The 72,089-nt window shown below is 45.1% G+C and overlaps 3 pseudogenes; all 3 read left to right on the top strand.

Moving 5' to 3' along the window:
• Positions 1-35,157: 35,157 nt before the first annotated feature.
• Positions 35,158-35,983, top strand: LOC146829819 (18S ribosomal RNA; annotated as a pseudogene; the record flags this gene model as incomplete).
• Positions 35,984-36,980: 997 nt separating this feature from the next.
• Positions 36,981-37,133, top strand: LOC146829818 (5.8S ribosomal RNA; annotated as a pseudogene).
• A 436-nt stretch (positions 37,134-37,569) lies between these two features.
• On the top strand, positions 37,570-39,609 carry LOC146829817 (28S ribosomal RNA; annotated as a pseudogene).
• Positions 39,610-72,089: the final 32,480 nt, after the last annotated feature.

Here is a 72,089-nt window from a genome sequence, read left to right as displayed (position 1 = left end):
AGACTCACGAATACTGAATGCTTTGCGACAAGACGAAAATATCATCTGTCAACCAGCAGATAAAGGCGGAGCCTTAGTCATCTTGGACTCTGGATTCTACAGACAAAAAGTGGACGAACATGTAAAGGATGAATATACTTACATTCACCTACAAGGAAACCCGATCAAAGCTTTTCAGGAAATACTAAGTACTTTGTTACAACAAGCCTGTGATAATGCTGTGATCTCTGAAAACACCAGAAGATTCTTATCAGTTCCTACTCCGAAGACACCGCATATTTATATGCTCCCTAAAATACACAAGAATCTGGAGAACCCACCCTTTCGACCTATTGTAGCAGGGTGTGGATCCATCCACGAACCAATCGGACAGTTTTTAGACTACCACCTACAACCACTGGTACAATCATGGACTACTTATGTAAAAGACACCACGGATTGTCTTTTAAAATTGAGAACATTAAATCATCTTTTGAATGAAGACTTTTTATTGTGCACAATAGATGTGGTAGCACTTTACACTTCAATACCTGACAATGAGGGATTAGAAGCCATCGAATGGCGACTTCTAGATTCTCCTATAGAACGGGATTTGAGCGTGTTTCTACTTGAACTCTTGCATTTTTCGCTGTATCACAGCTACTTTCTTTGGCAAGATGAATACTATCTACAAAGGACAGGAACATCGATGGGATTTCCCGGAGCACCTGCTTACGCGAATACTTTTATGGCGCACTTTGAATCTCTTCACATTCTTCAAAACCCATCATGGCAACAACACACAATATTATTTCTCAGATACATCGACGACATTCTATGTCTTTGGAAAGGACCACAACAAGCTCTTGAAACCTGCATACAGCAGTTAAATCTTTGCAATCCCAGAATACAATTCACATACGACATACAATTCGAAAAAATACATTTCTTGGATATAGAGATTCGCAAAACCCAGGAGGGCATACAAACCTCGGTTTACAGAAAACCAACGGATGTTAATAATGCATTGCATTTTTCAAGCGGACATCCATTTTCGTTGAAAAAACACTTACCAATTTCACAATTCATCAGAATAAAGAGGATCACATCAAATGAAGCAGAAAGCACACAATTGATCAACGGACAAAGGGAACGGTACAAAGAAAGAGGATATCCAGATGACATTCTGGATGAAGCGGAGAGAAAAATTCGCAACAAAAAAAGAGAAGACTTACTACTCCCAGCAGAGAAAACAACATCACAACGTGAAGTATATGTCTTAAGATACTCCACCCAGGCACCTCACATCAAGAAAATAATCAATAAACATTGGGAACTTGTCACAACAGAACCTGACTTTGCAAACCTGTTTCAAGGCCCGCCGATATTCGCACATACAAGGTCGAATAACCTAAGAGAAATCCTGAAATTCAAACCTACTAATCCACAAGTCAAACACAAAGGAATGCAAAAATGTTACAACTGTGGCCAATGTGGAAACGTAATTGTGGGACAGATTTTCAACCACCCTCAGACAGGAGAAAAAATTTCCTTGCGTCATTCTTCTGATTGTAACACTGAAACTGTCATATACGCGATAAGATGTCCATGTGGACTCGTATATGTAGGCAGAACATCAAGAAAAATAAAAACGAGGATCATAGAACATAAGAGTACAATTCGCAACAAGAATTTGAAATCCTGTCTGGCCACACATTGGATAAACACAGCACACACCATACCCCAATTACGTTTCACCATCTTAGAGATTAACACCACAACTTGCACTGACATTCACAATACGCTAGCAAGAAAAGAAACATTCTGGATTAAAAAACTGGGTACATTGACCCCCGGGGGGCTCAATGATCATATTGAATTTTCCTGCTTCTTATAATGTATGTTAAATATTACTCTCTATGTTCTTTCAGTAGAGGCACGCTCTCCCGTTAATCACACAATGTTGTAGACGTTTTGTAAAGGATTTGCACTCGTTTTCATACACCAGATGGGCTCACTCAGAAATATTATTTCGTTTCACCTTTATTGTGTTTTTCAAAGACATCCATCAGCAGATAGATACGGACAAAGTCACTTGGAGAGTGTCCGAGCATTAGTACAATATGCAATTTTCAACTGCACATTAGACAAGGGATACTGTCCTTCATCAAATGTTTTTACCCGAGATTCAATAAAGTTTTTCAAATGCACGACATATATAAAAATAGCCCCTTTACGCCTCACAACGACGACGCGTTTGCTGTCACGCACGCATCGAGATTCCCACGTTCCGCGTTCCTTGAGCTTTGACCGGTAAGCCACTCCCGCTGTATTTTGGTGAACCGACCGATTTTGCGTCGGACCTGCACCGTAATTAATGTAGCTTTCCTTACCTTCACAGACACCTGGATAGGATTATATACAGCCCGTGGAAGGGTAAGCTCTTATTATTTTCCCCTGACAGTTAGTGTTGACACACAGTCGTTCACGCACTAATAAGATTCCTCCGCTTTCCCAACAGTCGAGGGTTACTCTGTGATAACGTTGTATAGAAACTCCATTGGACCCGTGACAGTGAGTACGACAAACAAACACTTTTGGTGTTTACTTAGAGGCAAATCCGTTATGGGGTCTGTTCTCCTCCCTCGGGTGTTCTCCTCATGTAGGATTTTCAAATAAGGGTTACGTCGACTTAACTATCGACACATTCTTTCCATAGGCACACATTTCCTTCTTTTTCTTTTCTTTTCTTTTATTAATACACCGGGCTTTCAGCTCTTGAACACATTTTCAGTTAAGAGTGCAAATCCTAACAACATATATGTGAATTAAGCAATATTGTTTCAATTTTTTGTAGTGTTACAAATGCGGAACTGTTGATTGAAGCACACGAACTGAATCCCCTGAAGAAGGGCTAATAACCCGAAATGCATTGGGATAGATGTTAAAAATTCGATGTATTTTCAAGTAGAAGAAATTATATTGGTTAATGTACAGCATTTGTTTATGAGATATTTCAACCTATGAATCCCGCTGTATCTATTACGTATGTCTAAGAAATACGTGTATAAATTATGTGTTTTACTATGAAAAACTAAAGATTGATGTTACTTTATCAATAATTGTTGAGTAAAAGAAAAATTACTTTTTTGAAACTCTGTTGAGTGTGATTGCTGTGCGTCATGTAGGTATGGATCACACCACACCTCTTTACGTTTAGTTACACAGATAGGGTTAGGGCTGAAACCCTTATACATGACAGCACGCAGACAATTGTTATAAACGACCTATATATCCTTTAAGAATAGATTCTCATTGAATACAGGAGTGCAGGCACTACACATTTTCACTAGTTAAAGTGGCCAACTTGCCCCAGTACAATTCGACTCTTATGGTAGATAGGTTTAAGACAACCTTTTTAAGAAAGCTATTCTAGTGGTAGCTGTGGAGAGCAGCCTTCAGGCTAAGTCTCTGATGAATCTAAAGCAGCTTGTTTTACCTTATAATCTCTTGAATTACCAAATGAAAGGACACCACACAGGTATACATATAAAATATATATGTATTTATTTCTAGATACACTCTACTAATTTCTTTATGAGATTAGAAGTCAGGAACATATGCACAAATCAATGTTTCACAACAGATTAAGCACGTATAGGGCTGGGGCCCTAGGGGCATACCAGACCATATACTAAAAAGAGGTATAAGAAGAATGACTTGAGAAGGGAGAAGGCCTAAGGTCTTCAGAAGCGCTGGGGCCTCACTAATCCACCCAAGGCAGGTAAGTAAAGGACCCACGGGAGACGCATGCAGTGTGAGAACACAGCCACGGATCCCAAAAGACTTCAATGGAGCAACTCGCGGTTGGTATTTTAAAGTTTTAGGATACTTCGGGAGAGTCTACAAGCAAGTCACTTACAGGGTAAGTAGTTCTAGAGCCAACACACACAGGAGCACTGGAGTACTGGAGTTACCTCACCCAGGGAAGCCGGGTGCATAGGTGTCTTTTGGTGTCGGGTCGCGGCGTTGTTTTCAATGGAAGCCAAAGAAGACTTGCTGCTTGTGAAGACAGGAGAAGTGTCCGGTGGAATCCAATGCTGGATTCTGAAGAATGAAGACCTGAAAGCAGTGGAGACAATGTTAAAAGTCACTTGCCAGTGACCCGGCGACAGGAAGCTGGATGCCCACGGAAGTTGGGTGATTTCAGGTGATCACAGGTGTCTTGACTCTTCAGCCACGAGGTCCAGGAGGTGTCGATGATGACCAGGAGCTGGATTCGGAGTGTTCCATGAAGTCTGCTGTGTTCGGAGGTGTTGTCAACCTGATTAGAGCCAACAAAACTTGGCAACAGCAAGTCTTGTGGAATGTGAAGAAAGTCAGCGGTGCCGACCAACAAGGTCTGAGCGACTCGCCCAGTGAGGGTAAGTCAGGGCAGGCCTGGAGCAACCAGAAGAGCCCTTTGGTTTGATGAAAAAGTCTTCAGAGGACCCACAAGTCAACCGGCAAGGGATCACAAAGATGCCTCAGGAGGATTCACTTCAAAGGAGCACACGGTCACTCGGGACAAGGTAGGCCTCTGATTTGTGGTGGAAATCCTGCTGGAGGCTTGGACCACACGTGATCCAATGCACAGGTTCGTTGAATGCTGTAAAGGGGTTTCACTCAACAATAGTGCATGGTACCCAGGTATTGCTGTTCCTCGTCACTCGTGGGGTCACCTCACCTCAGTTTTGCTGGGGACTCACAATGGCCGTCGAGAAGTCAGGAAATCTACTTCTGGGGCTGCAGAAAGTTTGCAACCGTTGATGCAAAGTTTTGGTGCCTGCCAAGCAGGGGAGTCACTCCTTGACTCCAAGGGATATTCTTCAGTCTTCCAAAGGTAGTGGAACATCAAAGGTCCAAGATTCTTCTTGTAGAGCATCATCCAGGGATATCTAGTTTGCAATGGCAAGGTTTCCCTATCTTATACTAAAGGAAAGGGAGGGACTAGCTCTATAACCTCTCCTCTGGGAGGGTCAGGGGAGTGGGTGGTAACACCCTCTTCCCTTTGTCCAGTTTAATGCCAGAGCAGGGGCTGGTAGCCTCTGAACCGGTTTGAGTTGGCATATGCACAGAGGAGCCTACTGCTCCCCCAGTGCAGGACTTTAAAGCACTCTAGGAGTGCACCCACCCAGCCAAAATACACTAAATCCTGTCTGGAAGGTGGTGACACCTCCCTGTGACAGGATGCCTATCGTTGGGCCTCCTCCACTGCGAGTTTCGGTCAGCAGCAGGAGGGCAGCCCAGTGTCTGTGCTGGTGGCATCCATTTTGTGGTGCCAGGGCTCTTTCAGGAATCAACCGTGTTTCCACAGTGGGTACATGTCTACCCCCTAGAAGGGTGAGATCATACTCCCACACCAGTTACTGGTGTGGGGGTATGATTCCAAGGTGTTTGACACCAAACACGACATGTTTTGATGCAGCCATCCCAAAGTTAGTATTTACCGCTAGGTTATAATTCACTTAAGAGTATATGGTTGAACACATCCACAAACAGCCACAGAGATTAGACTCTGCCAGCTGCAGAGGGGCCCTGCTCAGGCAGAGGCACCCCCTCACATGGAAACCAAGCACCCTGCCCTCGGGATTGATAGGCCCTGCCTTAGGGGTGACTGATAGGTTTATATGTGTGTGTCAGGTGAGATATAGGGAACCTATACCTCAGTGAGGAGTGCTAACACTACCTCACCCAGGCTGCAGTAGCAGGCCTGTGGTGTCAGATTTATTCTGCTTCCTAGGGGTGGCATAATACATGCTTCATCCCCTGGTAGGCCTGTGAAGTACCTATTCCCTTGGTACCTAAGGTACCATATACTAGGGGCTAATAAGGTACCACAGTATCCAAACACTAGTGCATCTAATATGCACTCCAAGTTGTTTAGAGAGAACAGAGAGGCTGGGGCCCTGATTGGCAGGGTCCCAGCCAGACTATAGCCAGAAACCAGTGTATACATCAGAAAAAAAGTGGGGGCAACATAAGTGAACATCCTACTCTCCTACACCAAGTAACTGCTGAGCTCAGTCTATGACCCATTCACCTAATTACAAAATCTGACTACAGCATTTAACATTTTCACATTGTACATATCCACACCGGTCCATCTACTATGCATTGAACGCTCTGAAGATGCATGGTGTCTGAGGTGTGTTGTACTCACAGCACCTTTCTTGCACTTAGCTTGGAAGTGCCATGTGATGGCAACATTTCGGGCGGATGTCTTCAATGCCTTTGCCACAATTCCGGATGACAGAGATCGTCCCTGATAACCTTGCTGGGCTATTCAACATATTTATCACCTGGGATTAGATGAGTAACTAAAATGTTGCTCTTTCCTGCCAAACAGAGCATGCACATATATGGTGGTGGGGGCCCTGCCCCAACAGTAAAATGTTGGATACAGTATGTAACATATTGTCTGGAGCAACTTGTGCCATCCTGGGAATTCATGTCAGAAATTTCCAGACCCAAAGACATATGTGCTCCATTGATGGTATATTTTGCCAACTGGACTTGGGTTGAGCACAGTGGGGGAAGGTCTGGTCCTCTCCTTGATTCTATACCCATCTGCAGAAGTGTGCATGTTCGCATACTCTGATGCCCTGCTATGCTGTCTGTAATGTGGGGCAAGGGTTTCAATACATTCATATTCATTAGGCTGGGAATGTCATGTGGTCAGGTTAGGCCACGTTAGAAACACTACCATGTACAGGCTCACATTTCTTAAGTTGCATTCTCCTTTAAACACAGTCTCTTTTGACATACATTTGCATAAGTGACAATGCAGGATAACATTCTCTGACTCTGCATTGGATACATTTTCATTTCATATGCACACTATCAGTACAAGCGATAATGTTCACTTCACAAATGTTATTTATGTATATTGTCCCATAGGCAACAATGCTTTCCAACTAGGATAAGCTATTGCTGCTTGACATGGGTTCTAACATGGCCACATGGGTTTCTGTTTATCATATATATGGAAACACTTCCTTGTTTGGAGGAGTGGAGCACACAGTTGACACTGTGAGGACACCACATGCCGGAATTACAGCTCAGCTGACTCCTGCTCACCAACACGAGAGATGACCAGTTCTACAGAAAGACGAACAGACTGATGACACTTACCCACAGTTAATGGAGATTTGACCACCCAGGCAGGGATTTGGCAGATCACCCATTCTAGGTGAGACTAGGTTAGGGAGTGCTAGGTAGGAGTACACTATACACAGTACGTGTACTCCTGCATATACACACTGTCTTTTCACAATTGTGGAAAAGTTAATCTTGTTCACTATTCTTGTAATGCTAATTGAGCTAATCTGTTTCATTGTACTGATTGTCACAGAAAATACCTTAATGAGTGTTTCTTGTATATTTCTTGGGCATGCATGAGAGGTCTAGCAAAAATGTTCTAGATCTGTTACCATGGTTTCTTTGGGTGGTCATCTTCTAAGGTTGTACACACAGTTGTTACCTATTAAGGTTGGGTGTGCAGATGGTGAACTGTGGGCTAGCAGGGATGGAGGCTAACATTTCATGAGGGTGTGCAGGAAATCAGTCTGGCACAATCCCGACATTTATGTTGTCTAACAAACACACAGTTTCAGTTGAGATAAAAAAAACGTATGACATGGCGCCCAACGTTCTAGGGTGGGCTCCTATTTAATGGATTACCTGAGTAGATAGCTTTTTTAGTACCCAAAGACTTGTTAACACCTACTAACAGGGACATTCTTGGTGTGAGGCAACATATCCTCCTCAGCTGTTGGTAAACCCTATATATTGACAGCAGGTTTTTCAAGCTTGAACTTTTCAAAGGATCACCCCATAGTGATACAGTCTCTGAATTCCACATATTCTTATGGCTAACCCAGCAGCACATAACATACCTGAGAGCTGCAGATAAGCGGCTACTCAGAAGCTGCTACAACATGATCTCACCCTTACAGGTGGGGATGTTACCCTCTTGGTTGAGGCTCACAAACCATTTAGAACAGAGGTATTATATTCATGGGCTACATTCTCAGATGCAGACAACCAACAAAGCTGTTTCACACTTACACTTCAGCTGAAGTTCCAAAATAACCATAAGGCTTGTGAGGCACTGGAGATGCCATTAACATACCAAGAACACAGACAACTACACAAAAAGTTAGATTAGGCCCCCCTAGCAATGACAAAGTACTATGGTCAGTCTTAGCCAGTTATACACCACAGTTAAACATACCTAATATGACAGCAGCACAGTTAGGAAGACTATATGCTGGTCTAGTTGGCATATATAGATGCCTGACCCAGGCCCACTGCACAAGCTGTACCACCACAATTGGCTGTTCCAGGCATTATTTCACAGACTATCAATGCTCTTATGGGATAAATTCTCACCAGACTGCAACAGATTTTGTTCTGGATTGCACAACAAACTAGTCAGCTTGAAGGAGTGTTTACCTATACAGGAGCCTAGGAAAAACACAGAATTCTTACCATATACTGGGCAATGGAGATGGCTTCCTCTGTGGAAGACTGCGCCACTTGGGGAACAGTCTTTCCTGTGGTATGTGCGGGAACTCATGGTAACCCCTCATTGGCTATTTTGCCAAAGGTGCTTAAACAGATTCAAAATGAGTATGGGCCAGCCCCTGCCATGGATTTGGGGATGAAACTCTACTGGCAACAGTGTATAGAGATACTTTTACAGTCAGACCTAGCAGACCTCCAATTAACAGTCATTCTAAAAATGATAAATTAAAGCAAGCACCCAACTCTTCTAAGTGGGATAATGAAAACACGAAGAAAACAGTAAGTCTCATGGCAGATCTTCCCAACAGGAGGCTACTGACAAGTGCTATAATATGTGTAACCATAATAATATTAAGACTCCTGACAGGTATCAGGATACTGATACACACTTATTATGTTCCTTTCAGGATTAATTCGAGAAATGATCGGCGAGAGGTAGACAGTGAGAGAGTAGATCAGAGGAGTATGTGAAACCAAAGTAAGACTCACAGCATTCTTCTGACTACATAATTGTCGTGGTCGCCTCTGATGCTCTCCTCGGATGACGCTGATGCTATATAGGGGTCCACCTCCCATCTGTGCCCAGTCCGGAAGAGGTATTGTACACTCAGACTCAGGAGACAGGTGGGTGAGGAAAGGAAGGGAAGGAACCGCAGGGAAAGAGACCTGAAACGGAACAATCAGACGTTTAGACAAGTGGCTTGCTCACCTCTTCCCCCCTTTGTTCTAGAACTCCATCCTTGCTGTCCCCCTCTTTACCTGATTCTTCCTCCCGCAATCCGGGCCCTTACAGGACTATGACTGCTATGGCCACTACCCAGTTAAATCCCACTGGGTGGCGGTTCTGGGCGTCGGGTGTAGTTTGAGTAGGACCACGTGGGAGCAAAAGGAGCGAGCGTCAGGGAGCAAAGGCAGCTCAATACGGCTTGAGCTTAACGCTCCAATGTCTCAACTCTCTCTCTCCTTCGTCTACCACGCACACACCGCCCCGTTGTACTCACGGGAAGGTAAGGCCGAGGGCGTGTCATGGCAGGGTTGCGTACGATGGTCGAAGGGTGCCTTACTGTGGCGCTACTACTCCAAGCCCGGAATTCCTTGGGCCGAGGAGTGCCGATTCCGAGGTTTTCCAAAGCCAGAAGGATTTTGGCAGACGAATAAATGGTTTGATTCGCCTCTCTCTGCCCCGAGTGTCTGGGGAATAGAGGAGCTCAAAGCTGATAACAAGGGCGCCCAGAATTCCAATGGCCAGCCGGATGGTGCCCGCGCTGTGACTCAATGCTCGGGTAGGGGGAGCAGAAGAGCGCGCACCTTGTAAACGATGGCCCAGAAATCCGTGGGCGTTTGCAGTTGCTGGTCGCGCTACCACTCACCTACCATGGGGGCTGAATGAGCAGAGGAGCGCGTGTTCGGGAACCCGGGGATGCTCAGGAAGGAGTTGCATACGGTGGTATCCGAAGGTCAAGGATCGTCAGGCTGGGAGCTGCGATAACTCGGGCCGCCGAAAGAAGGCAAATACATCCCGAATCTTTGGCAACGCCCCCCTTGTCGTCTCGGCCTTTAGCCGCTTTCTGGGCACGCCGTTCGGTACGTGAAGCGTGCGTTCTCTGAGCCACCTGGGAGATGTAGTTCGTGCAAGGTCTCGCATGTCTATGCCGGAGTTCGTTTCTTCGTGGCTCCGCGCAGTCTCATGCTCGTGATCATGACAATAATAAAAAAGGACAATAAAACTAAACAGCCAAAGCCTCAATTAAAAAATAAGGAGGTAGCTGGACTGAAAGTCAGTCACACCATGGATACTGAGGACACTGCTTCTGAGTGGGCTCTGACCATACTGGATACTACGGCACAAGTCACAATAGTTCAATGGAATCTGATGGGGTGTCTGGTGGCCGTAGCATTGAATGACTATATCCAGGTAGAAACAACAGATACTAGGGTAGGTGTCTCGCATCGACTATATGAGATACAACTCCAAAGGAAGAGGGTCATACCAAGATATATTAATGTTCTCTTTTGAGAGAACTTGTTATTCCGCTACATCATTCTCTTGGCAGAAAAGGATTGGCCACCTGAATTTGGGATGAATTGCTAGGGAGAGAAACAGCTATTTTACTTGCTTTTTGCAACCAAACTCCAGAATTAGTTAAACATTCTTACACCAAGGAGTGGATGTTATTGCTAACTCCTGTGTTCTACCACCACCATGTGGGATAGGATATCGGTTCCCCTTATCATGTAGTACCAGTGAGGTTAGCCCCACAACCTCAAAGACAATACCCCATTATGAATGAGGCCAAAAATAAGTTAGAAAGATTGTCACATAACTTGAATATAAAGGTGTAATAGAAAGATTCACCACTCCTATGAATAATTCCCTGTTTATAAGTATGAAACCAGGCCATTCGTATCATCTAGTATTAGAATACAGACATATAACAGAGCGAAATATATATTCTCAGTACCAAACACGCACAGCTCATCAGTAATGAACAGCATATTATGTAAAAAATACAAAACAACACTGAATCTCTTGAATAGAATTTTCTTCCAAAATATAGCACCTGAAAACTCAAAAACAGTTCTGACATTTGCCCCAGTGGTATAAGAACAGCCCTGGGTTGTTTTCAGCCCGAGTTACAGAACTTTTACAAAATATTGACGACCATTGTCCTAGGTCAATGACATTTACTTAATGGATGATGACCTTTCTAAATATAATTGGCAAGAGTGGATTGCATTGTTTTCTGATGCGCTCACATGGGCTACAGATTTAATAAAACACAATTCAAAGATTTCCCACCTCAATGTCCTGTTTCTGGGACACAAGCAGTCGAATGAAGGCAAAAGCTTTAAGACTCACTTCTTAGAAAAGTGCGTGTTCTTACATCTCCAAACACATTGAAGAAACTTCAATTCATATTGAGATTTCTACATTTTGACAGGATTTTCATCCCAAAATATGCAGAACTTGTTAAACCATTCTACGACTTGATTTGTCCAGACTTTTCAAGCACACACTGGACAACTGAACACATACAGATTTTACGTTTCGTAAAAGCTGACATGCTAGCTTTAAAACAGTAACACACGTGTAAACATAACCTGGTGATCCGTATCATTGCGGGTGCTTTCGGATATAATTATGTTGCATTTAAAGAGGGAGACACTGTACCAATTGCATTTAAATCACATTTATACACCAATGCTGAGATGCTTTTTCCACCAACAGAAAATATTCTGATGGAGTTACAGACTGCTGTGGAGAGAGCATTGGATCCGTGGAAACAAATAATTGTCATGATCCTAGTGGCGGCCTTAGAGGCACGAAGGACAGCATGCCTAACGCTAAGGTTATGCATCTGAAATGGAAAGTGGTCAACTCCCTCACCGCAACAGATATACAGTACAGATTTGACTCTATGCTACAAACAAAAACATACCTGCAGCATGAAAATGAATACCCTTTGCGTAGATAAATCATGCCTCCTAATCAGTATGATTATTTCATCTACAGTGATGGTTCTGCGCAGCCTGCAATAGGGACAAAACATCAATACTTGGCAACGTGTGTCACTGTTAAGGGTAGAATGTAGGAGCGTGTTTACCTTTAAAAGCCCTACATGCAATCACTAGGCAATTGCACAGTGCAGCCGGTGAAAGTAAGGACCACATGCACGTAGAGTTTTCATTTTGCAATAGGCCTGATTACAGAATCTGGCCATTTTGGTCCAGAAAAAAACATTTTTCTGTGTACAAAGGCCCAATTAATTATTTTATAACCTATTACCAAATTGCAAAATTCATTAACAATTCGATATTAGGAAGGGACGTGTAAGAATGTTTTATGACCCTTTGTGAATGTATGCAGAAAGATTTTTTAAGAGCAGGAAGTGGTCCCACAGACCACTGCCTACTCTTAGAAAAATGAATGACACCTTTTCATTTCTGTTTTTTCCTTTAAGACAAATGGACTACATTTTAATAAAAAACATTACCGTATTCGACAGCATTAACAGACATGTTGGTCTGCTGTTCTCAGCAAGCCACTTTCCCTGTGTTTTTAGGAATTCCCAATGGGCCACATATTACGACCTATCTCATGAGTATTACTTACGTAGGTCAATTACGAACCCATTAGGATTCGCTAACTGCCTCAAAGGTACATTATTGCATAGGTGTTTGCAATTACCTAATAGCGAATGATAACAAAATCGCTATGAGATAATCTCAAATTAAAAACTACTTTCATGGTGGCCATAAGAGCTTTAATTCAGGCACTTGAGACTTTGGAACCCAGATTCCCCACACTCATATTGTTTGATTCATATTATTGTGTCCAGTCTTACAACAAGTATCTACACTGCTGGAGCCAGAATGGATTTAGAGATTTCAAAGGGTACACCTAAAGCACAAAGCACTTTGAGGACAAGTGGTTAAGATGAAAGAACACCTGCCACGGACCCACCTTGAGTCACCAGCATGTAGGAATACATGTTACAGGGAGTTCTATCACTGATGATGCAGCAAAAGCAAGAGTGGAAACTTCTGCTGTTGCTGCTATTGCTCTTTCCAGTATGAGGATAGATAGAGACACTATGATGTTTCTCAACACTGCTCATCATGACACCAGCAAAGTACTTCTAATAGTAAAGTCCACAAATCATACCATTTTGTAGTATTCCCAGAGTGGGAGATAGACTATACCAAATTCAGATTGCAGGCCAGGTTTAATCACAGCAACCACAATTTTGCTATTCCTGCAACACTAATATTGGGCAGGTCTTTGCACACAGATTAGGGACTTTGGGCCACATATTTCAACATTGTATATTGCAAATACCTAGTTGTGAATTTCTGAGAATTGCAATTAGGTAATCACACTTTACAATAGCGAGTTCTAGGGGTCTTAAATCACTCTACCTCATTATTATTAATGATGTAGATCGCAATGTGCGACCCCCTAGGAAACGCTAAAATCACGGAAATGGTGGCCTGCTGGGGTCAACACACCACCATGTCCATAATTACTTTTAAATAAAAAAATCATTTTTTTTAAAAAATGCAGCCCGTTTTCCTTGAAAGGAAAATGGAATGCGTTTCAAAAACAAAACTTAAAAGTTTTCTTTACATTTTTTGAGAGTAGGCAGTGGTCCTTGGGATCACTGCCTGCTCCTAAAAAATGTTGTAATACACATTGGGGCCCCTTCCCATGTGTGAATAGGTTACCACCTACCTGAAGTAAAATGCAAATGTTTTGTGACCACATTTCAGTCACAAAACATTCCTACAAACTGATGCAATACGATATTAGGAAGGGATGCCCTAAACACACCCCTTTCTCATTGCGAATCGCAAACCCATTTTGCAATTCGGTAACAGGTTAGCAAATCGCAAAATGTGTTTTGATACATGTAAAAGGCCTTTTTTGCATTCACAAATGGGCCGTTTCTGAAAATCGGCCTGTTTAAGAACGCAAAATAGCTTGATACATGTAGCCCTCAAATGCAACATCTGCTAGCAGATGAAGGGTTCCACCGTAGAACACCCACACGGAGACAAATTTCTTGATCTCAAACACACCATTAACTTGTGTCTATTTGGACCACTAAGTCCCCTTACAATCAGATGTGTCTTATGAATACATCTTGGTTTCAGTTGTTTTGTGCTTTCCATTCCTACGGTTCTGGCCACAGTGATCGGCTGATGCCTGAACTGTTATGAGGGATCTGCAAGTCTTTATCGGGACATAAACAGACACAGATGCTGTTGGCACATTCCATTTGAACTAGGGGCTGACATTCGCCACTATGGCTTACAAACACACCATGGGAACACTAAGTGTAACCATGATGTAATCTTCCCCTATCATTCCGAGGCAAAAATGGAAGTGGAAAGGACGAACGTAAGCTTAAAGCGGTCTTTAAGAGAAATGGTATTAGGCTCAGGTCACAGTTCGATCCCTTAACAATCTGCCTAGAAAATCCCTGGATGCTTGGACTCCCTGTGAGACCCTGTTTGGGGCTAAGATATTGGTACCGGACCTCAACAATATCAGAACAGTGGCAGCAGATGGTCCTTTTGACTTCAATGAATGTTTGGCTGTTTTACAGGAACTGAACAGCTTCCGATATGCACAGAATAATGTCCAAGTAAAACGCATTGCCAGAGGAAAATTGAAAGAAGAAACAGTAACTCCTGGCTGCTTCCCCACGTTTGGTGAACTGATCTGGGAGAATATAGTGGACAAGTAAAAATGTGGGCCAAATAACAGAGAACCTGTAACTGTCCTAGCAGTTGAAGGTAACAAAACAGCACTTTGACCACCCTTGCTGGTTGCAAAATCAAGAGATTTGTGTCACTAGATCTTCTTAAACTGTGTCATGCGGCCGGTTCGACACAGTAGGCCACATAGGATCCTGAGTAGTTACCTGTCTCCTCTCACTACTCTACAGGAGGTCCCGTTGGAAGCTTTGACAGTGATGAGGCTTCTACATGCGGCTGGGAACAGCTTGTAATGAAGTATGTCTTCTACCTGCTACATCAAACACTATGCAAGCCATTTGTACAGAAACACAGATTTATATTCAGAAACCCAACACGGATGTTGTCTACATCAATCTACCACAATTTGGGTCAACTCCAAATTCTACACAGCCTGCAGAGCTGCTAGATTGAACAGCCTCTAGCTACTTTATCGACTTTGATGACTTCTCCTCAGATTTATCTGGGCCACCTCTATGAGGCAGACTGGCTGAAAAAGACATATTTGTTCATCCATGACTGTACCTGTGGATTACAATCTCATTACTTTTGCTTGTCCTTTGGATTGATTTTTTGACAGTCATTTTCCTGCTTCTGAATGGACTCTATCCCCCGAATGGTCTGCTGTACAATTGATGAAATTGCTTTAACGCCCTGTTCTTCATCACATAAAGGGGCATATTTACAATAAAGTGTTGAGGCGTGTCGTTAAGCCAAGAAGGCTAACGACACGCTCCGTCACTTTAGAAACAAAGGGCTGCACAATATTTACTAGAATATGGTGATGCCCTGCATTTCCCCCTGTGCTGGTGCTAACTTTAGCTGCCTGGCGCCAATGCAAGCACACTTGCACCATAGTGCTAGAGTGCCTGTGTTTGGGGGAAGATTGTTTTTGAGCAGAAAGGTCTTTCTTCCTGCACATAAACAATCTTTAAATCCCATTTTGTAACTTCTATGTGTGATGCTTAATGCAGACCATATGGAAACAGCAAAGCAAGGAGAAATAAAGCATTTCTCCTTGTTTTGCTTGTTTAAGATCAGGTTTTCACTGGTCTTCATTTTGGTGCTGCCTTCTATTCTACGCTGCCCTCGTAAATAGGGGGTAGCGTCAAAATCAATGGGTGTTGCGCTGGTACACCCACCACAACACCCATTGCCTACCCCTTTCACCCTAAATACAGAGTGAAAGGGGCCTTATTTACAAGGCAGCGTCAAGCCACTTTAAGTGGCTTAACGCTGCCTTGTAAATAAGGCGATACCCCTATTTATTTATTTTATTTTATTTATGTCATTTATAAAGCGCATGAATCACCCCGGGTGGGGTATCTCCGTGCTGTGGACGAAAAGGGAGAAAGCTGAATGAATTTTAGAAGAGTATTGTTTTCAGTTTTTTCCTAAAAGACAGGTAGTTGTTGCAGAGCCGGATGTCCAGAGGTAGCTGGTTCCATAGTTGGGGGGCAAGGTAGGAGAATGATTTGCCTCCCAATCTGGTTTGTTTTATCCTTGGGATGGTGAGGAGACCTTTTCCTTGGGAGCGGAGGGTACGTGAAGGGGAATACCTAACAAGTTTGTCCGCCAAGTATGTCGGTCCCATATGGTTGAGGCCTTTGAACACCAAACAGCAGATTTTGAACTGGATCCTCTTATGTATTGGTAACCAGTGTAGTTTACGGAGTAGGGGAAGAGAAGGTGTGTGGTGGGGTGCACTGACTATCATGCGAGCTGCCGTATTCTGGACCACCTGTAGGCTGTTCAGGAAGGACTCCTTTGCGGCAATAAGTAGGGCATTGCTGAAGTCCAGACGGCTGAGTACTAAAGCATGTACCAAAGTTTTCCGAGTGGAAGAAGGGAGAAAATGGAATACTCTACGGAGTAGGCCAAGGGCATGGAAGCGTGCACGTTTAGTTGAATTTATGTGCTCATCCAGATTGAGTTTTCTGTCAATTAGAACCCCTAGGTTTTTAACCACTGGTTTCGGGGAAGGGGGCGGGCCTAGTTCTTCGGGCCACCAGCTCGGTGCCCAACTAGTGATTGCATCCTTGAACAGCATTATTTCTGTTTTTCCTGCATTGAGCTGTAGGAAGTTATTGCTCATCCATGATGTTATAGTTTTCATGCCTTCTGAGAAGATATTTTTAGTGTTGAGGGAATCTTTGTCAAAAGAGAGGAGAAGCTGAGTATCATCAGCGTAAGAGAGTGGAGTGAATCCAATGTTTCTCAGGAGAGTGGCCAGAGGAGCGACGTATACATTAAAGAGGGAGGGACTGAGGCAGGAGCCTTGAGGAACTCCCTTTGTGACCGAGGAGGTCTTAGAACTGAAAGGGCCCAAATTTACTGTTTGGGTTCTTCCTTCGAGGAAGTTCCTTAGCCAATCCAGAGCCGTGTCCTGTATTCCTATGGTTTGTAATCTTTCCAGTAAAATCTGGTGTGAAATGGTGTCGAATGCAGCGGACAGGTCGAGCAGTATAAGAATTACTGCTCGGCCAGCGTCCGTCTGTATTCGAATGTTATCAATGACATTGACTAAAGCTGATTCTGTGCTGTGTCGAGGCCGAAATCCTGATTGTGGGTGGTCAAGACAGCCGGAAGATTCACTGAATGTGACATTGTGGTGGCGATAGGGGCTTATAAATATACCCTAAAGTCCAAAGAAACCTTTACCTGGTGAACATTGTTTGACACATACTGGAAGCACAGCTGCTCTCAAATTGAAGGCGCACCATTTAATTACAGACATATGTTGATTCATTTCAAATTCATTCATCAACAGTATTATACTCCTTAGCGCTTAGATATATTTTTTTGCAGAGTGTGTGTTGGAATGTGGAAAATGTAGAACAACACATGTAGCTTTTGTTCATATGGCATGATCCTGTACTCCAAGCTATATCTCTTGGAACATGTATTCAACTCCCTGAAGGTTTGTGGAAATATTATCATTATTAATATTGTTATAAATATTTTATCAGTTCTCTTGCGCTTGTTGGCCTCCTTTCTAAAATAAATGTGTTGTTTTGATTTTATCGCACTTCGCTTGGCCAAAAGGCATGTGGTGATGCATTGGATACGCACTAGGCCTCCTAAAAAGACTTGACCTTTTGCAATGAACGGATGTGTTAATACATTAAAGTAATGTATCTCAAGGCCCACCCAAAGGATTTCTGGGAATCGTTCACAACAAGTGACAGTTCCTGAGTCATGAGCCTGTAATGGACATATATTAAATTTTTAAACAAAGAAATATTGAAAATGAGTAGGAAAGAATTGCCATTTGTGACAACATTTTCATCTGTAACTTTTTTTAATGATGGCCGATGTAAAAAATACATATACCATAATCTCCAGTAGACCCTTCTGGTTAAAAGTATATATAGGGTTTGTAGGTTTCCTATGTACCCAGGACCAACAACTCAGTTGCATTGTTCAATGGTTTTTCATTGTGTACCAAGTATCGACCAATTCATATGGTAAAATATGAAGAGGGAAATATGGCTATCAGGAAAGCTATGTATTTCTGAAATGGGCACAAGGTATGGAGTTAGCTGTATAGCTCTGAAGTTGCGGGTACCCACACTAACTTATGATTCAGAGAGTATTTTTCAAAATGCCTTCTTTCTTACACACTGGGTTACATTTGGAAGCCAGAAATGCAGCAAAATCCATTTGGTAATAGCAAATGTTCTAGCATTCTATGGTCCAAAGTGTTTGATGATAGAAGTGGTGGCTCCCTTGTTGGGGTAGACCTGGTGCCTGTTACTGGATATGGCCCAAAACACAACATGGATGCATCACATTTTTCCACTGAAAACTGACCCTTTCTTTGCACATCATTAGCTGTAGATTTTGTGCCCTAGCTCAGCAGGCATCAAAGTAATCTAGCAAACTTGCCCATTTTTTAAAACTAGGTACTTGTGGGAATGCAGGGTGGGGTGACTTGTGTGGCTCTCACCATGGTTTTCTTATCCCAGAATCCCTTGCAAAGCACAAACATTTTAAACATTTGCAATCATTGCCAAAACAACAGATTTTCCTAACATTCCTGTAATAGAAAGTTCTGGAATCTGCAGGGAGTGAAACTTTTTTCCCATGCAGCGTTCCCCCAAGTCTCCAGATACAAATGGTACCTCAATTGTGTGGGTAGGCCTTGTACCTATGACAGGAAATGGCCCAAAGTGCAACTTGGATAAATCAAATTTCCCACTCAAAATGTACCCCTTTTTTGCAAAGTGGGCCGCTGTGGATATTTGGATCTAGCTCAACTGGCAGCGAGGGAAACCTAGGAAACAATTTCTAAAACTAGACCCCTGGGGAAATCAAAGGTGGGCTGACTTGCATGGCTCTCACTAGGTAATTCTACCCAGAAGCCCAAGTAAACATCAATTTTTGGTAAAAATCACACATTTCCCCAATCCACCCCGAGGGGGACAGAAAGTCTGTCTGGCACTTGGAGGGCAGCCCCCACCATTATTCTTTAAATATATATATATATATGCCCTGGAGTCTAGTGGGCTTTCATTTCCCATTCAGGGGGGCATATTGGGGATAATAACCACATATGCCCTCCAGTGGGGCAGAAAGAATATCACTGTAGTTTTTGGTGGTGTGGGCATATGGCCATTCCCATCGTGGGCATTCCACACCCCATATTTATGTTAAAAATAGACCCCACTATCTAGTGGGACCTCTGCTACCCCCAGGGGGGCAGATCAGGGGTAAATACCTGAATTTGCTCCCCAAGAGGAGCCTAAAGACTGTTCTTATATGGAGTGGGAGAGCACAAGTCCTTTCCCAAGGGACCACCCCCCTAAAATCCATGGTGTCTAGTAGCTAGATCCCTAATGGGGATTGCTCTCCCATGGATATTCCCAAGCAGGGATCCACTGGGCAAAGATAATATTGGAAAGGGGAGATTATCCACTTTCCAACAATGCCTCTCCCACTCCAATCAATGATTGGATGGCAAAGATATGACCCTCGAGCACTGATGTAGTTAAAGTAAATTACACCCACTGGCAATTTTTTTTTTACTTTAGTGTAATGACGTTAGTGCGCCCTGCACGCTGATCTTCATTACACTAACTTAAAACAAAAGAGTCAGGCTGCCTGGGAATTCTTTAATTACCTCCCCAGTGTTGGCCAATGGCCGACAGATGCACTGGAGAGGTAGTGCACCCACACTACAGGGGTTAAGAATGAATTTATTTTTCTGGTGTCTGTTTTGCATGCTGTTATTAAATAAAAAATCTAAGTAAAATACTAATAAAAACTGAAAGTATTGAAGATGGAATACCTACTGATCCCAACCCCCGCAGTTCCATACAAGTTCATTTAAGGTTAATATCGTCAACTCCCAACCTTCGATCTGCTCGAAGTAACTGTCATATTATGTTAAGTCATATAATGTTAAGTTATCTTACGTTACATTACATTATGTCATGTCATGCAGATTTGTTCTATCTCCAGGGTTGACATTGTGGCACTGAGCAGGTGTGAGTCTAGCCACACGTAAGGTCTAGTGGGACTACTACTAAAAATCCAGATCTTCAGCTTTTTGTGGAATTCAAAAGTGAGGATAAGGCTCTTATGTGTAGTGGCAGGTCATTCCAGACCTTGTTTTCCACATGCATGGGATTTGTGCAAGTGGAAGTCTGAACAAATAGTGGTGTCTGGAAGGTTTGGAATGCAGATGTGCTGGGCATTGAAAGTGTGGGTGAGGAGTTTGAATTGTGCTCATTTGTGAATGTTGAGCCATAGAAGCTACTTCAACTGTGGTGTGTTGTGCATGTGCATGTGATAGTGAGAGTGGTTTTCACTTTGACAAAAAACTGCTTCTCCAAGCACAAAAAAAGAACCTAGCAAGAGGAACGTAGATTCACAATAAACTATTTGGAGGGATGAAATATTTCCTACACCTGACAATTTCAAACAGGTGGTCAGTGGTGTCCCCTCCTCTATGGTAGAGGAGCGTCACCCCATTACAATCAGCAGCGGAACTAAATGAAAAATAAAATGATAACTGGTTGTTATTATCACTTTATTTGTTCCTGCTGCAGCTTGGCAGGTGGGGTGGGTCTGCTCTGCTCTCGGGAGAAGTAGTGGCCCACTTGGGCCAGCCAAACAGTCATGCGCACTTTACATGTTCTCCATGCAGGCTGCATTTACAGCCCATGCCCCCATTCCCTTGCTGAGTGCTGAACCTCAGCGCTCAGATCAATCACAATTCTGCATTGCAGTGAATTTCAGCATTGTGATTGGTCAGGGAGCTTGGATGTGGTTCCTGTGGAAAAGAGAGTTCATGTGGAGCGGCAATGAGGTAAGATTACTTTTATTTTTTTTCTTTACTTTACCCCCTTCCCCTCCTTGCCTCTCGCCCTACGCCCTGCCACCTCTGAACCATGAAAGCTACCAGTGCTAACCTCAAACAACTAAGGAAGTCTCAAAATGCATATAACAAACATATCTTCTTCTCTAAAGCTGATCACTTTAGATCACAACTTAACATGGCCAAAAATAGACCAACATTTTTTTGGGAAATCATCAAAGAACAATGGAACCAACTCTCTATTCAACGCTTGACACTTAAAGACTCAATCCCAAGCAGTGAGGAATTCTCAGCCCATTTCAATCAAAAAACAAGAGAGATTGAATGAGGTCTGCAACTCTCCTTACCAAACATTCCGAATAAAGCTCTCCACTCCCTATTCTCTGGTTCACCATGGTTGAGCTATGCTATGATCGCTCTAGTCGCCTTTACTCCAAAAAATGATGCTTTGTGAAATACTTTCAGACTTCTGTATGATCTTGAGCTGCTTAACATGTTGACAACTTTAAAACCATCAAATCACCTCAACGATCCTCTGCCCCCAAACTCTTTAAAGAGCTTACCTCATCCATTTTTCAGCTGTGGTCAAAGATCGTACATGAATCCCTCATGCAAGGCCGCATTCTAGATTGCCCCAAGATTGGCAAGTCATCCCCATACCTAAGAAATCTAAGGCAAATGTATCTGATTCCAACAACTATAGACCTATTTCTACTATCACAACTCTATCCAAACTTCTCGAGAAATATGTTCATACCGAACTCTGTAATCACATTGATCATTTTCAACTCCTTGACCAATTCCAGTATGGCTTCTGATCAGGTCACAGTACAGCAACCGCCTTAACTCACCTTGTAGATGCTGCACTCAGACTTCAACACCAGAACAAACCATGCCTACTTATACTTTTGGATCCTTCCTCAGCATTTGATATGGTCAAACACAACAAACTAATTTACCTACTTGAAACAAGGATGGGGTTATCAGGTACAGTGTTAAATTGGTTTATCTCATTCCTTCAAGGTAGAACTCAAAGATTCAAAGTAAACAATTACCTTTCCAACAATACTCCCATCTCAATTGGAGTCCCACAAGAATCTGCTCTCTCTCCCACTCTCTTCAACTTTTTATCTGGAGCCCCTCATTAAAATTCTGAAACAATCTAACATTCATTACCATACGTATGCTGATGATACCCAACTGTATCTGAAAATTTCTTCTCCTGAAGACATTGCTACTCTCAACCTTGCTCTCTTTAACAGTCAACAATGGTTATTGCTCAATCACCATCTGCTAAATTCTCTCAAAACAGAATTCTTCTTGCTCGCCCCACACAATCATACGGCGGCCATTGAGGACTGGCTCACACAGCTTTCAGCCCTTGACTGCACCCCTCATGTAATTAACTCTACTAGATCACTAGGCCTACTTCTGGAAAAATGCCTAAATATGCATGATGGGTACAGAAAGAAACAAGTGAGGTGCAGAAAGAGGCAACAGAGGTGCAGAAAGACACACGCGAAGTGCAGAAACAAGTAAGAGAAGTGCATTAAGATGCAAGAGAATTGCTGAAAAAAGCAACAGTGGTGTGGATAGAAGCAAGAGAAGAGCAGAAAGAGGCAAGTGATGTGCAGAAAATGGCAAGAGAACAGCATAAAGAGACAAGAGGGATGTAAAAAAGGGAAAATTGGTGCATACAGAAGCAAGAGAGGTACAGAAAGAAGCAAGAGAAGTACAGAAAGAAGCAAGAGAGGTACAGAAAGAGGGAAGACGAGTGCAGAAAGAGACAACAGGGGTGCAGATAGAGACTGCAGAGGTACAGCAAGAAGCAAGAGGGGTGCAGGGAGAGCCAATATAAGTGCAGAAAGAAGTAGGAGAGGTGCAGAAAGAGGCAAGGGGTGTGCAGGAAGAAGAAAGAGTAGTACAGAAAGAAACTAAAGAGGGCCAGAAAGAGGCCAGTGGGGTGCAGAAAGAGGCAAGAGCAGGGCAGAAAGAACCAAGAGATGTGAGGAATGAGGCAAGAGAGGTGGAGCAAGAGAAAAGAGATGTGCAAAAAAAGGAAGAAGGGTGCAGAAAGAAGCAAGAGAACTGCATAATAATGCAAGTGAGGTACAGAAGGAGGCAAGAGAGCTACAGAAAGAGGCAAGAGAGTTTCAGAAACAGGTAAATGGTTGCAGAAAGAGAAAACAGGTGTGCAGACAGAGGTAAGAGAGGTGAAGGAAGAGGGGTACAGAAAGAGGCACGAAATGTACAGAAAAAAGCAAAAGAGGTGCAGAAAGAGGCAAGAGAACTACAGAAAGAAACAACAGAGGTGTAGGAAGAAGCAAGAGAAGTTCAGAAAGAGGCATGAGGGATGCAGAAATTTGCAACAGAGGTGCAAGAAGCACTCAGGCTACAGAGTGGTTGGAGTGCAGTTACCACGTTTTTTTTTTCAATCACCGACAGCAGTGAGTGAAGCAGGAAGGACATCAAACTCCTGCAGCTGAGCTCACAAATCTGGCTCCCTGATGGCTTTGGCTTTAGTTACTGGGGGTCCAACTAAATGACATCTAGCTGGGATTAGGGGCCACATTCAGCATCCAGCACCCAGCATCATCCATCTCCATGCCAACTTTGGCTCTAACCAAATGCCATCAAGCCGGGGGCATATCCGGCCGCATCCAGCGATATCAAGCCTTGGCCTCGGCCCTCCCTCTCTAGTGCTCAAGCTGGCCTAATTATCCACAAGATTCTCCTGATGACAGCCAAACGACCACAAAAGGACGACTAGAGGCAAGACAGGAGACGAGGCAGGAAATGGTACCACGAGTCGCCACCAGTCAGCTTCTCCCAAGCTGAAGGTGAGCATACTTGTGTGTGCAAAATGAACACAGTCCTTCATTAGGGAGGCTGCCAAGTGTATACTTCGTGACCCCATGGAGGCGGCCCAGCTAGATCCTGGCACAGCTTGCAGTTAGCCTGACAGCCCCGCTCATAGAGCCACTGCTCACAGTTTGCAATTCGCGGTATGCAGTTTTCCACTTTACAGCTGACAGCGTTCATCAATATCTGGCAGCTTCTGCCAGCTGCTGCCAGCTTCTGCTACTATTTGCTAGTATTTGCCAGCAACAGCCTTTTTCAACACAGGCAGCAGTTGCAAAATGCCAAAAAGCTTGTCTTTCCTCACTCTTCATCACCTCGTAGGACTACACTCCCACAGAGTACAAAAAGTACAACAAGTAAGCCTGCATTTGGCACAAAAAAAAAACTAAACCAATTCCAAAGCAACATACACAAATTCAACACAAACAAGTGGAAAGGATAATAGGAAGGACCATGAGGTGGGCAGTGTGAGAAAGACCTCAGTAAGATCAAGGCTGCATCTAAAAGCAACACAAAGGAAAAATGAGAGCGAAAGCAGGGACAACAGCCCCCTTGGCCCTGACCTGGATAGTCACCTAACAAAACATGAAAAGCTCAACAAAATGAGCTACATAGTGACAGTCAATAAGATCCCTTGTTCCCCCGACAGTGCTCCCCTCAAAGGCACAATTGATAGTGACAGAGCTCCCCTCAAAGACACAATTTACAGTGAAACACAAAGGCTGGAGGATAAAAACACATTAATACTAACAGCAAATGGAAATGTAGCTTTCTCAAAGCCCCCAAGAGCTAATAAATATTGGGGGGACACCCCAAAAGAGAAATCCATGCACCCTACAGCCCAAAATATACGCAAAATTGTCCTTCTTGAAAGACCCCGGAACAGCAATATTTTCCAAAAGTGGAACTATAAAAGGGTTGCAAACCCCACTCCTATCAGGGAGATTCGATCTAACTTTATGACCCACTAGAAAACTAACTGACCCTCTAATCCACTCAATGAAAAAACTCTGTGGCAATATCAGCGGTAATACCAGCGCAGATTTGTCTACTACTCAACAAAACCTAGAAGTAATTTGACCCAATAACGATGTGCCATCAAACAACACAGCTGCCAGTTCTACAAAATCTGCGGAGCGACCAAAGATAGATCGAACTGCATCTGGCTGCATCATCAACTTCAATAACTTTTCTTCAGATCCAAGTGAACCTGATCAAACGCCACCCTTTTCAAAAAGAGAAAGATTTCTACAATTCTATCTTATGCTAAAAATGACTTACTTGGTGCAACCTTGGCTACACATTTGTTTGGCAATAGGTGTAGTATGTCTGTTAACATGGAGTGGTACCATAACTGTCTTTTTTCTGATTCTGAACGGACATTATCTCCCAGAACGCTCGGCAGTGCAATCTGTGAACTTGGACCTGAAACCACATACGTCATCACATCGTGAACACAGAGACTTGTCCATGGTGAACATTACAGCAATTCCAATAACGGATGGTAAAGGTCAGGATAAAGATTCTTATAATTAGGGCTGGGTGGAATTGGCGTAACGCCTCTGGGCAGAATTATGGAAAAAATGTGTCGAATATGAGTGCATGTCCTGAGGATCCGTGTGCCTGGGACAGGGCTCCCTCGTGCCAGGGCAGGCTCCCCCATCTCCCCGGTCTGGCTTGGTTGAGAAGCAGGGACCAGCCCTGGGGTTTGGGTTTCGGTCAGGGCCTGGGGTGTGGGAGCCCCCATCCTGTGGCCTGCCAAGTATGCATCTGCCAGGGACAGGGGCCCCTGATGCAGAGCTTCAGAGCCCTGCAAGGGCAGGCAGGGGCCCTACCACCACGGCTTGGCTCGGGCGGGAAGATGGGCGTCCTTTCGGTCCCGGCCATCTGGTTGCACCTTTCCACTCGGCCATCTGGTCACACCAGAAGTGCCGATGGGGGCTCATTTGCCTCCCGCATCCCAGCCAGGGCTCCAGGAGGTCAGGCGCATCCGGGCCTAGGGTCCCGAGTCTCACGGAGCGCACGGGTTCCCAGATAGAGGGATAGCTTTCCTTCGGATTAATAGGGGCAGGGTATGCCGGAACACCTCTTCTGGGATGGTGGTTCTTTGCCGGTTACCAGATGGGCCATGTCTGGACAACCCCTCCCCTCCATCCGGGGGGCTGCCTCCTCCAGCCCACGGCATGGCAAAGTGCCCTGGAAGGGCTCCATGGGCCCCAGGCAGACCTCGCCCGGGCTTCCAGGCCCAAGAGCTCCGGTGGTCCTCCCCATGCCTGAGGCTCAGCCAGGGTCCCCGAGCCCACCGGGATGCGGAGCCCCCGAGCTTTGCATGGGCAGGTGGGAGCCCTACCGCGAAGGCTCAGGGAGGGCAGATGGGAGTCCTTTCGGTCCCGGCCATCTGGTCGCACGCAATGCTTTCCAATGGGGCTACCAGATGGCTAGCCTGCCCCAGAAGTCCGGATGGGGGCTCATTTGCCTCCCCGATCCCAGCCAGGGTTGCAGGAGGTCAGGCACGTCTGGGTCTAGGGTCCCCTGAGTCTCGCAGTGCACACGGTTTCCCAGAAAGAGAGGTATCTTTCCTCTGGATTAGTAGGGGCAGGGTACTCTGGAATATCTTGTAGCCGAATGATCCTCAGCCAGCAGCTGAACAGGCCAGGAATCAGATGCCATCCCAGCCCGGGGTCCATCCCCGGGCCTGCCGTGTGGCAGGTGCCATGGATAGGGTCCTGTGGGCACAGAGAGCCTCCCCCTGCTTGGCTGGGTTTAGGGGCTCTCAGGGAAGGTAGCCTCCCCACCGCAGGCTTTGTCCTCAGTCCTGCTGCTTAGTAGGGTGCCCGGAGCGGGGTTCTGTGGGCCCGGGGAGGCATCCCCTGCATCTCTGGGCCTGGTATCCCGGCTGGGTCCAGGGGCCTCGCCGGGCTCCGGGTCAGGTGCTCCGGCCCTGGGCCCCATCCCCCGGGCTGCCACTCTGCCAAAGGCCTGGGACAGGGTTTTGTTCTGCCTGTGGAGCATCCCCTTGCTTGGCTGGGTTCAAAAGCTCTGTCCGGGGTGGGAGTCTCCCCACCCCGGGCTCTGTCCTTGGTCCTTCTGCATGGCAGGGTGCCCGGATGGAGTCCGGCAGGCCCGGGGAGGCTTGCTCTGCTCCTCTGGGCCTGGGCGCCCTGGCTGGGTCCAGCGGCCCCACCAGGCCCTGGGTCAAGTGCTCCGGCCCTGAGCCCCGTCCCCCAGCGTGCCTCTCTGCCAAAGGCCCGGGATAGGGTTCCGTTATGCCCAGGGAGCCTCCCCGTGCTTGGCTGGGTTCAGGAGCTCTGGCCGGGGACCCTGAGGGCCCCTCAGAGGGCGGCCTACCCACCGCGAGCACTGTCCTTGGTCCTTCTGTTGAAAGAGACCTCAACTAGGCCTACCAGTGCAAGGGGTTCGCCCTTCTCTGCACAGAGTCCTCAGACTATTGGGAAGAAGTTGGCACAGAAACTGGAATAGAAAATACAATGTTTAATAAAACCTCATGTTATGTTAGCCAAATTTATAGAGCGCACAGATGCTCCAGCCAAGGGGCGTCCCGGCGCTACGACAGACAGGTATCAGGCCAACATAGCAAACGAGATATCATTAGAAATTCTGGGGGAAAAGAAAGGTTTTGACAGCTTTCCTGAAAACCAAAAGATCATCGATCCTGTGGGCAGGGAGGGAGTTCCAGAGCCTGGCTGCTAGTACTCTAAAAGAGCGGCCGCCGGCCCTAACCCTCTTAAAACGTGGGACTATGACAAAATGAAGTACAGAAGATCTTAAAGTAGGCGAGGGGATGTAAGGCTGAATAAGATGCTCCAGAATAAGAGGAGTGGAGTACTTCAGAATTTTGAATAACAAGCAAAGACACTTGAACTTAATCCTCTGTGGAACAGGGAGCCAATGAAGTTTGCCGATAGTTTTTTGTGCCGAACAAAATCTCGGTAAGCCAACCAGAGCTCTGGCGGCAGCGTTTTGAACGCGTTGGAGTCTAGAAAGTTTGGCCAAATTTGCTCCTAACAAAAGAGAGCTCGCATAATCCAACCATGATAGAATCGTAGCTTGTACAATAAGCTGTCTGGTTGGAGCGTCAAAATATTTGAAGGTGGGTCTAAGCTTTCGAAGTATCCCAAAAGCACGTGGCAGCAACTTTCTTTGTATGGGAAACAAAGGTAAGTTTAGAGTCCAACCAGATCCCCAGGTTTTTAACCTCCGTGACAGGGAGGGGAGTAGGGCCAAGCTCAGATCGCCACCAGTGATCACCCCAAAGATGGTTCTGCTTGCCGACAATGAGCACCTCAGTGTTCTTAGCGTTCAATTGTAAACAGTTGTCTGTCATCCATCGCGCCACCGAGCTAATTCCCTCGCGGAACTTAGCAGCATCCAGGTCGGAGGCCCCACTTAATGCAACCGCTAGCTGGGTGTCGTCCGCGTAGGACACCATAGTCAGGTTCCACCGTTTGACGACAGCAGCCAGCGGTTGAACATATAGATTGAAAAGTGTGGGGCTAAGAGCCGGCCCCTGCGGGACACCCTGGGCGATAGGATAACGTTTAGATTGAAAGGGAGGTGTAACAACCCTAAATGTGCGATCAGATAGAAATGATCGAAACCATTCCAGTGCCGTGTTACCGACACCAGCCTCACCCAGACGTTGTAGTAAAATAGCATGGGAGACGGTGTCGAATGCGGCACTGAGGTCAAGAAGCACCAGTGCCGCCGTTTGACCAGAGTCGACCAAAGTTCGTAGATGGTCGACCATAAAGAGCAGCGCCGTCTCCGTGCTATGGCCAGCTCGGAAGCCGTTCTGAGTAGGGTCCAGAATATCAGCATGGTGGAGGTGGGCAGATAAGATAGCATTAACGTGAGCCTCAGTCAATTTAGCTGCCCACGGAAGAAGCGATATGGGGCGATAGTTTTCCAGTTTAGAAGGATCCAGAGCTGGTTTTTTCAAGATGGGCATCACCTGAGCCTGCTTCCAGCTTGCAGGGACGGAGCCGGATGTTAAAGATAAATTAACAAGATCACGGAGAGGAGGGAAGCAGAGTAACGCAGATTCTCTAAACTGAGCAGTTCGAAGAGGGTCCCTAGGTGAACCATGAGGTGGAACTACATTCAAACAGCACCCTTCGGTATTGAGTGAAGTAGCGCACAGAGTAGAAGAACCATGGGTCTTTTATACCCACACAGGGGCTCAAAAAAGAGGGCGGTACAAGCACACATAGGAGAATTACATACATAGATGGTCATACAGAAATGCACAGTCAACAGTAAAGGAGGAGCTAGCAGTTGCTGACTCTGGTAGAAACAACCTGACAGCTACAGGCTAAAAACAGATGTATGGACAGTTAGATACTTCTGCGCATGCACAGAGTAGCAGAGTCTAAGTATAACCAGTCCTTTAAACAGAACACAAGGGTAAACAACAGTGAAGAAGGAAACAGCTCTTGGTGAGCACATGGCAGACAAAATGGCTGCCAGAAATACAAATGGATTCCACAAAATTGACAAGATAGCCTCTAAATACCAGATGGATTCCGCTAATGCTAATCCAATCGCAGCCAATTTACGACAGACGACCCTTTTAGCATTAGCTGAAGACATCTGTTCCTCTGGGGTAATCTAAATATGCATCCCGTACATCTATTAGCATTATTTCGGCCACTTCTTTATTCAGCATTTGTTGGGCCTTTGTCTCTGCAATATTTCTTTTGACAGGTATACAGACAGAAATGCAAATGGAACAAAGCATTGGACAACAGTGGATACATACACAGCATGTAAAAAGTATTGAAATAATTATACACAAGATAGTTAGTAGCTTCCAGCCCCAAGCAGAAACGAGAGTCCAAAACCATCCAGCTAGAGTCCAAGTACCAGTCTCTGGATGAATTTCTGCAGCAATCTTATGCAGCTTTGATATTGCGTCATATACTGAAGGTGAGTGATCCGGTATGAATACACAACAGCTGCTGCCCATGATGCGACATGCACCACCTAGATCAGCCAGAACCACATCTAGAACCATTCGGTTCAGGAGAGCTACAATCCTTGAGGTTTGCAGCTCCTCCGTAATGTTCCCGAGTGCCATAGCTGTCTGATTGGTAACAGCTTCCACAACTCTAGTCAATCGTCTTATTTTCCTACTGTTTAATGCAGCACCCAGAAAAAAGAACAAACCTAAATTAAAATCAACATATTGTTGTAGAGTGGTATCAGTTTGGTCTACTTCGTCAACACTTATTGTCCTTTATATCTATTTCTAGAGATATCGTCAAATAATTTAAGGTCCCGGTGGTAGGATGCAGGTGCCAGAAACACAGGGGGCAATAGAAAGGAAACATAGCACACGCCTGACCACCCAGCAGGTAGTTGATCATATCCGTGGCTACCACAGATAAAATAAGTATTGTGTGAGGCTATGAAAGTGCTATCATTTATACCTTTAATAGGCAGAATTACAGTACATTCACTTTTCCCCACTGGAATTCTTCCAATACTGCTTACACATAAATCTGCTTTAGCTCTAGTAACAGAAATCACAAATTGTGTATTACTGGTGAAATTTCTCATATTTGTGAAGATATATGGCGTTGAAACATTGTCCGGTTGATACTCTTCCCGTTCCCGTTTGGTCCCTTTGGCTTGAGGATAACCATCTTTATCTTGGCAGCATACTTTATTGAGGCGAAAAAGAAGCCCGCCTACTGTACGTCTTCCAGATGCAAACAGAAGCGCATACCAAGCTTGACAAGAACCATTATGAGAAAAGGGAAGAGGAATAAAAGGTGCTCCTCCTTTCTTTTGATGTGCGTGCAGGTATGATCCCACACACCCAACAGTTGGTAGTATTCGTGGCATTGTGAGTATGATGCAACATCTGGATAGAGGTATTAGTTAAGTAGGATTGTCGATGCTTCCGCTCATGATAGAGAAGCGTAAAGTAGTGGTGTTCAACTGGTACTGGAGTAGTAGCGATCAAAAGTTCTCGAGCAGGAGCCACTTTCTCAACGAACCAGGTTATTACTGCAACAGCCACCATAGCAACAACAAACCCTATAGCACAAATGATCTTTCTCTTAGAAACAGTTGAGCTCATTGTGGACATGATCAGCTTATTGTTGAAAAGAATTGTTGGAGCTCTTATCCCTGGGCAGCCGTTGATTTCTTCACCGAGGGTCAAGACGGGTGTCGCTACACTATACAGAACTGATCCCCCCCCGAACAGTTCTCCACATATCAGGTGGTAATATCAATCCGAAAAATAAATCAATATCAGGCAAAGTCATAGTGCAAGAACTAATAGCACCTTCAACTTCCTCATAAAAAGCGTCTGGATTTTTCCGTGGATCAGGCAATGCAGTTTTAAGTGCCATAACATCCGTCCTATTCCAAGGAGTGTAAACCCAATTATAAATAAAATAACCCTTAGCATCGATAGAAGCCTTATCATCACTTGTATACTGTCCTTTAGGAGGAACATACAAAGGTGCAGCCTCCCGCATAGGTTTCGCGTGAACTATCATAGTCTTATCTGTTCCGGAGGTAGAAGCTTGTGCCATGCCGGTCTGAGATGTCTGTGCAGCTACGTCTGCAGCCTTTTTCTCCTCTCGCAAACGGACTGCATCAACACGCAGTTTAACCAAACGCCTGATTGTATCAGCCACCTGGGAGAAAACAAAAAGACCATCACACATTTGCTTATAATTATCTGCTATATCGGCAGGCTCTAACTCCTCAGAATATTTCCTAAACAGCTCAAGGACCTCTGCAGCGAACACCTCAGTAAAATACAGCTGCTCCCTTTCATACCACCCTCTCATACTATCTAGAAGTTCAGAGGCGAGGGCAGTACTATGAACTGCTTTACGAGCAGCAGATCGGAGCTGGGACGAACGCGCTGCAGTCAACATAGAACGAGTTTCTCGTGCCTTATATTTCTCCGAACTAGAGTCCTCATCTGACTCATGAGGGGCAGAAGGAACAGTATATGGAGGTGGAGGACGATCTAATAATAAGGAATCATATTGTGGTTTATTAAGTATAGGATAAAGGGGCCGCCGAACAGCGTATTGGCCAGTTACCTGTAAATTGAGCTCCCTATCTTCTCTCTCTTTTAACTCTTTTATTTCTTTGTTCTTCAGCTCTCACATAAATGTTCTTTCGCTGTTCTTTTTCAATCAAGGCTTGCTCACGCTTCATTCGTTCACACACTTCTTTCTCCCACATTCGTACACAATCAAACATATCTTGCCTAGTCTTTCGCTTAAACATACATTGTTCCACATACTCAATCTTTCGTAAATCAAATGACCCATACATAGGCCAACGCAACTCAGGATCCTTACGCGTGTATTTATTCCATAATGCGCTGTACATTATGGAAGAAAGACCATACTTAATATACATATCCCTATTAGGCGTCCCCTCCGGGGGGGGCCGGTTGTGCTTCATCCAAAATCAACTTGGTACCACTACAAAAGCAACACATCCTACGAAGTGTGCTAAAAACAGACATGCCTAAAATAGTGCAGAATATGCAGTATTATAATCAAAGTAAAACTTAAGGTACCTTTAGTACGATGTGCCGTTCAAATCAATTCAGATAGAGAAAATTCTCCTCATTACCTGACGATATAGATTGCAACCTATATATAAATATATAAATATATCATAACAAACCAAGTTGGCCAACACAAAATGCGCATTTCCAGAAGCCACAGTAAGTGTTACTAAACTACCTTACCAATCCCAGGCATCAAAACCAACAGCAAGCGCCGCCAAAGGACACTTACCAATCACTTGGTATCCAGTTTCCAACTGCCAAGTTCTAAAATAGACCAAATGGTCACTGCACGGCGAATCAACAGAAAGAGATCTCAGTCGAGGACTGGCACCACCTGGATGGTCAGATCAGAAAGAAAGGAAAAACGCCGTGGTTGCCCAGACTTGGGTCTCATCGGGCAGCGATCGCGTCCAGAGCGAGATTCCAATCCTTAGTCGCGACCAATCCTTTGGGCATCCGAGTCACCGATGAGCCCCACGTTGGGCGCCAATTTGTTGAAAGAGACCTCAGCTAGGCCTACCAGTGCAAGGGGTTCGCCCTTCTCTGCACAGAGTCCTCAGACTATTGGGAAGAAGTTGGCACAGAAACTGGAATAGAAAATACAAAGTTTAATAAAACCTCATGAGGTGGAACTACATTCAAACAGCACCCTTCGGTATTGAGTGAAGTAGCACACAGAGTAGAAGAACCATGGGTCTTTTATACCCACACAGGGGCTCAAAAAAGAGGGCGGTACAAGCACACATAGGAGAATTACATACATAGATGGTCATACAGAAATGCACAGTCAACAGTAAAGGAGGAGCTAGCAGTTGCTGACTCTGGTAGAAACAACCTGACAGCTACAGGCTAAAAACAGATGTATGGACAGTTAGATTCTTCTGCGCATGCACAGAGTAGCAGAGTCTAAGTATAACCAGTCCTTTAAACAGAACACAAGGGTAAACAACAGTGAAGAAGGAAACAGCTCTTGGTGAGCACATGGCAGACAAAATGGCTGCCAGAAATACAAATGGATTCCACAAAATTGACAAGATAGCCTCTAAATACCAGATGGATTCCGCTAATGCTAATCCAATCGCAGCCAATTTACGACACTTCTGCATGGCAGAGCGCCCAGGATGGTGTCCAGCTAGCCTGGAGAGGCTGCCCCTGTGCCTCTGGGCCTGGATGCCCTGGCTGATTTTAGGGGGCCCATTAAGGCCCAGGTTGGGTGCTCCGGCCCTGGGCCCAATTCTGCTGCTCCACCACGGGTTCAGGACATGGCTCCGTCGGTCATGTGCAGGCCTCCCCTGCTTGTCAAGGTGTCCGCAGGCCTCTGGACCCCCATGCCCTGGCACCTGCTTACTCTTTCGATGGGGCACAGAACGACCAGAAGGCTTCCCTTTCGAGGCCAGCCATCTGGTCACACCTTTCCCCTCAGCCATCTGGTCGCACTTATCCCCTCGGCCATCTGGTCGCACGTAATGCTTTCCAATAGGGCGACCAAATGGCCGGGGCTTGACTGGAAGTCCCAATGAGGGCTCATTTGCCTCCCCAATCCCAGCGAGGGCTCCAGGAGGTCGGGTACATTCGCCTTGAGGCCCCTCTGTCACCTCATATGTACAGATTACAAGAAAGGGGGGTCATTTTCCTCCGGATTACTAGGAAGAGGGTCAGTCAGACCTCCGTGAGGTCAGGCAATTCTGAAACAGGGGAATGCAAAACCCAGGCCTACCCACCGGGTCCCCCAGGGGCACGGGTACGCACCTGCCTCTCAGCCCCTTCCCGATGGTCCTTTTTCTCTGAGTTTGCTCATTCAGAACTTTTTGCGTTCCAGCCATTCCAAAAAAGGGGAATCCAGAACACGGGTCTGCCTACCGGGGCCCCCAGGGGCCCAGGTCTGCACCTGCCTCTCAGCCCCTTCCTGATGGGCCTTTCCTTTGAGCCTGCTTGCCCCAGGAGCAGGCAGGGATGTGAAGCTGCCAACCCCCCCACGCAGGGCGGCCTGCCAGGGGATGCCCTGGCCATACTCTGATCGATTGGGCACTCTCAGTCTGTTTAGGGATAGACTGCTTGGCCAGCCTTAGCTGTTGTTTTAAGCAAGGAGCTTCCACCCGGCATGGACTGTCTGACTCGAGGGCATACTGCCTGGAGGGAGGCCTTTCACCCTACCCATCAGAGCGAAGACAGAGTGGCCCGGCAGCTCATGCCCCCAGTGGTCCGACCCAAGCGGAAGGTATCGGGTGGTGCCAGGACCTCAGATGCTGCTGCCCAGCAGGTCCGTAGGCCATGGCGTCACCCCTCTCCACCCAGCACATTTCCACAGCAGCTCAGAACAACGGTTCTGAGGGGTGCCGCCGTCGCCAGGCTCCAGCACCCCTGCGTCTCGCTCAGGCTGCGCCTCAGCCTGCCTCTCCCTTCCAGGGGAGATGGCTGGGCCCACCGGTGCCCATGCGACCACACTTCTCCACACCCCTCCAATGAGCCCTCCAGCCCAGCCGTGTAGGCTCCTTCCCCTAGCAGGCTCCCGAGAGGGAGGGGAGCGCGAAGTTTGTCCGGTCGGGGAGATGGGCACGCGGCCCCCTAATCCCACCCCATCAGCAGGTGCAGCTACCTGGTTGATCATGCCAGTAGCATATGCGTGTCTCAAAGATTAAGCCATGCACTTGTAAGTACACACGGCCGGTACAGTGAAACCGCAAATGGCTCATTAAATCAGTTATGGTTCCTTTGATCGCTCCATCTGTTATTTGGATAACTGTGGTAATTCTAGAGCTAATACATGCCGACAAGCACTGACCTCCCGGGATGCGTGCATTTATCAGACCAAGACCAATCTGGGCCCGCTTTGGTGACTCTAGATAACCTTGAGGCGATCGCACGTCCCAGTGAAGGCGACGATACATTCAGATGTCTGTCCTATCAGCTTTCGATGGTACTTTCTGTGCCTACCATGGTGCCCATGGGTAACGGGGAATCAGGGTTTGATTCCAGAGAGGGAGCCTGAGAAACGGCTACCACGTCCAAGGAAGGCAGCAGGCGCGCAAATTTCCCGCTTCTGACTCGGGGAGGTAGTGACAAAAAATAACAATATAGGAGTCTTTCGAGACCCTGTAATTGGAATGAGTATACTTTAAATCATTTAACGAGGATCCATTAGAGGGCAAGTCTAGGGATTGGGGAATGAAATTATTTTCCATGAATGAGGAATTCCCAGTAAGTGCGGGTCATAAGCTTGCGTTGATTAAGTCCCTGCCCTTTGTACACACCACCTGTCGCTACTACCAATTGGATGGTTTAGTGAGGTCCTCGTATTGGCCCTGCCAGGGTCAGCAACGGCCCTGGCAGAGCACCGAGAAGACGATCAAACTTGACTATCTAGATGAAGTAAAAGTCGTAACAAGGTTTCCGTAGGTGAACCTGCGGAAGGATCATTAACGGCAGAGCAGCTCGAGTGACCGACGGTGCCAGCCCGAAGCCCTTGGCTACCTCCTGCAAGCACACACCTTAGGCACAGGGCCCAGCCCTGCCCTGGCACGCCCCAGCTGTCAGAGCAGTCCGTGGCCGCATGGGGTGCTTGGGTGAGATCCGGGCCTTTGGCCGGCTTCTTCCCCCTGGGGAGGACCCAACTGACATGCAAGGGACCGGGGACAGGGGGCAGCCCCTGTCCCTCTCTGGGAGGGTCACAGCAGTAGGCCCTACCAAGATAGAACCCAAGCTCCCCCGGCATGACCCGCCAGTGGGGGGAAACCGAATGGCAGTGCATCTTCAGGCTGGTAAACACCCCCCTTCGAAAGGCCTTGCTGCCGTCGGGGCTCTCTGGTGCCCATGTCCCAGGTCCACCGGGAACCGGGCGACCGAGGAGTGGCCCTTCTTGTGAGACAGGGTGGGCCTGAAATAGAAGGGCCAAGGGCCTGGGAGGGGACCCTGGCTCCTCTCAGTGGGAGGCATGCGGGATGGAGAGGTACCTGTCTTCTGGCTCCTCCGACCCGGGCAAAGGTGTGGTGAGCTGAAAAAAGCCAGCCTGCTGGCATGGCTCGGGCCCACCGGTGATGGGCAGCTGACGGCCATGTGGAGCGACCCTGCCTCGTTGCCAGGTACCCAGCCTGAACTGGTCCCGTGCGGCCGGGCTAAGGGGTTTGAAGGCTCGTGTGGTCCCTCCTTGTTACTCTGGGAGGGACCGGTGGCTGCAGGGCTGCCTACTCCTGTCACTCTGGGAGCCCCCTCCCTCGCCTGTGGGTGGGTCAGGGGGACTCCCGGGCGAAGCGCCTGCTAATGTTATTTTTCTCCCAGCAGTGTAGTCTGACTCCAGAGGGGAAGCTTTGAACGGGGCACCCGGGCCGCCTGCTGCACGGGTGGCGGACATACGGCGTCGCCTTTCTCCCGCCTCTCCTGCTCCTGCAGGTGGGTGAACGTTTTCAAAAAGTTGCCTGCGACTCTTGGCGGTGAATCACTCGGCTAGTGCGTCAATGAAGAATGCAGCTAGTGTGAGAATTAGTGTGAATTGCAGGACACATTGATCATCGACACCTCAAAAGCATCTTGCGGCCCTTGCTTCCTCCTGGGGCTATGACTGTCTGGGGTTCGCTCGATCGTCAATCACCCCAGGGATTCCCCAGGACGTGACTGGGGCTGTTGCAGGGTTATCTCTACTTCCCTTCGTCCCCCCACAAGGTCAAACCCCCCGATCGCCCATGGCAGTGTCCCTCGCCGGTCCTGCCGTGGAGGTATGCCACCGGCGTGCCTAGCCCCGAGAAGGGGCCTGTCCTGGGGTTCCTGGCTGCATGCCACGCGTGGCTGTCTGTGGTATCCAACCGGCTGCCCTTGCGCACGCGTCTCGGGCACCCAACTCCATTGCCAGCTTCCCAGCGAGGGTGAAACCCCTCCAGATCCAATCCAGGGAAAGAGGGTGTACGCTGCTGGGATGCCAGACCCCTGCTCAGGCAGGGAGTTGGCCTTCCCAGGGTCCTCCTTAACGCTTTGGCGTTTTCTTCCGACTACGACCTCAGATCAGACATGGCGACCTGCTGAATTTAAGCATATTTCTAAGCTGAGGAAAAGAAACTAACCAGGATTCCCCCAGTAATGGCGAGTGAAGAGGGAAGAGCCCAGTGGCGAATCCCCGCCCGGCGGCGGGCGTGGGAAATGTGGTGTACAGAAGACCGACTCCCAGCTTTGCTCAGGGAGCCCAAGTCCTCGAGGCTCACCCCTCGGATAGTGTTAGACCGGTAGCGGCCGACGGTGCGCTAGGATCGGATCTTCTCGGAGTCGGGTTGCTTGGGAATGAAGCCCAAAGCAGTTGGTAAACTCCATCTAAGGCTAAATACGGTTGCGAGACTGATAGCTAACAAGTACCATAAGGAAAAGTTGAAAAGAACTTTGAAGAGAGAGTTCAAGAGGGTGTGAAACCATCGAGAGGTGAATGGGTGGGGTTCGAGCAGTCTGCCGGGAGGATTAAATATAGCGGGAAGGTCAGTGACCTGGGAGTTCTGGATCCCCTGCGTGAGACAAGCACACGGGTCCTACCCGGCCAAAGCAGGGCGCATTTCCTCTGCAGCGGTGCACCACGACTGGCTCCGGGTCGGCTGGGAAGGCTTTGGGGTGGCAGGTGGCCCTCCACTCCAGCAGAGGGTGTTACGGCCCCACTGGTAGCAGCTTTGTCGTGTCCACAGGGCTGAGGAAGATTCAACCGCCTCGCGCCATTACCCGGGCACTCATTCCTTGCCGCCCGTTGGGGCGCGATAGGGTGTTTGAAGGGGGCACAGTCAACTGGGGCAAACTGTTCTCAGTGCGCCCCGACTGAGTCACGCCTCTGGGCGGGGAGGCCCACGCCAGATGCCAGGGGTCTGCAGCGATGTCGGTTACCCACCCGACCCATTTTGAAACACGGACCAAGGAGTCTAACTCATGCACAAGTGCAGAGCGAAACCCTGTGGTGCAATGGAGGTGAGGGCCGGCGCGTGCCAGCTGAGGTGGGATCCCGCCACGCTTCCAGCGGCGGGCACACCGCTGGCCCATCTCCCCCTGTGTCGGGGAGGTGGAGCATGAGCGTGCATGATGGGACCTGAAAGATGGTAACCTATGCCTGGGCAGGGCGAAGCTAGAGGAAACTCTGGTGGTGGAGATCTGTAGTGGTCCTGACGTGCAAATCGGTCATCCGACCTGGGTATAGGGGTGAAAGACTAATCGAACCATATAGTAGCTGGTTCCCTCTAAAGTTTCCCTCAGGATAGCTGATGCTCGGAGCCCCCAGTTTTATCTGGTAAAGCGACTGATTAGAGGTCTTGGGTCCGAAACGATCTCAGCCTATTCTCAAACTTTAAATAGGTAAGAAGCTCAGCTCGCTGGCGTGGAGCTGGGCATGGAATGCGAGTGCCTAGTGGGCCACTTTTGGTAAGCAGAACTGGCACTGCGGGATGAACCAAACCCCGGGTTAAGGCACCCGATGCTCATCAGCCCCCAGAAAAGGTGTTGGTTGATATAGACAGCAGGACTGTGGCCATGGAAGTCGGAATCCGCTATGGATCGTGTAACAACTCACCTGCCGAATCAACTAGCCCTGAAAAATGGATGGCGCTGGACCGTCAGGCCCATAGCCAGCCATCGCTGGTGCGAGGGCCCGGGTGGAGCCGCCGCAGGTGCAGATCTTGGTGGTAGTAGCTAATATTCAAACAAGAACTTTGAAGGCCGAAGTGCAGAAGGGTTCCATGTGAACAGCAGTTGAACATGGGTCAGTCGGTCCTAAGAGATGGGCGAACGCCGTTCGGAAGGAACAGGAGATGGCCTCCGTTGCCCTCTGCCGATCGAAAGAGAGTCGGGATCAGATCCAGTGCGGTAACGCAAATGATCCCGGTGAAGCTGGCGGGAGCCCCAGGGAGATTTTTCTTTTCTTTGTGAAGGGCAGGGCACCCTGGAATGGATTCACCCTGAGAGAGGGGCCCAAGCCTTCGAAAGAAGTGTGGTTCCAGCGGCGTCTGGTGAGCTCTCGCTGGTCCTTGAAAATCTGAGGGAGATGGTGTGACCCATATCCGCAGCAGGTCTCCAAGGTGAACAGCCTCTGGCATGTTGGAACAATGTAGGTAAAGGAAGTCGGCAAGTCAGATCCGTAACTTCGGGATAAGGATTGACTCTAAGGGCTGGGTGGGTCGGGCTAGGGTGTGAAGTGGGGCTGGGCGCGTGCTGTGGCTGGACAAGGGGCCTCCCTCTGGGGCGGCAGCAACTCTGGATGCAAGCCAGGCCCTTCCTGTAGATCGCCCCAGCTGCAGTGGTCGCCTCTCTCCATGCCCCCTCCCCAGGGGCACAGGGCCGGCATTCTGCCTCGGCCAGCCCCTAGCAGCTGACTTAGAACTGTTACGGACCAGGGGAATCTGACTGTTTAATTAAAACAAAGCATCGCAAAGGCCCTAGGCGGGTGTTGACGCGATGTGATTTCTGCCCACTGCTCTGAATGTCAAAGTTAAGAAATTCAATGAAGCGCGGTTAAACGGCGAGAGTAACTATGACTCTCTTAACCTATTCTCAGTTGTAGTGGCCCTTACCTCCCAGTGTTCCTGCCGGTAACTGCCTCTATAGTGCTAAACTCTGCGTAGAGAAGTCTCTTGAGACAGGCCAAACAAGGTTCTATCATGGCAGCAAGCATGATAGTGAGAAGTGGCGAAGCAAACAAACACAATTCCAGATGGGGTAGTTCCTGGAGATTAAAAACCCTGTTAAGATGACGTAAGAAGGTGCTGTCTTTTCCAAAAATCATTAACCTCCTCACCGAATTTGAGAAACCAGCACCCGCTTCAAACAATGCAACAAGCAACAACGATTCAGATCACAATATAGGCCTTAGTTCACCCTCTGAAGCAGAAGAAGACACAGCAGTAGACCTCAGTGAAACCATCAAGTTTGTGGCCTCCTCAGCCTAGAATGACATTGGTACAACCAACTTTGAAAATCTACCTGATGTGTACGAGGTCAGCAAAGAATTGATAACAAAGAAAAGTGACTACACAAAAAAAGTCACATATTGGAAATACCCAAACGAAAAGTATAAATGTGACTTGTGAGGTGACATATTGGGAACTTTTAAAGAATTAAGAAAACATGTCTCAAAATGAATTGTTCAAAATGTGACAAAGAAGCCGAATATCACAATATTGCATGCCAAAATGTAAAGGAAGACCTCAAAAAGGAGAGTTGCCACTCCCGTGCAGCTTCTGTGATCTCAGATTTGAAACAAAGATTGGAGTTTCACAACATGCTCGGCACGCGCATCCAAGAGCGCAAAATGAGGATAGACTAGCAGCTCCGGCAAGCAGCAAACCATCAAAAGTACGGTCACAGCAAGAAATACTGCTATTAGCAGAATTGGAAAAAATGTATGAAAACAAGAAAAATAATAATACGTTATTTGTTCCACATATTGACAATAAAAACAGAAAACAAATTACAGAAACAAGAAGAGATAGAAGAGATTAGAGTAAAAAATCGTCAAAAGATGTACTGCAAGCATGAACAGTTTCTGAAAATGACTCCTGTGATGAACCAGAGGTTACAGTGGAAGTAACAACAGAAAAGCGCAGGGACGTTATCAATCGCAAACGTGCTAAAAAAATCAAGAACTTTGATGAGCCGGAGGATAGAAGTCGAGAAGTACACCCAAAACATAGAGCAATGCGATGATGCTATGGATCTGATGGATGAGATAGTGACATATCTCAGAAAACAACACTGATATCAGTCCTGTACCAACAAATCATACCGAACCAACGAGTGAACCCAATAATGAGCCTATGAAACCTGCTCAAGACCAGCAACAGACTGCGTCAGTACAAAACAAGATATCAAAGAAAGATAAGAAAAATGGAAGGCTCAATCAGTCACACAAGAAACATTATGCAGAAGCAAAGAGCAACTACAAAGAATACCAGGAAATGTTTAAAAAAGACAAAAAGAAAATTGCCAGGATTATCACTGATGGGGCAGAAGATGCCACCTGCCAAATCAGTGCTGATGAAATTTTCCAAAGCATAATTGAAAAAGAAAACAAGAAAAACCCTAAATTCATGCCGATTAATCGGATACCGGATGAATGGGAAATTAGAAATTTATGTAAAGAAATGACACTGCTCGAAATAACTAAAGACTTCGATGAGTCTGATTTAAAGAAAGCAGTGGGGCCTGATAAGATTGGTCTGAATGACTTGAATAAAGTGCACTGCAGGCAACCAAGACTGCTGCACAGAATTCTATCGTCTTGGTTATCGATGAGAAGGATACCAGAAAGTATCAAAAAGTACTGGTCAATATTGATACCCAAGAATGTACCGATGAGTGAACTTAAAAAAATCAGTAATTGGCGTCCAATTACCATCGGTACTGCATTCATGAAGTTATTCACAAAAATATTAACTAAAAGACTCTCATTTTTGGTTGAATTGAATACGAGACAAAAAGGATTCATGAAGGTGAGAGGTTGTCTCGAGAGTCACTCATTAGCAGTAGTGTTCATAGATATCTCAAAAGCCTTCGACTCTTTCAGCCGTGGTCACATTATACAGAGTCTAGCAAGGCACAGAGTTCCATCATACATCAGAGACATAATAGAAGACTTGTACACTGACTCAACAACATTTTTCAAGGGAAAGAACAACGGAGCAACTCCTGAAATAACAATGGAATCTGGGGTTAAACAAGGTTACTCTTTATCCCCACTGCTGTTTAACATTGCCACGGATCCTCTGATCTGTGATCTTCAGAAAAACGGCAAGGGATTCACATTCGGATCAGATGGTCTTATTGAGCAAATGTCCGCTCTCGCCTTTGCTGATGACATCTGAAACCACGCTACCCTCAGAGCAAGCCACAATCCCATTTATCATTCCTACTATTCCCCCACACACATAACAGCCAGCCACCCCCACAACACACCCATCTACACTCACGACCCACCCACCCACACGCACTACAATGCCTCCACCACTATGCATACCTGCACCTGCTCACACACCCAACCGGACCACAGCGCAGCCATCAACATGCATAACACAGCAACCAACCACACTCATAACCGCACCAGACCCAAGACTAGATGAAATTATGACCGCACGTCACCAAATTAAAACAGAGCTCCATTCTTTTAAGGAGATGATGTTGAGACATTCATGGTGTTCTATTCCCTCAAAACCCTCTAAATCGAGCGAGCGCCCGTACCACCTAACATCCACCTCTAAACTTACTCCACCCAGTTGGAAAACAGTTCCCTCCCACAATACATTAACCCGCCCAATGCGTAGCATCAATCCACTCTCGGAGAGCGATCATCTCACTCTTCTACACTCTTATGAACCCTCTCCCACGAACTCCTTTACGTCCTCTCAGATGACCATCCCTACAATCCCCCTCAACCCTTTCAGATCCGTTACCCACAACAATAGAGGAGTCAGCGATAACAACCTAAGAAGAGTCCCTCTCACTCAGGACCCCTCCTCTTCCCTCATCTCACCCTGTCTTAAAGGCACACTCCTAAACTGTAGATCTGCCTCTAGACACGCAGCTGATATAGCTGACCTCACCATTTCACAGGAGTTAGACCTGATTATGCTCACTGAACCCTGGCTAACAGAATCCTCCATCCCACTCATCGACATTCTAGTGCCCCCTGACTACGACATCATTAGATTGGACAGAACGGACAAGATAGGGGGAGGTATAGCCTGTATACATCGTAGCAACATCACTGTAAACAGAGCCATATTGCCTGTATTCCCCTCGTGTGAATACTTATGCCTGGACATTAGCTGCAATGGCAAACCAGTATGCTCACTCCACATCATCTATCATCCACAAGGAGATAACCTCCTCTTCACTGAACACCTTATGGATATGATTTCAACTAACAACGGGCGGCAAAATACCCAAATATTACTTGGCAAATTCAATCGCTATTGGAATGAAAACAACAACGCAGTGGTCAATAGCCTCAAAAACCTCCTGGATGTTCTAGCCCTCACCCAAACCTGCAACAGCCCTACACACAAAAAAGGCTCAACCATTGATCTTATAATCTCCAAAATTGATGTCATTCAGTTGGAGTCGATCCAACCCTGTGACTGGTCGGACCATCATATTATCTCCTTCTTTATCAAAGAAACAATAAAACTCAACTCGGCTCAATCCACAAAACCAAAGATCTGGAAAAGAGACTTGAAAAATCTCAACCCCAACACATTACCCTCTTCCAGCTACAACCTTCTTCAGCCCCCTGCAGGCACCTCTGACGTCCATGATCTCACCAACCACTACCTCAACTCCATGACCGCGAAAATCAGCGTGGTAGCCCCCCTGCAACTGAAGAGAGTTTCCACTAAAGACTCTAAGCCCTGATACAATTGTCTTCTTAACGAGGATAGACAGGCTCTTAGAACCCTGGAACGCAACTGGAGATCATCCCCATCTGCTAATCACCTCAAGGTATTAAGGAAAAAGAGAAATGCCTACGACAAAAAGATCAAGCGCACTAAAGCAGACTTCTTCATCCACCAATTAGACCAAGCAAGAAATCGTCCCCAAAAACGTTTCACGTTAATCAAAACTCAATTCAAGGACGCACCTCAACGGCTACAAGACATAGCCCATCCACAACACAACTGTGAAGAATTTTCTACCTTCTTTAATCAGAAGACTGACAACATCAAGAAGGATCTCCTTAATGACCTATTACTACACACCACTCCTCATACGAAAACCCTCACCTCATTACCAACCGCACCACACCAAATACCCTCTAAGTTTGTCCTAAAAAACGATGCAGCCTGGCCTTCCTTTGATACTTACACTGAAGAGGCTTTAGGCAAGATTCTCAATGCCCTGAAACCGGCCAATCACCTCATCAACCCTCTCCCTGCAAACGCTGCTAAAGACCTAACACCATGGCTTCTTCTGCTCTGGACCAAAATCATTAACAGTTCACTTCAACAAGGCTGCATCCCGGACTCCCTGAAAGTAGGACAGGTTTCACCCATCCTAAAGAAACCTACAACTGACCCTACGGACCTTAACAACTATCGTCCTATATCCAATATTCCCACCTTGGCCAAACTACTTGAAAAATGTGTACACCACCAATTGACTAAACACATTGATCACTTTGACCTCCTGAACAAACACCAATCAGGTTTCAGAGCAGATCACAGCACTGAATCAGCTATGACACAAATTATTGGCGATGTGCTACAAATCCTTGACCAGAACGGATCTTGCCTACTCATCCTACTAGACCTATCCTCAGCCTTTGATACGGTCAAAGACGAGAATCTAATAGAGCTCCTGAACCATAGAATGGGTCTATCAGCGTCAGTGTTAAACTGGTCTACCTCTTTCCCCCATAACCGTACACAAAAATTCAAGGTCCTCAACACTCTCTCCAAACCCTTACCAGTAAGTCCCGCAAGGGTCCTCACTATCTCTGACACTGTTTAACCTGTTCATGGAATCCCTCACCGAAATTCTACATGTGTCTAACGTACAATTTCATATGTACGCTGACAATACACAACTTTATCTTAAGATCAACAACCTAGAAGACATTAAGTTGCTTAACTCCACACTCAGGAAAAAACACAGAGATGGCTAGTAGAAAACCATCTCAAAATGAACGCTCTAAAAACCAAATTCTTCCTTATAGCTACAACTGCCAAAGTCCCTTTAATGCAAGACTTGATCAAACATCTTACTGCACTCAACATTCAACCAACCATTGTGGACTCAGCGAAATCTTAGGGAATTACTCTTGACAGCAACCTCACTATGCAAAAACACATTAGCAACGCTACAAAGGGAGCAAACTTCCAGTTAAACACACTGAGGACGCTGAAACCCTTCCTGCCAGTTGATGACTTCAAGCTGGCAGTACAAGCTCTAGTTATCCCTCGAGTGGAGTACGGATGTGTCTCTTTAAGTTGCCTCCCAAAAGTTACAACAGCGCCCCTAAGAGCCTCAATAAACGCTGCAGCGAGACTCATCACTGGCTCGAAAAGAAGTTCACACATTTCCCCAGACTTAAAATCCCTGAACTGGCTACCGCTTGAAGCCAGAATTCATCTAAAAATAGCGTGCATGACGCATAGAGCCCTACATCATAATACACCCAGCTACCTCACACAGAAACTGACGATCTCTGGTGGTTTAAGATCCTCAAGGAGTGCGGAAAACCTACTACTGAAACCTCAAAGGTTCAACAAGAAGAAAACATATAAACAATCCTTCTCGGGGATGGCGCCCAGAATATGGAATACACTTCCCCCTGAAACCAGACTGAATACCTTAACCTCATCTTTCAAAAAGGAAGTTAAAGCGATTCTCATGGCAAAATTCACCTGAACACAGACTAAATAAACTCTGAGTTCTACAGCTCCCTTCCTAGTAATCCGCACTATGTTAAGGCTCCAACTAAACATCCTACTCACTTTTTCTGCCCTTGACTTGACTCAATGGGTATGTTTCCGTTTATGTACCCCACTGCTTTTGTGCACGAAATGTTATGTATACGTACGTTACCTGCATTTATTTGTTTGTATAACTAACAGTTGTTTAATGTCAAGCGCTCTGATATCCGCAAGGATCTTGTTCCCGCTCTATAAAACTATCAAAATAAATAAATAAATAAACATCGTAGTACTCAGCAGCACCTGGGAAGGAGTACCGTGGCATGGAGCAAATAGGGTACCCTCATATTCAAAAAAGTTTTCAGTGAGGGCCATCCTGCAACACTCTAATTCAAAGTGCCTGGGGGTTCTGTATTGCCAATCTTGGGAGAAGAGAATGTCCTCTAGAGTGTCTAGGGTTTTTTGTTGTGGTAAACTTGTACAGAGACTCTCAACGTCGAGTCCTACCAAGAGCATTGTTCTTTCATCATATGTTTGATCTACCAGCAGGTTGAGGAGATCTCTTGTATCTTTCAGATAGGTGGGTGTTTTCTGTGCTATAGGTCTCAGGAATTGGTCTGCAAATTGTGAGAGAGGTTCAAGGACAGAACCAATCCCTGAGACTATTGGACGTCCTGGTAGGGGTGACTTGTTCTTATGGGTTTTGGGTAATGAGTAGGAATATGGAGTTCTGGGTGATTTTGTTCTGAGAAATTCAGCTTCATGTTTTGAGATCCATTGATTGGTCTCAGCCTCCTAGACCATGAGTTCGACTGTTCTCTGTAGTCTTTTGGTTGGATCTACTGTTATCTTTTGATAGAATTGTGTGTCTCAAGTGGGTAATTCTTGAAACTTTACAGACAAAATCACACAATGCAGAGAAGATTCTTTTTGAAAAAGAACAACGTTGGATTTACCGCCTCCACACGGACACAGGGGGATTGAACAACAATATCCCGTGGCATGTATTATCATGAACCATAAGATCCTACCCTCTGAGTCTTTCCCGTATTGGATGTAAAAGAATCATGACTGATCATAGATGATTTTATTACATAAAGCACTTGAAAATAACAGAACCTCAAAGTAATACACCAGCACCTTTCATAACCCAAATGGAATCCTTACTGCTCTAACTTTCACACACAAACAGTGAGCGAACAAGGAAGTTTGTCATAGTTGAAGACCAACACCTTTCATAACCCTAATGAAAATCTTTACTGAAAGGTACAATGACTTACATCCCGTGCCCATTCAACACATCGTTCTTCCGCTCCAAAATATAAACACTAACCATATCATAAACTTACAATTATTGCACGTTATTTTAATACATTTTTAACCGATGAAAGATATTTTTACCACACTGTAGTCTTTCTACTATCAATATAGAACTTTGTGCCAATCAACCAAGCCAACCAATACTACCTATAGTCCTTCTTCCCTTTTTATCGTTACCGGGGATAATAACGAACCATGACCGGCCCCCGCGTCATCCGGGGCACCGTGTACAGAGCCAGCACAAGTGAATTGCTGTGTAGGAACCGGTGAGAGATATAAGCATACCTTTCAGCCAACCTTCCTGCCGTGACCTGCGTACCAAGTAAGATGCCTTTTAACAAATGTATTTCTTCCCCGAATAGAATCGGTACTCCGAGGCTCACCGGCGACTCCAAGAAGCATTACTATAACGCTCATAAGGTAAAGGCTGCAGCTAATGTTAACTGAACCTAGAGTACCGATATAAACAACTGCTTTTCTCTAGATTTTACACCGCGCATACTTTCTTTGCTAATCGCGCACCGCGCATACTTTTGAGTCTTTAATCCCCACACTCTTTTGCCGCATGAAAACTCCGGTTTCCTTATGAACCACATACGCCAATCGAGTCCTTTCAGATAAACGGCTTTGACCCTGAGTGCAATGATTGCTTTCTAAATGTACAGCAGTCGGTCACACACACACAATGATCTTCCCTTTGCAACAATGATATAAAGAATTTTGTACACGTCCTACAAGTGAGACAGTGCAGTTACTAAGCCCACCATTGCCTCACTGTCCTGAATAATTGATTATTATGTTTACAAAATATAAAGACACGATAAAAGAATTATCTATCAACAGCCCTGGGCACTAATGTCAATCCAACAGCCCCTTCCTTATCTCATTCACAAGACATAACGTGATGCATACTCCTTAAAACTTGAATCAATCCACAATGTTTCCCTACCTTTTTTGTATTTATTCATACGCATAACTTATGCCAAGAACTCATACCCAATGTGGAAAACTGAGTAATTCTGTTTCAGCAGTCTCCTCCTGAAACTATCAACGTATTAAGTTTCATGTGCAACTGCACCTTTCTCCCTTTCTTTTCAGGTATAGATACTATTGGTCTGACCTTACAATGCAAGAGTGGTGAGTACACCTCTCACTGCAGAGCCCAAAGCGGCCCTGCTTACTAAACTCCGGTCCTGACGAAAGCCTCTAGAGTTTCCAGGGGGCTGAAACATGTTGACCCTAACAGTGCGTTAGATCAGTAACTCGATCCTAGAAACGCACGATTTTCATTTTTAACCTCCCACATCACTGCCTCCCTAATAAATCATTGAGGACACAAGTGATATAGGGATTTTAATCATTTCACGAGCGCACAAGCACCTTTCTTTCCCTTATCTCCGACCACTACTGACAGTACCAGCAGGTCTTCCTCCAGGTGGAGGTCAGCATATTTACAAAGAAAAAGACCCAATGATGATGCTGAAACAGTACACAAAGGTGGAAAATCAAGATATACCGCCACTGGCCTGTGTACATGTATGAGGGTTTTTTATGACGGATACAAATAAAAGACCCTGGTTACACAGGACAAGTGGTCCATTCTCCACCCCCCTTGATTAATATCTAATTTCATAAACAGATATTAGTTGATTCAATGGTCTGCAGCCTTGGGATTAGGATTCCCAGATTGATTGTATTTTCAAAATTTAGGAAATTTCCAGAAACCACTACTTTAGGGCAGTAAGCACAACATTTCCACTTTCGGATGAACAGAGGGAGGATTCAGCATTATTTTAGATTGCTTTTGCCAAAATAATACTACTACTTGTACCTCAAATGTTTCACACATCAATTGAGTAAAAAATAGTGCACAGATTTGAGCCTGCTGTTCCCAAAATTAAGAATGTAAGTGTTAGTGAGCTAACATTGTGCACAGCAGAATAGTTAGATTTCTTCAACTGAGTTGTGAAAATGTATAGGTACTACTTCTAAGTAGCATTTTTTTTGAATCACCAATCTCGATCCATTTTTATCTAGACTTTCTTTCGTCAGTGGAACGGTGAAGGGGGTAGATACGAGCCAGTATCACATTGGCACTCCCTGAACGTGCTCCATGAAACCCACCAGGCCTTAAGCCCTATGTAATGCGTCATCTCAGCGACCAATCAACTTCATTTATTTTGTTTTCCGGTATGATCACTCTGGTGCCTCTGGTGGTGAGAAATGTGTAAGACTGCTGTTGCTATGAACAGACAAGGTGATCTGGCTGATGTGCGGAGAGGCAGCAAGCGGAGTCAGCGTTTTCAAGGGAAGTTCTCCAAGAAATGACTGGTAATGCTGCTGAGCCCAGGTCTGCAATCTGGCGGATCTGGAGGAGAGGAACAAATGTGGGCAGCTCCTGGACCTCCACAACATGTCTCTGCTGAAGGTCGCAAGAGGAAATGTAGGACTGGGGAACTCTTTTTAATGCTGCTGCTGATAGACCTGCGGGTCGGAGTTTTAGAGGTGGTGGGGAGAGGCCAGGTCCCTGAATAAATCAGTGTGTGTCTCCTTGGCAGGATACTCTATTGACTATGGGACCCTTTTCCATTTGTGATTTTGAAAAAACTGTTTGTTTGTGAATAGACAACAAACTTTCTAAAAGTAAGTAAATGTGTTTATTTAAAAAGAGAATATTTCCTTTAAGGAGAATGGGCTGCATTCTTTCCAAGTTTATTTTAATTAAATGGGATCACAGACCCGGGGGTCTGCTGCCCCCATCATGCCACCATCTCTATGATGACTAGGCCTGGGCTAAAATTTCGTTCCGTTCGCGGATATTGCGATAATTTGACATTTTCGCGTTCCGCGGAGAAAGCGAAAATGTCAAAATTTCCGGTTTCCGCAGCTTGGCGATAATTTGTTTCTTGCTCGCGCTGTAAAATAATACATTCTCGGGCGCGCGCGATCGCCTTACCTGAATCCCTGCGTTCGCCGACAAGTTTTCTTGATCCGGTCGCGTTCTCCATGAGATGTTGTATTGTTTTTAGCCATTTGCGCTGTCTCGCGACAGTTCGCGCCCGCAGTGACGTCATGCGTCGCGCGATCACGTCTTTCTTCTCGCGATCATGCACCGCGAGACAACTCAAAACAAGATGGCCGCGCCCGCAAGCAACCACATGGGTAGGTTGGCGACCCGCAACCATGCAGAAAATCTCGCGAACATGCAGGAAAAAAACTTCCGCATCTTCGCGATATTTCCGCTTGTTTGCGATAATTTTAAACATTTTCGAGATAATTTGCGAAAGTTAATTTCGCAAATTCCACCCACCCCTAATGATGACATCCAATTGGAGTAAGATGGAATTTGCGAACAATATGATTAATAATTCATGTGGAAGGCTGTATTGGGATACAGTTTGAAGGAGAATGTTGAGGTCAGTTCACAAAATTTCACTGGTTGTTAAAAAAACTTGTTTCAATTTATCACCAGCTTTTTGTGACTAGAATTTTCTTAAACACCCTAGATTTTTACTCAATTTTAGGATGGCCATTTTACTGTCCTGATTTCTACATTGTAGGGCTGCACACAATGGTGTTTGTGTTTTATCACAAGTCTTCAGATCAGCAGAAGCCGGACATCACTTCCTGTTTGGCATGGTGGATACGTGTATTTTAAATGTGTTTTCTATATCATGGGTTTAGCAGTCAGAGTCAATATCCTGAGGGGGCAGCACAAGAGAATCCTCACAGAGAAAGATAAGAGCAAACACAACAAGATGTGACTTGGCAAAAAGATTTAGTTGGGTATTTTTAGTATGAGTTTTGAAATTTGGAGTGTTAGCTTTACATTCTGCATAGAGCGTTCTATATGTTAATAATGTCTGATGCTGTATGAATCTGTCCAAACCTTTAGTCACAAACAGGACTCTACAGATCCTAACCACTGTCGAATGATCCCACTGGGGCAGGTAGTCTCTCAGGCATGAGCAGGCAGAACAAAAGGTGCAGTGTGTTTATACTGTTTGTACAATTTTTACGCCTAGATGTGTAACCTTGATGTGCAATATAATCTGTGACAGTAGTAAATGATAGACCAATAACTCCAGCCCTCATTCAGGTGGATGGTGTAGACAGGGGAAAGCAGAAGAAATTGTTGTTATGTATTCATTGAGTATTTAGGTATTTTGCACAAGCACATAGCTACATCCATATCAACCGAACAACCAGCATGTTACCAATAGTCTGCTTACTCTAGGTTTCAGTGACATCAGGGATTGTCAAGTATTCCACAAAAAGCTGGACACAAGTAGGGGCAGTACAGGGGATAATCCTGTTGAGGGGAATGCAGGATTGCATCCAGAACTCTTCCAGGCAGCCCTACGGCTGCCAGGTGGAGAAAGAATAGCAGTAATCAACATGGTGGTGCAAGTTGATGTCCACATTTTAGAAATGTACTGAATGTATTACATTTTGCAGTGTGCCTGGACCTATCAGCATTGGATAACTCAAGCCTGTTTAGTTGATCAGGCATTAGATACAAATTCTAGTTAATTGCATGGCCAAACACAAACGTATTTTAACCTTGCTAGATCATTTTCAAGTGGGACATATATCAGATTTGGGCTCCAACTTCTACAAGTATAAATTCTATTATATATAATGAACTCTAGTTGTATCTTCTATATGTTCCCTAGAAAACACATCATTTTCAGCATATGTCCATTTCTTTACATCTCTCCACCAGACCAAAAATAAAATCTTTTTTTTCACCCTTCGGGGTCCTTCATGGGCCCCCTGACAAAGGCTAGGGGGTCAGGAACTCTCTACCCTGCCCCCTTTTCACGTTCTCCACCTTTGTTTTTCACTGTCACACACAAAATGGCGGTCGACACTTCCTGATTTCGACCGATTCGAATGTTGACAGACATGTAACCACCAATCAGAATTACGCTCGCGCACGTTAAGGTGCGCGCACGGTGCGCGCACGGTGCGCGCTTATAGATATTTATGTACTTTTAACTGCAATTTACTCAGGAACTACTGAACAGATTGACACCATATATGCAAAAGGCACATGCCTGACCTGAGGACTACCTCTTTTCCAAATTTCAAGTAATTCTGTTCAGCCGTTCGGGCTGGACCTTCGACTAAAGGTCCTATGGGAAAATGCATGGGGAAAACGCGTTTTGGGCCCCCCCTTTTTTCTCAGCCCCTGCTTGACGAATAACCCCGAGACTTTCAGGGTAGGAGTTCAGCGGAGCGCCCCATTAGTTTTAAAAATTTCGCAAGAATTCATCAACCGGCGCCAAAGTTATTCAAAATAGAATTTTCAGATTTCCTATGGAAACTCGGTCCTAACCATAACTATCTACTGGCGACCGCCAGTAGATAATATATATATATATATATATATATATATATATATATATATATATATATATATATATATATATGTATATATATATATATTCACTGAAAAAACCATAGGTTTCACACATATTATAGTTAGCGGAAATTTTACTGATAAAAAACCAATGAAATTCCCCCGTTATAGTTAGTGCAGGCAACTATAACTCACGCGACCGCAATCCTCTGCTGATGCTAATACTGTATTTAGACACTTATTTGCCCATGTCTTCTTCCATACATTTTTAGCTATACATATATTACAAATATTTTTTTTTCATAAAGACACATATGTCATCAGCAGAAGACTGCGGTCGCGTGAGTTATAGTTGCCTGCACTAACTATAACGGGGGAATTTCATTGGTTTTTTATCAGTAAAATTTCCGCTAACTATAACATGTGTGAAACCTATGGTTTTTTCAGTGAATTTGCAAGGTTTTTTAAATGCTAATTCCTAACTATAACGTGTGTGAAACCTATGGTTTTTTCAGTGAATTTGTATGTTTTTTTAAATGCTAAGTTACTTTACGCCATTCGTGGCGTGCGCGCCCACTTAACGCAGTTCGTTCCGTGCGCGCACGGTGCGCTTCGCACACCGTGCGCGCACAGTAAGCACGCGGTGCGCTTCGCGCACCGCACGCCCACTTTACGCAGTTAGTGCCGTGCACGCACGGTGGGCACGCGGTGCGCTACGCGCACCGCGTGCCCACGTTACGCTAGATGGGCCATGTACGCACGATGCGCTTCGCGCACCGTGCGCACATGGAGGACATATGATGCACTTCGTTTTGAAAGGTAATATTTTAATTTTTCGTAATTTTTATAAGCCATGCACAAATGGTGCCCTTCGGGCACCATTTGTGCATGGCTTATAAAAATTGGACGCCGCTTCCTGGTTTCGGCCGATTCTAATGTTTACTAAGATCTAAGAGCCAATCAGAATCGCGCTCGCGCACGCCACCGTACGCGTACGGTAAGCGTACCGTAAGCGCACCGTAAGCTGGCTCAGATATATATATTGATTTAAAGGCTATTTTCTCAGAATCTACTGAACAGATTTACACCAAACCTACAAAAGGCACTTCCTTGACCTGAGGACTACCTCTCTGCCAAATTTCAAGTAATTCTGTTCAGCCGTTCGGGCTGTAGCCCTGTCTAAAGGTCCTATGGAAAAATGCATGGGAAAAACGCGTTTTGGGACCCCCCTTTTATCTCAGCCCCCGCTTGACGAATCCCCCCGAGACTTTCAGGGTAGGAGCGGAGCGTAGCGCCCCACCTATTTTGAAAAATTCGCGAGGATTCGTCAACCGGCGCCAAAGTTATTCAAAATAGAATGTTGCGGATTTCCTATGGAAACGTGGTCCTAACTATAACTACCTACTGGCGACCGCCAGTAGGTAATATATGCAGTACATATTTGTGATAGGTGTTTTTTTTTTAAATAACAGCCCCGATGAAGTCCAAACGGATGAAACGTGTTGATTGGTCTGCATGAAAAAAAGCTGTTTAATGAATGAAATCAGAATTTTGATGCATTCACAAGACTCCTGAACAATTGAATCACAATGAATCTTTGATGTTGGGTATACTTGGACAATTTAATGCTTTGATTTTGCTAATTAACAGAACAAAATGTATGCGATTATAATCTATGCTCCTTTTCTGTGACTACATTTACTTTAGTTTAGCTTTAGGAGCTAGTTCACGTTTAGTGACTATAGCAATGCAATTAAACACCCTCGTTATTGGCACAGTCAAAATTTTCATCACAATTCTGAAAATGCTCTTTTAAAAGCTTGCCATTTTCCTGCCCCACCCATTGTCACCTGTAGCCTGTTCCTTCACCACATGACAAGGTGTAGCTGCCAGTTGGTCTTTGTGTATTTCTCTCCGTCAGTAAGATAATGGGAGGAAATATGTTGGCAGGATAGGCCACAGTGAGTGAATGAGGAAGGGAGCTGTTACTTATCACACTTACACATCACAGTCTGCCTGTTTGTCCAGGTACTTCAAGATCTCTAAGTTACCTGACTTCCTGGTTTTAAGCCACAGGGACATAACTCGCTTCTCGAGAGGCACACATTATTGAAGCAGGACCATGCAAACCCTCAAGAGCTTTGCAAGCTTGAGTCAGCACAAAACATTCTAATTCTGATATCTGTCCCAAAACTCCAGAGTTCCCTAACACAGGACTGCACATCGCCTCAACAACTCTGCCAGCATGAGACAGCAGGACTCATCTCAATGCTGACAACTGGCCCAGCTTGAATCGGGGAAGTAAATCTTGGCACAACTCCTTTCAATCTCTTGTAATGCTCCACCAACTTTAGTTTTTTTCCTTCTTTTTACTAGGGAGTGAAGTCGCTTTTGTGTACTGGGGTTAGAGAGAGAGCTATCTTTGTCCGTGCCAGAGTTGTCAAAATCTGTTAGGTCACTGGGATTAGATAATTATGAGTGCTCATTAGGAGAAAAAAATCCTCCCTCCAATCTGGTCTTCTAGGACCATCCCCCAGAGTTTCAATAGATTTGGAATTTTTTATTAGCTTGTCCTCCATATATTTTCCTTCGTACTACTATCATTGACAGTTTCGTTGTCAGTTTTACTGCTGGTAAAAGAAAAGAGGCTAGCCTGTCTAACTGTTTGACTGTTTCACTATCAGGAGTTTTCTTTCCATTTTGCTGAGTTGGATTTCTTGTTTGATGGAGATGGATGAGCGGCGGGTGAACAGCTTCATGCAGGAGGCATCACATGAGTCTGTGGACCTTTTTTGCCTAGGGATAGAGGGAATCAGGCTGGGGTCAGGGTGGGTTTGTAGGGGGCACGGGGGGGTTAGGTGGTAGGCTGATCCAGTTGGCTGAAAGTGAGACATAGTCTGTCTCCACGAGATTCATATCGAGGCCAGCAGACTTGGTATTGCTGAATTAGAGGGGTGCCATCTGACCTCTGCTACAACACAGGGAATAAAAACAAGAGGGGTTACGGTTATTTGTTAGGAAAGGAATAGGTCTTAGATTCCCACGCTCTAAATCAGATCACGGTGGCCGATGGGTTATTACTCAATGCTGTGCCGAGGATTATTCTTTTACTTTATGTTCCGTATACGGTTCGATATTGGATGAGTGGCTGAATGTGGAGCTAGTTGGCTGGCCTCTACCCTTGAATTTATGTGGAGATGTTCATTTAAATCTAGATAATGGGAGTGGGAGGATAGGTGGAGGTTCCTATTATGGACGTAAGCCCTAAGTCTTCACGGCACTTTCTAATTTATGTAATACCAATGGTCTCTTCGATGCATGGTCTACACTAAACCCTCAGGACGCGGGATATACTTTTTTTCCGGCTACCCACCAGACCTATGCTAGGCTTGATTATTTTCTTGTGTCTCAAGAGATACTGTCAAAATCCAATATAATAAAATTCCCTTGAGTGATGTCTGACCACAATCCTTTAGTGTTAGAGTTCTCATTACAGACCACTAAACACCCCATTTCTCACTGGACCTTTAATAGAGCGCTTTTGTACGAGGACGACTATGTGCAACATATGAGGGATTGGATTCCTAGATTTTTAGAAGTAAATAGGGGAAGCGCGCAGTTAGAGAAAATTTAGGATGCATTCAAAGCTGGGACTAGAGGGGAACAAAGAGATACGGTTGGGCTGCACAAGCAAAAGAGAAAAACTATTTCCAGGAAAAATATCGGAAATTGAGTGAAGCTAACACCCAGTTGGTACAGGCTCTCAACAACAATGGAGAAGCAGAACAGGCACAAGCCAAGGTGGTTATTGTTAAATCCTCAATTATAGAACTGTCATCAAATAAAGCAGCAGGGAAATACTGTGCTTGGCGGTCCACATTTTATGAGTGTGGTGAAAGAGTTGGTCGCGTGCTGGCGATCCAAGCAAGACAGCAGGTAACCCAAGGGGGTATACTAGCAATAGAGGATCCAGGGGTAGGGACGGTTACAGAACCTCGGGAAATTTGAGCTGCCTTTCAACGTTTTTATCAGAAATTGTATAGTGAAGATATTAGCAATGATGAGGAAATGATGCAGAATTACCTGGAAGAAGCTTCAGGGGAGAAATTATCTCCAGAAGAGATGGAGGCTTTAGAGACACCAGTAACTAAAGAGGAGATTCACGGTGCTATTAGCTCATTGGCAAATGGAAAGGCGGTATGACCAGATGCTATACCTGGAGAATTTTATAAAATGTTTGCCTCTTCCATACAAGAAATAATGAAAGATGTGTTTTTGAAAGCCAAGGATGGGCTAGGTGACCCGGGGTCTTGGGGAACAGCCAGTATTGTTATATTTCCCAAGAAAGGTAAACCAGCTAATGAAATAAGGTATTATCGCCCTATTACCTTAATAAATAGTGATGTTAAAATATTCGCTAAAATTCTTGCTGTGTGCCTTGCGGTTATTATTAAGAAGTTAATCTCCTCAACCCAGCATGGATTTGTATCTATTCGCAGTAGAGTAGATCACATTCAGAGAGTTATTGCTCTTTTTGATGCAGAAGGTATTACCAGGGACCCTATCGGGCTTATCCTGCTCGATGCGGAGAAAGCTTTTGATAGAGTCTCCTAGTCTTTTTTATGGGCAACCTTAAAGAACAGAGGGCTAGGAGAAAGATTCATAATGGCTATTAAAACAATGTATAGAAACCCGGTAGCAAGAATATCAATCATGGGGGAAATGTCTGATACGATACTGATCAGTAGAGGGACCCATCAAGGGTGTCCATGCTCCCCCCTATTGTTTGCACTATATATAGATCCGCTCGTTAGAAGAATCAAAGCTAATAACCTGATTGCAGGAGTGCAGAACAATGGGGGGGGACACGAAAATACTGGCTTATGCCGATGATCTTGCGATTACTACCTCAAACCCCATAAATGCCTTAAGCGAGATTGAGAATGAAGCTGACATTTTTGGGAAGTTATCGGGCTTTTGCATGAATCAAAATAAAACTCAGGTCCTGGTTGGTAATGGCCTTCAGATAAATGATGCATGAGTGGTTCAGAAAGCAATAAACGGGCGTAGAAATCGTGGAAGATGTTTCTAAAATTACTGAAAACAACTTGAATCCCCTAATTTTTTAATTCAAAACTGTATTTAGCCGTTTAGGGAACCTTAAGCTTACGATGGTAGGGAGGTGCAATGTTATTAAAATGATTTTTTTACCAAATATTGTATATTTCTTTAGGGCTATTCCTCTGACAATCTGCAACTCATGGTTTACTACTATGAATGAACTATTCTCCAGGTTTATCTGGGCTACCTGTCGCCCTCCAAGGGCACTTAAACTGCTACCTCTGCCTAGAGATAGAGGGGGATGGGCAGTGCCTAATCTTCAATTATTTTACTGGGCGTCAATGCTACAGAAAATGGGGATATTGCCTAATGAAAAGGATGATACAATGATGTTAGGCTCCACTGCTTCTAATTTTGAGCTGATTTTAGGAACTGAGGCTAGGGGGTGCCTCATGCAGCACATAGAATTGAATTACTATAAAAGGGTCAAATTTAAAACTTTAATCTGTGCTTTGAAGGTCTGGACCTTGGTACGGAAAAAACTTGGCCTTGGGCGCAAAAATGCCTATACACCAATATTCAAGTCAATTCTCTTCCAAATATTTTTAATGATGAGCATATGAGGTGCTGGCATGATAAAGGACTTAGGATAGATGGAGATATTACAAATGAGTCTAAGCTGGTATTGTTTGATGTTATTAGAGATAGGTTTGAGCTAGATAATCGACAGTTCTTTAAATATCTCCAAATAAGAGACATTATAAACAAAAACACGGGGGTGTCTGTGGTTTTTCTAGGGTGAGATTAATGGATGAATTATTTAAAGGGTCAGGTACCCTAGGTGAAATGTATAAAACTCTGAATGATTTAATGTCAGAACGATGGCAAAGTCTGCTATGGATTCAATCAGGAGAGATAGAAGACTCACTTTGTTTGGCCCAGACATCATTCATTGCGGCTAATCTACAAAAACAATGTTTTAAATCATGGTTAATTTGTATGTCACACCAGCCAAGATTGCTAAATGGGGTCGGGGACCAGGTTCTACATGCCCCAGTGTCAGTACCACGCAGCAGATAGTGTACATATGTTTGCCACATGTCCAGCTTTAGATACTCTGAAACAAAACGTTAGCAAAATTGTGTTAACTATGCTAGGCAGAGAACTTGTTTTATCGCCACAATTGATTGTATTTGGGCGTGGGGTGCCCTCTTTCTTTAAGCCAGATCCACTCCTCTTTATTTATTGCCATGACCGTTTTTGGACTCTGTTTAGCTACTCACTGGCTTGACCCTGTTCCTCCATCTGGTCAACAGTGGCTTGAAAGATTTCTAGCAATATATCGATTAGAGAGGGCAGTATATTCTATGGGAGGCCGCAAGGTGAAAGCTAAAGGAAGAGCTCTCTGGGCTCCCCTAATGAGTTGGCTCCATATGAATTGGGAATAATCAATTCTGAATATGGGTAATTCTAGACTAAAATGAGATTTGGAATATGACATGGCATACTTTTTTTACCCTGCTTTTCATCCTTTGTAATATTTGACAATGAAATCTGTTTTTTACTAGTACTGGTCAGCCCTGGGAGCGGGTGAGGGAAGGCGTTGAAGGGAGGCTCTGGGTTAAAAATGATATTGTCTTTTATATATTTCTTCAATCTGTTTTGTCTATACTTATGAAAATGTTAATAAAGGTTTTTTCTTTTTAAAAACATAACAGAACTCAATGCACGAACCGACATAACATTATCGGGGACCTGCATTAGCAAGGCTAGAATTCCTTTAAATAAGAGCAGTCAATATTGTCAATTATCCCAGACCGCAAAATACTTAAGATTTTCAACATTAAAACCATTTAGCTCACTGTAAAACAGAGGCCCGAGACATCTACTATAGACATTAATATTTTTTTTAGTGACCGTATTAGACGGTAGCTGGTACATTTAAATAAATATAATATGCAGAGCCTCAGTGCTAAAAAAAGATTTTTCAATGATTAAGGCAGCCGCACATAGCCATTTCGACAGAAAACAGCATTTGGAAATAGCAGCATAAGGATTGAAGTAACAGACGATGTCCTAGAATGTGCAAAAGACGTTAAATAGCTGCCAGTTCATATGTATAGTAAAGTCCAAAATTCTGTTTCGGTTAAGAGATCAATTTAGAATTAGCAGCAAGATGTGCAAAGGGCAGTATATAACAGCCAGTTCATATGCAAAATCGAGTCTAAAGATAATTTTGGCTAAAAGGTTCAATTTGGAATTAGCAACAAGAAAAAGGAATAGCTAAGCATATCCAAACCTGTTCAAAAGGAATTCAGTAGCTTCTTGGTGCCATACAGTGCAACTCAACTCAAGGACTTAGCATCACTCAGGAACCAGGATTTAACACACACTTGTCTAGCACGCCTGACTTTGTTCCAGTGTGATGCAACCAAATAAACATAGTTGGCACATTGATTGTACTTTTTGCCACTATATTCACCGATTGAGTTTTTGTCATTTGGTTTCAGATTATTTATTGAATTTTACTCTATTTTTCACAATTTGTGTGAGATTTTCTTGTATGGATTTTTTACATTATTACTGTTTGAAGTGTTGGATAAATACTTAGAACTCTGCTTCCAACTTAAGCCTGACTGCATTGTACCAAGCTACCAGAGGGTTGAGCATTGGTTAGTTTGGGGTTTGCTTGTGACGTCACTCTGACAAGGATAGTGGTTGCTGCTTGAGTAGGTTTTCATCCAACGCAACCAGTAACCCTATTTCTAACAATTGTATTTTTTTAGCCCAGAGTAAGTATTCTTATAAACACAAGTTGATTAGAGTGGTAAAACTGCAAAAAATAAAAGTACCCACATTGAAGAAGACTTGAGCTATTAGATAGATAATGACTTTATTTCGGATATTTTTCAATCCATAAAAGTACACAACAATAGACAATTCATATTAAAAACATCACATTAATTACAAAATCAATCACAATAACATACAACACATAAGTTCCTTAAAAGAGTGCATAGGCAAAACAGTGCAAAAAAAGTGCTTTAGTGCAATGGGCTACTGATAATTCATAGTAAATTACAGTTACTCATCTAAACATTTTCTAAATCTCAAGGTCAATTTTAAGAATTCTAGCTCCTGGAGGACACTATCCGAGTGCAGCAGCTGTAGATACATAAAGGCAGGTCTAATTTGTTTAAAATTTAATTTCTTTAAAAGAGTAACAAGATATCGCCTACGGGGATATTCATAAAATGTACATAAAAACATAAAATGCAGCATATCCTGTGGAAACTTCCCGTCGCAGCCACAGGGAGCTGCAGGTTTCTTAAAAATATCCGACGTGGGTCTAATTAAAAGATGATGAAAGATGTTAAACCTAAATCGGGTCAGCAAAAATTTCTCGTGGGAGGTAAAGGAGCATGTTAGATACTTTTCCATGGAATCACAAGTATAGTGGTTGCTGCTTGAGTAGGTTTTCATCCAACGCAACCAGTAACCCTATTTCTAACAATTGTATTTTTTTAGCCCAGAGTAAGTTTTCTTATAAACACAAGTTGATTAGAGTGGTAAAACTGCAAAAAATAAAAGTACCCACATTGAAGAAGACTTGAGCTATTAATTCCGGCGCTCAAGGGTTTCTATTGTAAACATTTAGGGCCATATGTAGAATGAAGAGGCGGAGAGAGGCGTTAACCTTTCTGGATTAACGCCTCTCTCCGCCACTTCCGAAACGCAAGGCTGCACCATATTTACAAGAATGTGGTGCAGACTTGCATTTCTCCCTGCTATGGTGCTAAGTTTAGCAACATAGCCCCAATGCAGGCACCATTAATTGGCTTAACACTGCCTTTTAAGTAAGGCACAGCCCCTATCACCACCACAATAGCTTCCTTGATAATGATTGATCTTGATTCAAGAGCACCAATCCCAGTGGGAGGTATTCTGCCTCTCCCACTGGTTTAGAATGGCCACAGTGGAGGGGTTTCTCATTTCTGTGTCCACACCTCTGGGGTCGTGACAAAGGAGTTCTACATGTTGTACCACCCTGGATTTTGGTCAGAAGGGGACAATTTACAGTAGGGCACACAGGCTATGTTGTAAAATAGATAGTGTTATCCTTCAGGAACATTTACCCATTGGTTAGGCAGTGGCCAGCATTCCCCCATACTGGTGTGAGGCATAAATGTGGCATCCCCAGTGACCTCCTCCTCCTCATGTGTAAGAACAGAAGAAGATTGTACCTGCTGTCTCTAACCTGAGATTATCCTAGAGGGCTGGACTTGCACCCCTCTTATATGTAGCGGAGTCAGTAGGTTGAGCTCCTTTATGAGCTGCAGGGGCACATGGAGAAATCTAAGCTTTTAAAAAACATGTCTAAGTATGTACATAGAAATCTCCACTGGGCGAAAGCAGAAAAAACATCCAGACAAAAAGGGACCTTCTCTATAGGCAAAAGTTAATTTCTTTCACTTGGATGTTTTCCATCAAAAGTCAACAGTTACAATGAGACCTCCTCCAACAGCTATCAGCCATTGTGGAACCCTCCTCAGCCAAAGTCCGCTGCTTTGCACCAATGAACATTTTTGACATTCATTTCAAAATCTAAGTCCAAAGGTAAACCATGTGATACAATTGACAATTGTTTCTGTATCTGGCTCACATTCCATTGTGGTCAGCCTTAACATGTACGTAGGTAAGTGCAATACGATAACCACACTTAGAGGCACATGCATCAAGCTATTTTACGATCGCAAACCTTGCAAATCGTTAAAAAGGCCACTTGCGATCACAAAATAGCCAAATGTAATGCATGAAACAAAATACCTAAGTAGTGTATCTGAATTAGCGATTCTGTAATAAGTAATCGCTAATTGAGATTCGCTAAAGCTATGCATGAAAAAGTCGCTATTGCGAATCCTCAAAAATGTGCTATTAGAAATTTTTAAAAAAGAACAAATGAAACCAGATGGTAACCATTACAAATAGGACAAATCATGTGTCAATCATCAGCAAACTACTTAAACAGGCCCAGAATGCTTTAGAATGTTCCACAATGGCAGAGCTCTATATCATGGCGAGGAGGATGAGGCTACGAGCAGCAGCACAGAGAACGAGGAGGATACAGGAGCGCATTTTCAGAGTGCACGTTACTTTGCTGGGCAGACAGAGGAAGAGATCTATGATAAATGCAGACACAATCACTGATCTCATAGCTGAATTAGATCCACTACTGCAGCGTCAGACTCGCAGGACACATGCCATCCCCTCTCATGTGCAGGTTCTATGTTCCCTGCACGTCCTAGCATCAGGTAGCTTCCAGGGAGTAAATACTACAGCTGGAGGTGTCTCTCAAAGTGCACTATTGCCCTTTTTTAACCCAATCCTAGATGCCATGTTGCAGAAGATACACCACCACATTATGTTCCCCACAACACCACAGAAATTTTGAATAGAATAAATTGTAAGACATTGCATTGGCACTTAAATGTCAGTGCGAACAATGTGTGTGCTGCTGGTTACCGCACCAGAATAGTACGTGCCCATGTATTCACATTTTCCGGCCATTCACTCCCAGGGGCCTCTCCGTAGTCTCATCCACATCCCTTTTTGATCCTTCTATGCCAGTTTTCCTCCTAGTACTGCACCTCCTGGGATTTGTTACTGGTGCCAGTAGGCTACTGAGGCTGGACGCGTCCTCACTATCCCCCCTCCAAGAACGTTGATGCCACCAGCTGCAGCAGTATGGAGTTGTTCCACTGCATTAGTGAACTGGATGAGGCCCCTGGCCACATCTCCGCAGCAGTGGCTCATCTCCACTTGCTTGCTGACAGCACGACTGGAAAGATGAGCTATTGTTGTGCTCAGCCTATTGATGGCCCTCGTGTAACCGTCCAGGTGCCCCATCAAATTGTGATGCCTCCTACCATGGGAGGCATTTTCACCCTGGATGACCTTGCACAAGTCCTCCATAGCTGTTGTAACATTTGCAAAGTTTTCAGTGTTTGCCTTTTTCCCTTCAACAACAGCAGTGGTGAGCTCTCTCAGGCAGTCATGGATGTCCCCCATGTGTGTTGCCATTGTCCCCATTTGGCCCTGTATAATTCTCATGTTCTTACATTGCAAGGGCGGGACCTTGAGCATCCTGCCCTCCAGCCCATTGAAGGCAGCAGCCCCAATGTCTTCTGCAGCTGTCAGGATTGCCCTGGGCCTTCGCCTGCGAAAATAGATGGACCTGCGCCATATTGGTACCTCTGTTGTTGGTGGGGGTGTATGGGTAGTGGTGGGACTCTTCACCTGCGTCGAGTGGTAGCAGGTATGGGTGAGGATGCTAGTACTTCTGGTTTCACCTCACACTGTGCATCTGGTTCCTGTGACTGGTGGACATCAGCCACGCCACTCTCCTGCGCAGCTGCATCTATGATTTTAAATAGTTCAAGTTCAGTAATTTTTTATGTGAACATGAATGTGACATAGCACATGCCAATGTCTAAGAAACTATTGTTATGGTCAAAGTCTACTTTAGTCATTTCCTTGCTGTACTCTGCTGTACTAAAGCCGTTTTAGTCCCTCCTTGCCTTGACCTTACATGTCTGTATACTACTCCCATAATGCATGTGGGTGTTACAAGTAAAAAGTGGACTCAGGGGTGCTACACTATGCATGATTTGCATTAGGGGTTATTTTAGGTACATTTACCAATAACAGATATTTAGGAGTGGTCTTACCTTGTGAGGTACCAGCCTGTTAAGAGGTGTCAATTCAGGTGATGCAGACAACTGCATCTGGCTGCAGTGTGGATTATACCATGTCCTCCAGGTGTGTGTTGGCACGTTCTGCAGATGGTCCTCCTCCAGTTTTTTCACCTCTGCAAGTCTGGCAGCCACCCTCTCTTTTGCTCTGCAGTGCAGGTCGTACCATCGCATGCGCTGGTCTGTAACTGAGTGCTGGGTGACCACCACAGCATTTACCTTTGCTTGGATGGCCAGCCAAATATTTCTTATAACTGACTCTGCAACCTGCAGGGACAATTTGCCAAAGAGCTTTTCGTGGCTCATTACAACTTCCTCAATGAGGATTTCCAGTTCTTTTTTGCTGAATTTCATCTTCCTTTTCCTTCCTTCCCCTTTCTTGTCCCCTGTTTCTGTGGCCATGCTGTTGTTTTCAAACAGATTCAGCATCAACAACAGCTTGTTCCTGCTCAGCTCCACCAGTCTCCCTCCTCCTCTGACTCTCTTTGTGAACAGGTGTGTGCATTCCCTAATTCACTTCTTGGTTGTGATGTTATTTTAATGCAGCAATATGGGTAATTCGCTATAGCCATTCCGTGTTAGGGGATTCGCTATTACCGATTCGGTAATAGAGGGATCAATATTTAATTTAGCGATTTATTCCGAATTGCTCAAATATAGCGATTTTTTTGATGCATTCTTTGCGATTCCGTAATAACGATTTCTTAAAATTCGCTATAAAGGAATCGCAAAAATAATTTTTGATGCATGTGCCCCTTAATGCCTTTTGACACTCATTTTAGATTTACAATTTAAAAACTCAGTACTTGAATATTCCTTACTGGATATTTTCGTTTGTGGTGGGATTATATTTATTAAAATGTACTCTATTTTTCTAAATCTGTGTGGAGTTTTTCTTGTGTTGTATTTTTACATAATTATTGCTTTGGTACTGCAATAATACGTTACACATTACAGCTAAGTTAACCCTGTTTCCACTGTCTCATAACTGCAAGAGGTTATTTAGTAACGAATTCTCCAATCCCCCACAATTCTAACTGCATCAATCAATCAATCAATCAATCATGGAACTTATATCGCGCACTACTCACCCGTAAGGGTCTCAAGGCGCTTGGGGAAGGGGGTCTGCTACTGCTCGAACAGCCAGGTCTTGAGCTGTTTCCTGAAGGCCAGGTGGTCCTGGGTCATCCGCAGGTGGACGGGTAGGGAGTTCCAAGTCTTAGCTGCCAGGTAGGAGAATGACCTTCCTCCAGCGGTGGCTCTCTGGATGCGAGGGACGACGGCGAGGGCGAGGTTAGCGGAATCAATCACTGATGATGGTTTTCCAAGTACTATCTGAAACGGTTTGTATAAGGGAGCACGTTGTTCACCCATGGAATCGTGTCATCGGAGAGGATAGTCAAGTTTGATGTGTAGTTGATTTAGTTATTTACACGTTTAACACGCTGTGTGCATTTGGAAAATTTTCAGCTACATCCCTCTGATTCTGATAACTGTATAAATGTTGTTAATACATTTGGTGACTTGCTTCTGACCCTCGTTGCTTGGTTCCGTTGTGTGGGGTGGTGCTTCCTTGCTGGTGCGGTGCTGTTCCTGGCGCCGTGCTGCTGGCGAGCCCACCGAGTGGAGTCGCGCTGAACTACGATTCCCATCAGCCAAAGCGGCGGACCCGGAAGCCGACGGACGTTCTTTCGCGCCTGGAGGCGCTTAAAGCTCACCTGTGCCACCGCATCGCGGGACCGCGCGCGGGCCGGCGCCGGGAGAAGCCCGGGACAAGGGCGGGACCGTCTGTGGCCGTCCGGGGCCGACCGGGCCGTGCTGGGCTAATCTCTTGTCCAGTGAGTATATTCTGTAAGATACCGGAGGACTTATCACACGCCCATCGACATTTGTGCTACCCAGTTACCACTATTGTATATCGGGCCCTTTATTTGCTCTGTGGCTAATGTCTGGGAAGGGGAAGCGCTCTGTGGCCCCCACAACAGTGTCTGGCACCATGGACCAATTCATCACTCGAGCCGTCTCGGTACTTGAGCATGAAATTGCCATTACCGAAAGACGCCTCTCCACCGACCCCATGCTCGCCAGACGCTCCTCCTTGGGTCCGCTATTTTTGGCAAAGTCACCAAGTAAACATAGAGACAACACACGGGGGGCCGTACCTTCCCTTATAGAGTCTGAAATACTCCATAATTTGCCATCACCCCCTGGGAGGTTATCACAATCCCCAGTAATGATAGACTTGGTTCCAGTAGTGGATTCTGTGGTTACACCTAAGTCCAAAGCTACTCGCCCCCAGACCAGGGCAGGGGGTAAACCCTCAAGACCAGCGTATCAGAAAAGGAAAAGGGTTGGGGTAATGGCTGGCGTTAGACAGGCGAAAATACTTAAATCTTCTAAAAACCAGCCACTCCCCGATACTTTAAGTTCTTCGGCTTGTCCAATAATGGCCGATGCGAGCACACTCACCTCCTCCCTGCCAAATAGTAACGACATGACCACCCAGTTAGAACACATTGTCCGTTCCTTAATTTTACCACTACTAGAAAGGATCAAAACTGTTGCTGAAAAAGTTGACAAGCTGGAACAAACCATCTTGGACAACTTCTGTTCATTAAAGAATGTCGTTAAGCTATCTACCAGGGACATTGGCAAAAGCAACTGCCCTCACGGCGCAAACTCCACAAACTCTGCACCCCCTCTAATTGATAAATCTCCCGTCTTAACTAACATTAGCATTGGCCCAGGCACAGATTTATCCATGCCAGCGCCAAACACGCATCAGCCCCCTGGGCGGGGGGGAGTGACAAACACCCATCAGTTACTGGGGCGGGAGGGACGGTCAAGTAACGAATCCTCGGACACCAACTTCAAGAAATCTGTGGGTATGAGAATAGCCACTGACATAACCACCTCAGACACTGCACTTAGAACACCTTTAACACAAATACATTTACCACCTGAATCCCTTCCCTATGTTGTGGTTTTAACTGGTGTCCCTGAACTCCCCACTGGCAAAATTGAATCTTTTGAGCAATTGAAAAATAAAACGAGTCACTGGCTTAATATGCACAGGCCAATCCCTAATTATCTGAATGGGCGGATTCTTTTTGTCAGAAGAGTACAATGGGTAGGCTCTCAACCCAAAAGCATACAGGGAGATTGTATCATCGTCAATTTCAAAGATACACGTCTCCCAAGGTTCATCACTGAATACACACCATACGGACCTAGCACAGGGATAGAGGTCCATAACCTACATTTCTTCTACAACACAGGTTACAGTTACTGACAATCCCATAGCATGACAAATGCCTTACCTCTCAAGATATTGAGGGTAAATGAAAGTACACTTACGGCTGGTCATGATGCCGTCCCCCTAGCTTCGATGGGTCCGCTCGTAACATGTAGGGCCCCATCGTCGCCTGAGCTTAGGACAGGTGAGAGGGAAAACGTATCTGGCCAGATTGCTGCGCATCAGACCACATCGCTCACCATCCAACAAGGCACTCTCCTGTCCTGGAACCTAGCTGGTATCAAGACCAAATTAGATTCACCCGAATGGGTTAGTTTTGTGAGTAAATACGATGTCTGTCTCCTTCAGGAAACATGGGCTTGCGAGGCTCGATTCCTCCTGGGATATCTGAACTTTCACGTCCCAGCCACCCAAGGCCCGTTGGGCCGCCCAATGGGTGGACTAAATATTTGGGCTCGTCAGGACCTATTCCCAAGTGCTTTTATGATTGACACAGGCTCTCCGGACATCCAACTTGTGAGATTAACTCTTGACCATGGGGGCACTTTGGATATTTATAACTTATATCTCTGTGGCACAAAAGGGAAAAAGTCAAGGGTGTTGGACATCCTGACCAGCCTTATAGAAACGAAATCGTGCAATAGGGATTTGATCGTTGCTGGTGACTTCAACGTCACATTTGAACCCCTCCTAGATCCGGACTTAGAATGGGGCCTTGATCCCGAAGAGGACAGACTATGGGGCATACCAGTCCTTTCACTCCCTTCCATCAAAAGGTGGTCCACGGTAGCAGTCTGCCTTGAGAGAGGCTTAAGGGCCCTGAATGGCAGGACCCCAGGGGATAGGATGGGAGCACCCACCTTCGACAATGGCCGTTCAACAAGTAGGATCGACTACGTTCTCTGCTGCTTGAGGATGTGGCACCAATCCATTGATATGGTGGTCGAGCCAAGATTAGAGAGCGACCACAATCCCATTTGTGTCTCCCACAGTTGGTGGGGGAACCACCGATCGTTGCGCGAGGAGACATCATTGGCTCCCACTGGATGCGTTCCATCTAACGACATGCGGAGGTTAAAATGGTCTCAGGTTATGACCAACGCCATGACTATCACTAGTATTGATACCGAGCTCTCCGCAATCATTGTGAGGCTGGAGGACGTTCTGAGGGTCAAAGGAACTAGCGACCAAGCAACCAGAATACATGAATCCTTTTTCGAGGGTTTACGCGGTTTTTTCCTTAAATCATCGAGAAAGGGTAACAAACCACCATGTAAGCAACTGAGGTGGTATGACAATGAATGCAAATGTGCTAGAAAAATTTTGTCACAAGCCCTTTCTAGTGGGAACAAGCCATATATACAACTATAATGTATAAACAATGGGGTGACCCTGTGTCCCTCAGAACCTGGGTAAGATTATTATAGGAAAACAATGGTTCTGTCGGGTATGAGTAAAACAATTACTTTGTTGAAAAAATGAATCAAGAAAAAGTAAGGAATCAATCAAAAGTTGACCACACAATCTCAAAGTACAAATCACGGTGAGGCTTGATTTGAAGGATGTGATGTCATTCTTTATATATAAATTGCATCATTTATATGAAGAGACACACATAACATTTGTAATGCAGGGTTACCAAAGTAATGAACTGTAGAGTGAGTCAGTGAATTTGTGACAAGGTGACATAAGTGACCGAATTGTGCATAGTATATACAGTGATCAAATGCAGAAAAAACTTTTTATGTACACAATATACATAAGGAGGGCCAGTATCGAGGAAAATCACAATGGCACTGTTTCACGAATGAATCAAAACATATATGGAAAACAGGTCTTGGACTGGTCCTAGCAATTATCGTCGACGTTTCAACCCAATGTAAGCGACTTTAAATCGTCATGTAGGGTCTTCATCAGGACATTAAAATAAACGATGGCAACCTGCAAGAGCAAGTAAAGTACGTATCAATACTGTAATGTGTGATTATTTTAATGTGTGGTCCCAAATAATAAAAGCCATCACTCACCTAGCCAGTGGTCTAGGATTGACGGCATCACGCGCTTCACTTTGACTTACAGAGATCACATCGGATGAGGCGCTCTGTATTTCTACACGTGAACGTTTGTTTGCCAGGCCATCCTAGACCACTGGCTAGGTGAGTGATGTCCAGTCCAAGACCTGTTTTCCATATATGTTTTGATTCATTCGTGAAACAGTGCCATTGTGATTTTCCTCGATACTGGCCCTCCTTATGTATATTGTGTACATAAAAAGTTTTTTCTGCATTTGATCACTGTATATACTATGCACAATTCGGTCACTTATGTCACCTTGTCACAAATTCACTGACTCACTCTACAGTTCATTACTTTGGTAACCCTGCATTACAAATGTTATGTGTGTCTCTTCATATAAATGATGCAATTTATATATAAAGAATGACATCACATCCTTCAAATCAAGCCTCACCGTGATTTGTACTTTGAGATTGTGTGGTCAACTTTTGATTGATTCCTTACTTTTTCTTGATTCATTTTTTCAACAAAGTAATTGTTTTACTCATACCCGACAGAACCATTGTTTTCCTATAACATATATACAACTAGCTAGATTCTCTTATAAGAAGTGCCTTGCCCAAGCAAAAAAAGATGGGACGAATCGTATATGGCTCGATCTGAAGGAGGCTTGTCACGCCCGGGACACTAGATTGTTCTGGAATGTGATAAAGTGGAACAGAGGTGGCTCCCCGGAAAATCCTTCAAACCATGTCACCCAAGAAGACTGGTTGGGGTACTTCAAAGCCCAATACGCATGTAACCCCCTCTATAGAAGCATGGGGCGAACCCCATATGTCTTCTATTCGTCTGGTCCCTTCAGTCCGAAGGACGTTTTAGCTGCTTTGGCTTGTGTAGCTGTTGGGCGGGCTCCAGGGTTGGATGGTATTCCATCCGACCTCTTTCTTAGCAATAAGACCCCCTGGAGCAAGTACATCGCTCTCCTGGCCAACGCTGTGGCCGAAGGAGCCCCTGTGCCTAAATCGTGGGGGGGCGCCATCATAATCCCGATATTTAAAAAGGCGATAAAACTCTCCCAGGAAATTATAGGCCCATCAGCCTAATTGACACAATTCAAAAAGTCATTGGGAGGATGGTACTGAATGAGTTACTGGCCTGGATCGAAGATAATCGGATCCTTTCTAGCCTCCAAGCTGGTTTTCGTAAATTCACCAGCACTGTGGATCAGGTGTTTCGCTTTGAACAATTGCTCTGGAAGATAGTCACGTTAGGCAAAGGCAGTCTCTATGTCACTTTTGTGGATTTAAGAGCTGCCTTTGACCTTGTCCCTCGCGAGCAACTCTGGTGGGTCCTCGAAAAGCTCGGGCTTCCCTTGGAACTCCTGACTCTAATCAGGAGGCTCCATGAACCTAACTTTGCAAAAATACAGTGGGGAGGCCTGGGGGACACAACCCCCGAGTTCCCGGTCGAGCGTGGTGTGCGTCAAGGTTGTGCCATGGCACCCACACTCTTTTCTTTGTATATTAATGGTGTAGTTGATCTCATGCTTCAAACCAACACCGATGCTCCCAAGTTGGCCGGAGTTTCTACTCCAATATTGATGTTTGCCGACGATACTCTTATAGTATCGAAAACCCCGAGTGGCATGCAAAGGGCCTTGAAAGTTTTTGAAGACTTTTGCAAAAATCACGGCTTGGAGGTCAATGTGACCAAGACTAAGCTTATGACATTCAACCCACAACCAAGCTACAGAACAGGCAAACTCTCAATGAACGGCCAAGTTCTCGAGGAAGTAAACAACTTCGTCTACTTGGGCATTCATGTAACACACAAAAATAAGTGGAACAGACACCTGGAATTGTCAACGCTTAAATTCGCACAGATCACGGGTACATTGATTAATGAGCATAAAAAATCTCTCACCAAGCCGGTCAAACCCGTGCTCCACGTATACGAGGCAAAGGCCCTAAGTTCAGTGTTGTACGGGGCAGAGCTCTGGGGTTTCGACGTATTATCATCCATAACAGTCGCTGAAAATAAATGTTTTCGTTGTATACTAGGCCTCCCACAAAGTACCCCTCTGGTTCCATTACGCTATGACCTAGGTAGGAAGGCCATCAAGGACTTGGCCATACTTCGCCCGGTCTTATACTGGAGGAGACTGTGGACTACTCCGGAGCTTCGGCCGTACGCAATGGGAATTATGGATGTAATGCAGGCCGACAAGTTTCACAAGATAGGGTGGCTTAGGAACCTTCGGGAAATTCTGATCGACTTGGGACTGGCAGACCTATGGACTGACCCAGCTACTGCTGGGTTTCGCGCTAAGAAGCTCCTGAAAACTCTCTATTGGGAGAGGGTAAACCAAAGGGTGTGGAGTGACTCCAACTCTTCCACGAT

This window comes from Triturus cristatus, chromosome 5_2 (genome assembly GCF_964204655.1).
Source record: "Triturus cristatus chromosome 5_2, aTriCri1.1, whole genome shotgun sequence".
Taxonomy (NCBI): Eukaryota; Metazoa; Chordata; class Amphibia; order Caudata; family Salamandridae; genus Triturus; species Triturus cristatus.
The sequence above is the reverse complement of the archived record's forward strand: the minus strand, read 5'-3'. Positions and strand labels throughout refer to the sequence as shown.